Source organism: Chiloscyllium punctatum, chromosome 15 (genome assembly GCF_047496795.1).
Source record: "Chiloscyllium punctatum isolate Juve2018m chromosome 15, sChiPun1.3, whole genome shotgun sequence".
Taxonomy (NCBI): Eukaryota; Metazoa; Chordata; class Chondrichthyes; order Orectolobiformes; family Hemiscylliidae; genus Chiloscyllium; species Chiloscyllium punctatum.
In genome coordinates, this window is record NC_092753.1 from 16,377,374 (window position 1) to 16,449,462 (window position 72,089).

The 72,089-nt window shown below is 45.7% G+C and overlaps 2 protein-coding genes across 2 annotated transcripts in view; both read left to right on the top strand.

The window, feature by feature from the left end:
• The first annotated feature begins 21,201 nt into the window (after window positions 1-21,201).
• Window positions 21,202-58,170, top strand: cltrn (collectrin, amino acid transport regulator). Its single transcript, XM_072584344.1, has 6 exons — window positions 21,202-21,615; window positions 21,968-22,026; window positions 30,661-30,743; window positions 45,207-45,317; window positions 45,408-45,602; window positions 57,547-58,170. The coding sequence occupies exons 1-6, from the start codon at window positions 21,528-21,530 to the stop codon at window positions 57,698-57,700; spliced, it is 690 nt and encodes a 229-aa protein (XP_072440445.1). The 5' UTR covers window positions 21,202-21,527; the 3' UTR covers window positions 57,701-58,170.
• Window positions 58,171-65,178: 7,008 nt separating this feature from the next.
• ace2 (angiotensin I converting enzyme 2) overlaps window positions 65,179-72,089 on the top strand; it is a 92,415-nt gene continuing 85,504 nt past the window's right edge. Inside the window, exon 1 of the mRNA XM_072584723.1 lies at window positions 65,179-65,196. Within this exon, the coding sequence (XP_072440824.1) occupies window positions 65,194-65,196 (3 nt within the window). The 5' untranslated portion in view covers window positions 65,179-65,193. The remainder of the gene's footprint in view (window positions 65,197-72,089) is intronic.

Genomic DNA, 72,089 nt, shown 5'->3' on the forward strand with positions numbered 1-72,089 from the left:
AACACCAGAGTTTTGTACAACTGCAACATGACCTCATGGTTCCAAAGCTCAATCCCTCTACCAATAAAAATTAACCCATCGTATGCCTTCTTAACAATGCTATCAACCTGGGTGGCAACTTTCAGGAATCAATGTACATGGACACCGAGATCTGCACCAAGAGCTTCAATCTGCAATTTGAGAGGGAGAGGGTACAGTCGGAAGTGACAATATTTCTGTTGAATAAAGGGATCTATGGAGCTATGAGGGAGGAGCTGGCCAATGTTCAATGGTGCAATACCTTTCAGGGATGACAGTGGAGGAACAATGGCGGATATTTCTGAGTATAATGCAGAAGGTGCAGGATCAGTTCATTCCTAAAAGGAAGAAAGATCCCAGGAGGAGGCATGGGTGGCCGTGGCTGACGAGGGAAGTTAAGAAACATATAAGGTTAAAAGAGAAAAAGTATAACATAGCAAAGATAAGTGGGAAAACTGAGGACTGGGAAGCTTTTAAAGAACAACAGAGGATTACTAAGAAGGAAATACGCAGAGGAAAAATGAGGTACGAAGATAAACTGGCCAATAATATAAAGGAGGTTAGTAAAAGCTTTTTTAGGTATGTGCAAGGCAAAAAAATGGTTAGGACTAAAATTGGGCCCTTGAAGACAGAAACAGGGGAATATATTACGGGGAACAAAGAAATGGCAGAAGAATTAAATGGGTACTTCAGATCTGTGTTCACTGGGGAAGACACAAGCAATCTCCCTGAGGTAACAATGGCTAAAGGACCTAAACTTATGGGAATTTATATTTGCCAGGAATTGGTGTTGGAGAGACTGTTAGGTCTGAAGGTTGATAAATCCCCGGGGCCTGATGGTCTACATCCCAGGATAGTGAAGGAGGTGGCTCGAGAAATCGTGGATGCGTTGGTGATTATTTTCCAGAGTTCGATAGATTCGGGGTCAGTTCCTGAGGATTGGAGGGTGGCTAATATTATACCACTTTTCAAGAAAGGTGGGAGAGAGAAAGCAGGAAATTATAGACCAGTTAGTCTGACCTCAGTAGTGGGAAAGATGCTGGAGTCTATTATAAAGGATGAAATTATGACACATCTGGATAGTAGTAACAGGATAGATCAGAGTCAGCATGGATTTATGAAGGGGAAATCATGCTTGACTAATCTTGAATTTTTTGAGGATGTAACTCTGAAGATAGACGAGGGAGATCCAGTAGATGTAGTGTACCTGGACTTTCAGAAAGCTTTTGATAAAGTCCTACACAGGAGGTTAGTGAGTAAAATTAGGGTGCATGGTATTGGGGGCAAAGTATTAGATTGGATTGAAAATTGGTTGGCTGATAGGAAACAAAGAGTAGTGATAAACGACTCCATTTCGGAATGGCAGGCAGTGACCAGTGGGGTACCGCAGGGATCAGTACTGGGACCACAGCTTTTTACAATATATATTAATGATATAGAAGATGGTATCAGCAATAACATTAGCAAATTTGCTGATGATATAAAGCTGGGTGGCAGGGTGAAATGTGATGAGGATGTTAGGAGTTTACAGGGTGACCTGGACAAGTTAGGTGAGTGGGCAGATGCATGGCAGATGCAGTTTAATGTGGATAAATGTATGGTTATCCACTTTGGTGGCAAGAACAGGAAGGCAGATTACTACCTCAATGGAATCAATTTAGGTAAAGGGGCAGTACAGAGAGATCTGGGTGTTCTTGTACACCAGTCAATGAAGGTAAGCATGCAGACAGCAGGTAGTGAAGAAGGCTAATAGCGTGCTGGCCTTCATAACAAGAGGAATTGAGTATAGAAACAAAGAGGTGCTTCTGCAGCTGTACAGGGCCCTGGTGAGACTACACCTGGAGTACTGTGTGCAGTTCTGGTCTCCAAATTTGAGGAAAGACATTCTGGCTATTGAGGGAGTGCAGCGTAGGTTCACGAGGTCAATTCCTGGAATGGCGGGATTACCTTACACCGAAAGCCTGGAGCGACTGGGCTTGTATACCCTTGAGAGGGGATCTGATTGAGACATATAAGGTTATGAAAGGATTGGACACTCTGGAGGCAGGAAACATGTTTCCGCTGATGGGTGAGTGCCGAACCAGAGGACACAGCTTAAAAATACGGGGTAGACCATTTAGGACAGAGATTAGGAGAAACTTCTTCACCCAGAGAGTGGTGGCTGTGTGGAATGCTCTGCCCCAGAGGGCAGTGGAGGCCCAGTCTCTGGATTCATTTAAGAAAGAGTTGGATAGAGCTCTCAAGGCGAGTGGAATCAAGGGTTATGGAGATAAAGCAGGAAGAGGATACTGATTAGGAATGATCAGCCATGATCATATTGAATGGCGGTGCAGGCTCGAAGGGCTGAATGGCCTACTCCTGCACCTATTGTCTATTGTCTATTATCTCTCTGCTCATCTGCACTACCAAGAACCTTACTATTAGGCCAGTACTCATAATTCCTGTTGCTCCTCCCAAAGGGAATCACCACACACTTTTCAGCATTAAACTCCTTTATCCACCTCTCAGCCGAGCTCTGCAGCTTATCCATGTCCCTCTGTAACCTGCAACATCCTTAAGCACTATCTCCAACTCTACCGACCTTAGTATCATCTGCAAATTTACTAACCCATCCTTCTATCCCCTCATCCAGGTTGTTTATAAAAATGACAAACAGCAGTAGCCCCAAAACAGATCCTTGCGGGACACCACTAGTAGCTGAACTCCAGGAAGTACAAAGTTAAAAATCACACAACACCAGGTTATAGTTCAACAGGTTTAATTGGAAGCACACTAGCTCTCGGAGTGCTGCTCCCTCATCTGAAGGAGCGTCACTCCGAAAGCTAGTGTGCTTCCAATTAAACCTGTTGGACTATAACCTGGTGTTGTGTGATTTTTAACTTTGCACAGCTCAGTCCAACACCGGCACCTCCAAATCAGAACACCAAGATGAACATTTCCCATCATCCAGCACTCTCTGTCTTCTTTCAGCTAGCCAATTTCTGATCCAAATCACGAAACACCCTCAATCCCATGCCTCTGTATTTTGTGCAGTAGGCTACCATGGGGAACCTGATCAAACACCTTTATCCTGGAGCAGCCTGGGCTGTGTGCTGGGTGCACCCACACCAACCTTCCACAGGAGGGCACCATTCTCATTCCAATGACACCCAATACCAGCCTTTCTCTGAGGTAGATATCAGATTAGATTTAGATTTAGATTACATTACAGTGTGGAAACAGGCCCTTCGGCCCAACATGTCCACACCGACCCGCTGAAGCGCAACCCACCCAGACCCCTACATTTACCCCTTACCCAACACTACAGGCAATTTAGCATGGCCAATTCACCTGACCTGCACATCTTTGGACTGTGGGAGGAAACCGGAGCACCCGGAGGAAACCCACGCAGACACGGGGAGAATGTGCAAACTCCACACAGTCGGTTGCCTGAGGAGGGAATTGAACCCGGGTCTCTGGTGCTGTGAGGCAGTAGTGCTAACCACTGTGCCCATATGCTGCCATATCCTGGTGGGAATTTCCAGGAAAATGCAACCTGGCTGGAAGATGGAATAGATGTCATTTAGAGCAGGACAATCTATAGGTGGTGCAAGGTTGGGTGGTGACTCAGTGGTTAGCACTGCTGCCTCACAGCGTCAGGGATCTAAGTTCAATTCCACCCTCAGGCGACTGTCTGTGTGTGGAGTTTGCATATTCTCCCCGTGTCTGCGCATATTTCCTCCCAGTACTCCAGTTTCCTCCCACAATCCAAAGATGCGCAGGTGAAGTGATTTGGCCATGGGAAATGTAGGGTTACAGGGACAGGCCTGGGAGAGATACTGTTTGGAGGTTCGGTGTGGACTCGATGGGCAGAATGGCCTGCTTCCGTACTATAGGGATTCTGTGATTCGGTGAATCTGCTGGAAGAAGGAGGAGAGGGGCAGGGGATACTATTCAGTGTTCAACAAAGTCTGAGCAGGGGAGGGAACAGCATTGCTAATAAATGGGAAGATGAGTTTCTGAGCTGAACTGCAAACATCATTTAATTCCTTGCGTCTGGAGACCAGGGTACAGAGTGAACGTGTGGCACCATGGGGGTGAGATGCCCTGCCTGTGGGGCATCAACTGCATCTATATCCAAAACAGAACTAAAAAGATGCTGTGGAGATGCTGGAGATGGACAAAGTCAAGAATCAAATGGCACCAGGTTCTAGTCCAACAGGCACCTGAGGAAGGAGCTGAGCTTTTGAAAGCTGCAATTTCAAATCAGCCCGTTGGACTTTAACCTGGGTGACATTTAATTTGGAACTGAAAGAGACTCCACTCCCTCGCATTTGTGTGACATCAATCAGTGAAGGTTTTAGGTCAATGTACTGTATCCTGCCTTCAGTTTGCTGTGGAACCACCAAGGCAAATCCACTGAGTGACTGGCTCTGCAACTGAATTTCCCATTGACATCCAGCTCCTCACACCCAGCCTGCCCTTTACCAGTGCCCATGGCAGAGCCACCTTTCTCACATTGCAAAAAAAATCCAAGAGTAACTATGTATGGATTCCATCATTCCAGAATGCACACAAATGTGAACTCATCGCGGCTGTTCCATCCCATAGTACCTGGTGTGTGTGTGTGTGTGTGTGTGTGTGTGTGTGTGTGTGTGTCTGTATGTTTCTCTGTGTGTATGTGGGTATATGTGTCTATTTGTGTGCGTGTGTTGCGTGTGTATGCATGTTGTATGCGTGTTGTGTGTGTGCTGTGTGGGCTGAATGTGTATTTGTGTGTTGTATGTATTGTGTGTTTGTGTGTTGTATGTATGTCTGTGTGTGCATGTTGTATGCATGTTGTGTGTTGTGTGTGCTGCATGTGTATGTGTGTGTTGTGTGTATGTACGTTGTATGTATGTCTGTGTGTGCATATTGTGTGTTGTGTGTGTTGCATGTGTACGTGTGTGTTGTGTGTATGTGTGTTGTATCTATGTCTGTGTTTGTGCATGTGTGTGTGTGTATGTGTGTGTGTGTGTGCTTTTCCCTGTCCTCATGCTCCTGCACAGTGTTGCTGACTTACACTGGAGGTTAAGCAGCTCAGGGAGGGACTCAGCACCTCGTACTGCCGACCTGAAAGCAGCAGCATGGGCCTGAGGAGAGCAATGACTGGGACCACCCTGACCAAGGACAGTGAGCTCACATTCCACGTGAGCATTGCCACTCCCTGAGATCCTGAGGAGTGTTGCTGAATAAAGAGACTCTGGAGTGCAGGATCATATGGGTGGCATGGTGGCTCAGTGGTCAGCACTGCTGCCTCACAGTACCAGAGACCTGGGTTCAATTCCCATCTTGGGAGTCTGTCTGTGTGGAGTCTGCATGTTCACCCTGTGGCTGTGCGGGTTTCCTCCGGGTGCTCCAGTTTCCTTCCACAGTCCAAAAATGTGCAGGTCAGGTGAATTGGCCATGCTAAATTGCCCATAGTATTAGGTGCATTAGTCAGGGTTAGGGTAGGGGAATGGGTCTGGGTGGGTTACTCTTTGGAGGGTCAGTGTGGACTTGTTGGGCCAAAGAGCCTGTTTCCATACTGTAGTGAATCTAATCTAATATAATCCCTTAAAAGTAGGGTTGCAGGTAGATAGGAGAGTGAAGAAGGCATTTGGTATGCTTTCCTTTATTGGTCAGTGTATTGAGTACAGGAGTTGGGAGGTCATGTTGCGGCTGTACAGGACATTGATTAGGCCACTGTTGGAATATTGTGCAGTTCTGATCTCCCTCCTTTCGGAAGGATATTGCGAAACTTGAAAGGGTACAGAAAACATTTGCAAGAATGTTGCCAGGATTGGACAATTTGAGCTATAGAGCAAGGCTGAACGGCTGTTTTCCCTGGAGCGTCGGAGGCTGAGGGGTGACCTTATAGAGGTTTATAAAATCATGAGGGGCATGATAGGGTAAAGAGACAAAGTCTTTTCCCTGGGGTGGGGGAGTCCAGAACTAGAGGGCATAGGTTTAGGGTGAGAGGGGAAAGATATAAAAGGGACCTAAGGGGTAACCTTTTCATGCAGAGGGTGGTATGTGTATGGAATGAGCTGTCAGATGAAGTGGAGGAGGCTGGTACAATTGCAACATTTAAAAGGCATCTGGATGGGTATATGAATAGGAAGAGTTTGGAGGGGTATGGGCCAGGTGCTGATAAATGGGACTAGATTAATTTAGGATATCTGGTTGGCATGAATGTGTTGACCGAAGGGTCTGTTTCAGTGTTGTACACCTCTATGACTCTATGACACCACAGCATCCTGGGAAATACAGTTGGACCAATAACACTGGAATAACCCAGCCTTGATGGCCTTCCATCAGAGGATTGTTGGACGCTGTGTGGACTTGACCACAGCACTTGGCTAATTGTGGCTCACGCCATGTTGGAACTTACAATGTCAGTCAGTTGACTGTGCCCCAACTCTGAGCTCGGGGACTTGCCTGTATTGGAAATCTACAACGTCAAGCATGACGCAAATCCCAGCGTCACGTTCTCCTGGACTCCCAACACGACACGCTGGCCTTCTGTCACACTTCCCAGTGCATCAGTGTTGGTCGGGAGATGGCACCATTGAAGGGCTGATCTGAAGTAGAAGGCATGTGTGACAGTCAGTGCCCACTTGGTGCCCCACCCTGGCTACATCCCACTAGTATCCAGTCTCATTCCATGTGCCAATTCCGCAGAGGCATTGCTTACTGTTCCAGCAACGAGATGGCGATGTGTGTTGGGATAAAACAGTGACACAATCGCAGAATGGTAATGGGGCAGAAGGAGCCCTTGTTGTCTGGCCCGGCCCTCTGAAAATTATGTCCGTCTCCTACCTCTCTCCCCATAACTCTGCACCTTGTTTTAATTTGAATGATCATCTCAAACCCTCATAAATGTCTCAATTGGCCTCAGCAAACCCATGCAAGTGTCTGAGAAGACAGGGGGTGATATTCTGCACAAGACAAGACAAGTAGGTACCTAGATTGTCAGTGTATTATATATAAAATTAGTTTTGAAGAAGTGCACTGGAGATAGATCTCAGTCCCTCACAGGTGAAGAGAAATCTTCCTGACAGGCCACAAGTCACCCAAAGAGAGATCCAAATAGCGCATAAAATGGAACCCAACCAGGTTGCGCTGTGAACCATTTCCTGGATGGGTCCTCGTGGTGTGAATCTGTGAGTGTGGGATTAAGGGACGGTGTTGTGCCTACATTAACATCATCGACAGTACCCAGTCAGGGGACAGCTCACGGGCTTCGGTGAAGAGCACGTCAGTGAGGGGAGGGATGGGGCAGGGAGAGGAGGGACAACTAAGAGGGTCAGACTTACAGCACCCATGACTTATAAATCAGAAAAGGTTGTGTGACAGGGGGGATGAGATGTGAGAAGGAGAATCAGTTCAACATCTTCCAACTGTTTCAGAACAGCCTCAAGCAATGGCTGCTCCAACCTCAACCTAACCCACCTCCGCCACAGGGTGTGAAGACATTTACACAGTGCCTGTCATCAAATCATAGAATCCCTAAAGTGCGAAAGAGGCCATTTGGCCCATCAGGGTGGGAGAGTCCAAAACTAGCGGGCCTAGGTTTAAGGTGAGAGGGGGAAAATTTAAAAGGGACCTAAGGGGCAACGTTTTCAAGCAGAGGATGGTGCTTTTATGGATGGAGCTGCCAGAGGAAGTGGTGTAGGCTGGTACAATTACAGCATTTAAAAGGCATCTGGATGGGTATACGAATAGGCAGGGTTTAGAGGGAGGTGGGCCAAGTGCTGGCAAATGGGACTGGATTCATTGAGGATATCTGGTTGGCATGGACAAGTTGGACTAAAGATTCTGTTTCCACTCTATTATTCTGAGTCTACACTGACACTCTGAAGAGCATCCCACCCTTTCAATGTAACCCTACATTTCCCATGCTAATTCACCGAGTCTGCACGTCCCTGGACACAATGGGCAATTTAACATGGTTGTTCCACCTAACCTGTACATCTATGTCCCCTCCATTAAAAGCCTGTCCCTCTGGCTGTGAGCCGCCTTGTCCTGTGAGTGTGTCTCTGTGAGAGTGTGGTAACTTACCGGAGTGATTTGGCTGTCATATGCAGTGTGTGCCCGCTGTGAAGTGAACATGTGAAACTTGCAGCAATGCTCAGGGCGAGAGGTGAAGGTGAAGCTCAAAATGTTAGCTATTGATCCTGATTGGTTGTGGGATAGCCAGGAATGGGCGTGTGGCGAATTGAGCAAAGGTATCAGTCGAGTGCCATTGTTGGTGTGATGTGCCATTTCAAGATGTATTCACTGACCTTGATCAGTCAAGTGAGGTCATCGAACAGTTGTCGGTCATTGTTGGCACAACACCCTCAGGTTATTTTGTATTTACTTACGGGATGAGGGCATCACTGGCCAAGCCAGCATTTATTGCCCATTGCTAATTGCCCAGAGGGCAGTTAAGAGTCAACCCCATTGCTGTGGGTCTGGAGTCACATGTAGGCCAGACCAGATAAGGATGGCAGATTTCTTCCCTAAAGGGCATGAGTGATCCAGATGGGTTTTTCCAACAATTGATAATGGATTCATAGTCATCATTAGATTCTTACTTCCAGATACTACTGAGCTCAAACTACACCATGGGCAGTGGTGGAATTTGAACCTGGGTCCCCAGAACATTACCTGGATTAACAGTCTAGCGATAATACCACTGAGCCGTTGCCTCCCCATTTTTGACACGAGACCTTGACTGTCAATGTAATCTGAGCTGAAAATGTGTTGCTGGAAAAGCACAGCAGGTCAGGCAGCATCCAAGGAGCAGGAGAATCGACGTTTTGGGCATCAGCCCTTCTTCAGGAATGAGGAAAGTGTGTCCAGCAGGCTAAGATAAAAGGTAGGGAGGAGGGACTTGGGGGAGGGGCGTTGGGAATGCCTGTCAATGTAATCTGTTCTCATTTGCGTCTGGAGGGCGAGTCGCTACTCCTGGCCCACATGCTTCTGCTTTTGCACGCCAGGTTCAGTATGGAAACGTTTTGGAGCCCATTCTTTCCCGCGTTGTTCAGTTCTTCATCGACTCCTGAACCCCTTCCGACCAAAATGCACTCTCCTTTCAGGAAATACTCGATATTAAGGAAGTACAATATTGGGCCCCCATTTGGACCTCTGAACATGTCATTCAAATGGCCATAAGGTCGGAAAGGGGATCCGTCTGCATCTGGGCCAAGCATCAAGCATTATGATGCTTAGAGCGAGTTTTTGGGATCTATCCAATTTAATTCTCACTGTCTCAGGCTACACAGAAGAAGGCCATTTACTTGAACATGTCATCCCAAATAATCTCACTCTTCTATTTTTTTTCTAGCAGTCATCTCAGCATTTCCTTTTCTATATTTATCCCAGTACTGTATGATTGAAATTATTTTCTCTGTCCTTTCACTCAGTGCTGTAGACATTCCCCAGAGCTAATAGAAGGGACAAACACAGGAAATGCTGGAGAAACTCTACTGGTGGCACCGTGGCTCAGTGGTGAGCACTGCTGCCTCACAGCGGCAAGGAACCTGGTTCGATTCCATCCTCAGGCTGTGTGGAGTTTGCACATTCGCCTTGTGTCTATGCTGGTTTCCTCTGGGTGCTCTGGTTTATTCCCACAGTCACAAAGATGTGCAGGTGAGGTGGATAGGCCATGCTTTATAGGCCATGGTGTGCAGGGCAGGTGGATTAGCTAAGGGAAATGCAGAGTTCTAGGGATAGGATTGAGGGGTTGAGTCTGGGTGGGATGCTTTTCAGTGAGTCGGTGTAGATGCAATGGGCTGAATGGTCTGTTTCCACACTGCAGGGATCCTATGATAACTCAGCAGGTCTGGCAGCATCGGGGAAGAGAGAAAGCAGATTTAAGGTTTCGAGTCCAGTAACCCTCCGGCAAACCTGTCTCTCACTCCCCCCTCTCTCTCAGGGAGATATCTGTACACTGACTGGTGTCTCTAAGTCCCCCCCTCACTCTCAGGGAGATATCTCTACACTGACTGGTGTCTCTCAGTTCCCCCCCTCTCTCTCAGGGAGATATCTGTACACTGACTGGTGTCTCTCAGTCCCCCCCCCCTCTCTCTCAGGGAGATATCTGTACACTGACTGGTGTCTCTAAGTCCCCCCCTCACTCTCAGGGAGATATCTCTACACTGACTGGTGTCTCTCAGTTCCCCCCCTCTCTCTCAGGGAGATATCTGTACACTGACTGGTGTCTCTCAGTCCCCCCCCCCTCTCTCTCAGGGAGATATCTGTACACTGACTGGTGTCTCTCAGTCCCCCCCCCCTCTCTCTCAGGGAGATATCTGTACACTGACTGGTGTCTCTCAGTCCCCCCCTCACTCTCAGGGAGATATCTCTACACTGACTGGTGTCTCTCAGTCCCCCTCTCTCTCTCAGGGAGATATCTGTACACTGACTGGTGTCTCTCAGTCCCCTCACACTCTCTCAGGGAGATATCTGTACACTGACTGGTGTCTCTCAGTCCCCCCTCTCTCTCTCAGCGAGATATCTGTACACTGACTGGTGTCTCTCAGTCCCCTGTGTTTCCTGCGTGGGGTCACCGTTTTTACGCTGAGTCGCTTCATTGTGAGTTTGTAGTGTGTTTGAGTGCGGATGGTCATATGTGACCGAGGCTCTGTTCCTCAGAGTCAAAGAGAGAGAGAGAGAGAGAGTGTGTGTGTGTGTGTATTCTCTGTATCCTTGCACATGCCTTGGGATGCTGCTGGTCCTAATATCAATACTGATTCCATGAAGCGAGTGGACAAACTGTTGGAAGTGGAGAGGTGCTGAACTTAAATTCACATGTGAAAGTCACTGTGACAGAAGTTTTCCATCATGGTAAACTCTCCTCTTGTTTTCTTGGCAAATTTAAAAACCTGCAGCACTCTTTATTGTCCCTATTACTGCCGTAGTTATTTGTTAACTCCAGTCAATTTATTTAGGGCTGCAACTTTTACTGACTGTTACTGTTTGTTAATCAGTTGCTCGTTGCGGTAATAACAACATTTTCTACATTTTAATAGGTGAGGGTGGAAAGTGGGTCAATTCAAGATCCAGCTTACTTATTAACAGCACTGTTTTCTGAAAAAGAAGTATCAAGTCTAGTGCTGAGCAAAAATGGATCGAGCAGTCTTTGGTCTGGATTGAAAAGTCTCAGCCCCACTGCCTGGGCCTAGAAGCTATGCTCAGCCTGTGTGCCACTGCGCCTAGCAACAGCTCTCAGTCTGAGTCAACCTCAGAGCTCCAGGAAGGAGAAAGAACATAAGAACCAGGATCAGGAGGCCTCCCCTCGAGCCTGCTCCACTGGTCAATAAGATCAAGAGTGGGAAATCAGACAAAATGGATGGGCAGTAACTGTGGCTGGTCATGTGGTAAAGTCATCTGCCTTGGAACTAAGCAAGGTAGACAAGAGTATTTTCAAAATGGTGCAAACCAAGTGGAGGAACAAAATTACCAAAAGTTAATTGAATGGAGGTGTTTAAGATGACTAAAAGATTTGTTGGGGTCCATACATCAAAACTGAATTGAATTAGCTTTATTGTCATATGCCTTAGAGTCCCGACAGTGTGGAAACAGGCCCTTCGGCCCAACAGTCTACACCAACCCTTCGAAGAGTTAACCTATCCAGACTCATTCCTCTACATTTATCCCTGACTAGTGCACCCAACAGACACATCCCTGAATACTGTGGGCAATTTAGCATGGCCAATTCACCTGACCTGCACATCTCTGGATTGTGGGAGGAAACCGGAGCACTCCCACGCAGACACGGGGAGAACGAACAAACTCCACACAGACAGTCACCTGAGGCTGGAGTTGAATCCGGGCCCCTGGCACTGTGAGGCAGCAGTGCTAACCACTGAGCCACCGTGCCACCCCAAAGAAAGCTTACCTGAGGGCAGTCGGTTCTGTTACAGTGCACGTTTTTTGAGTGCGAATTGGCTTCAATGCGATTGAAGAATTTAGGCTGTTGATTACAGAATGCAGACTTTCCTCACTGTATTGGCTATAATGTGATTCTGGCCCCATTTGTTTAGATGGCATGGCTATTGCGCGATTTTCTTATAACATGAGGTCGCACACGAACAGAACCCTTGCAATATATCAGAACCAACTGGACAGTGAAACATTTTTCTGGTGGAGCAGTCCAGAATAAAGGGTCATAATCTTAAAATGAGACAGGGATGGAGTGCTGTCATGAAGCACTTCATCACAGAGAGGATTATGGAAACCAGAAACTCTCTCCTCCAACAACATACTCTGCAATGAATCCAAAAACTGAGGCCAATAGGTTTTATGTTGAGTCAAGGTTATTAAGGGTTTTAGAACAAAGCTGGGTAAATTGAATTTGACTTTCGGTCAGTCATAATCTAATCAAATGGAGTTAACCAGCCTTCACTATGTTCAAATAAACCTGTGTCTCTATCTTCCTCTGCACTGATATTTTCTGTCGCTATTTTCCTAAACTCTTAAGTTCCGATGTTGTAGAGTTTCTATCTTCTCATGTGGCCCACTTACGTTTCTTTCTCCTTGACATTACAGCAAGTTGGTAGAGTACTCAGCTGCGATTGGAGGCTCCCATTTAATGCACAATGGGGAATCATGTAAGCTGTCACCATCCAAATTAAAAGGAGCTGAAACAGATCACGATATCAGATCGAATTTAAATCTCAGGAGGTATCTTTCCATCTCTTTTAGGTACTGGCTCATGGGTATTCATCAGACCTGAATCCCTAATCTAGCAAAAACGTTGTGACATTGTCTCAGATTGGGACCCTTGCCTGTTGATAGTTCCAAGTTTGCTTATTGTGTGAGATATTTGATTGAACTCCACACATTTCGTTCTCTAAATGGTTGTGAAATGTCATTGTTTGCACAAGAGGAGACATCGGTATAAAGTGAGATAAACGCTACTGCTGCTTTAACTGAGTTTGTACAAACTTTAATGTGTGCTTCCAGCTGGGAAAGGTTAGAATGCAGGTTGTGCAGCACAGAGCAATCAATCTGATTAAACTTTAGTTGGCTATTTCTCCAACTCACTTATGCGAAATGTTATTGTAAGGAGCATGTTAAATAAGTGGGTTAAAGAAGGAGCATTAACACACTTGCAGTCATTGCCACATTAATTGCCTTATCAAGAATTCTGCTGACGTCGCTCAAATAGACCCCAATCCTTTACAGGTCTCTTCCAGGTTTGGATGAAGTAGAGTCGAGTGTGTGGTGCTGGAAAGGCATAGCAGGTCAGGCAACATCCGAGGAGCATTCCAGCACCACACTCTTGACTCTGATCTCCAGCATTTCCAGTCCCCACTTTCCCCTTGTATTAGGTGGATGCTTGTACTTTGCATAAATGACGTGTTTGCATTGTGATCATCATCCTCTGTTGCTAAAGGTATAAAACAGTATTACCCTGGAAGCTTACACCATCAAGTGATGCCTTTTGCCCTTTGTACTTTGCAGTTATTGCCACCACCCTGTTCTTTGCTCTTAGTCAACAATTTTTCTTTTTATTTCCAAGTCGATTATTCAATTCCCCTTTGAAAAGTTACGACTGAGTTAGGATCCTCCAGCCTTTCAAGCAGTCCATTCTGTTTCACAGTCACAATCCCTTCGTTGCAAATTGTCTTAAACCTGAGTACTCTGATAATTGATCCAATAGAACCCGTTTTCTCTTCATCAAATCCATCTTAGGTTTTGAGCAACTCTGTTCAACCACTCCAAACTCAACCATCTCAGTTTCTCATTCAACCCTTCTAAGAATCTCATAACTGTCCTCCACATGCTCCCTCTCGCAATGCAGTGGCCATCACCAGACACAATAACTCAGGTGAGGCCCAGCTAATTACTGATCAAAGTTGAGCACAACTTCCTTGCCTGTACACTCAATGTCTCTTTTATAATGCCAAGGAGCATGTACATTTTTCAGTGTCCTGTTGACTTGAACTTCCAATTTCACCTTATGTGTCTCAGGAGTCACTGTTTCTGCACACCCTTTCAAGTTTGATTCTAGGATAGACCGTACAGAGCAAGGACTGGCCCTTTGGCCCATGATATTGTGCCGAACATGACCCTAAATTAAACTAATCCCTTCCAGCTGCCCTTAGTGCATAACCCTCCATTCCTTGAGCTCATGAGCTCATCTAAATGCCCCGTAAGTGCCCCTATCGTATCTGCCTCCACCACTTCCCTTGGTAGTGCATTCCCAACATCTACCATTCTCTGTATAAATGACCTGCCCTTTACATCTCCCTTGAACGTTTCCCCCTCTCACCTTAAATTGCCTGCCATCCAGTATTAGACATTTCAAATCTTGGAAAAAGATTCTGACCGTCAACCTGATAGAAAATAGGTGTGGGAGGAGGCCAATCAGCCCTTCGAGCCTGCACCCCCTTTCAATATGATTACAGCTGATCAGGCAATCTCAGTGTCTCCATTGCCGCTTTCTCTCTGCACCCCTCCATCCCTTTTGCCGCACGGGCCAAACCCAGCTCCCTCTTGAGCATATCTAACAAAGTGGCCCCAGTGACTTCCTATGGGAGGGAATTCTACACGTTCACTAATCTCTGAGTGAACAAATTCATCCTCATCTCAGTCCTGAATGGTTCACCCCTCATCCTCATAGTTTGGTAGACTTCTATCAAGTCTCCCTCAGATTCCACCGCTCCAGAGAAAGAACCCAAGTATTTCTAGCCTTTCTTTACAACTCATACCCTTTCATCCAGCTGACATCCTGGTAAAACTCTTCTGCACCCACTCCAAAGCATCCACATACTTACTATAATGTGGGGATCAAAATTGAGCGCAATGCTCTATAAGTGTAGACTAACCAAAGTCTTATAAAGTTGTAACATGACTCTTGTCCTCAGTTCCCCAACAAATAAAGGCAAGCATGTCATATGCTTCCTTTACCACCTTTAATATTTGTATGGCCACTTTAGGAGATTTCTTGACTTGAACCCCAAGCTCCCTCTGGACACCAATGCTGTTCAGAATCTTGCCATTAACATTTGATCTCCCAAAGTGTAGCATCACACACTTACCCAGAATAAACTCCCATCTGCCATTCCCCTGTCCATATCTGCAAATGACCTACCGGTCATTCTACTATAACGTGTGTTTCGTCAATGTGAATTTGCTGTAACACCAAATTAGAGACACTGTATATAAAGCATGAACTTTGAAAGCGTGTATTGGTTATAATGCGATTCTGGCCCCATTAGTTTGAATGGTGCTGCTATTATGCAATTTTCCTATGACACGGGGTTGCACGAGAATGAAACTGGCAAATGGGACTGGATTCATTGAGGATATCTGGTTGGCAGAGGTCCCAGTACCGATTCCAGCGGAACACCACTAGTCATGAACGTCCAGCCTGAAAAATACTCTTCCACCATCACCCTGTGTCTCCTATGGGCAAGCCAATTCTGAATCCACGTGGCTAAGTCGCCATGGATCTCCTGCACCTTAATGTTCTAGATAAGCCGACCATGAGGGACTTTGTCAAAAGCCTTAGTAAAATCCATGTGGACAATATCCATTGCTCTACCCCCATTGGCCACCTTGAAAGCTTCAATCAAGTTAGTAAGACATGACCTGCACAAGGCCATTCTGATTATCCCTAATTAGGCCATGCTTTTTCAAATGTGTGTAAATCCTATCCCTGAGAATTCTCTCCAACAACATCCCAACCACCCATGCGAGACTGACCGTTATGTAGTTTCCTAGATTATTCCTATTTCCCTTCTTAGCTAGTTCTCTGGGACCTCTCTAGATCCCCTGTCACATTTCCCTCAAAAATGCATCATATCACGTTTCTCTGCATCAAATTGCATCTTCCTCAAATCTGTACATTACATTCCCATCTTATCATATTATAACATCATTATTACCTTCTCTCAAAGTCTCTTCAAGGTGTACAGCAGGCCCTTCGGCCCAACTTGTCCATGCTGCCCAGTTTTCACAATTAAATGAGTCCCATTTACCTGCATGTGTTTTATAACCTTCCATACCTAGCCCATCTGTCTGAATGTTTCTTAAATGATTGAATTGTACTCGCTTCCATCACTACCTCGAACAGCTCGTTCTGGACACTCACCAACTTCTGTGTGAATAAACTGCCGCTCTAGAATCTTTTGGATATCTCCCTCCTCACCTTAAACCTATACCCTCTGGTTTTCGACTCCCTTACCAAGGGGAAAAACTTGTGGCTATCTCCGTTATCTATTTCTCTCATGATTTCATAGACCTCTGTCTTCAGTCTTCAAGGTTCGAGGGTGAAAAGTTCCAGCCTATCCAACCTTTCCTAATAACTTAAACCTTACAATCCATGTAGCATCCTAGTAAATCCTTTCTGCACTCTTTCTAGTTTCATAACATCCTCTTACCATCCCCTTCATCACTTACCACATTTCTAGTTTTGTGCTAGTTGCAAACTTCTGATTGATGTCTTGTAGGCACAAGTTCAGGCTATTCATATATGTATGTAAGGGATGACATTATTTTATTTTGGTCTACTGACTAAAACTGGGCAAACAGAAGCTGCCTGGTGAAAGGAGGGAAAGTACGAGGAGTTGTTTGCACCTCTGTGAAAAATAAGTGGAGGTCATTGGTGCACATAAAAGTTTGGGCTGAAGTGTATAGGGCCGTGAGCCACATGGGCTGTGACAAGGTTCGGGGCAGAGTGTTTTACAATGGCGTGCCAAGGCTTATCCCAAAGTCAGGAGTAAACTTGCTGCATCTTTTATGGATCTGCAGTGAGGAGAGTTTCTCGCTGGGCAGCAGCGTGTTATTAACCGGGATTGTTCAATGCCTTACGAATGGCCTAAATGAGCCCGTTACTATTCAACTTTCTCCCTTACCAAAATGGACTGAACAAGTCAAGTGTTGGGAAATCACAGCTTGGAAGGCTGAGCGGGTACCTGGTGACTGGGCTGTTTCTCGCGGCCATTTTCTTGGCATCTTAGAACGCGCCCACTCAGCGTCCAGCGACATGTTCACAGCACTCCCTCCCTGTCTCTATCAATGGCACACCATGATGCCAATGTAACAGGTACAGCTCATGCCAGCTGCCACGGTAGCAAATGCATTTGACATGTTCATTCAACCAAGAGAATACATCGGAGAGTGGGCAAGGGCCTCATCCTCAGCTAGGGATGGAATCAGACAAGGGGTTGGGGGGGGGGGGGGGGGGGGGGGGGGGTTGGTGTTGGGCGTGCTAGAGGCAGACTCTGCAGTTAAGGAACAGCTTTGGGAAATACAGTGTGAACTCTCACGAGACCCCAGTGCAAAGCCTTCCAAAAACTCACCCATCTTGCACTGAGGCAAAGAAGGCAGAGTTCAGCCCAATGCCACTTTTTGGGGACATTGAGTCCAGACAGAGAGGCACCATCCATTTGGGGGGTGGGTTTAGGGGAGCTCAGCAAAGCAACAAGCCTCCGATCAGTCAGGTCAGAGGTTCCCACTGTCTCAGTGAGGGGAGTGAAGAAGCTGAGGTTGAGCTACCTCAGTCTTCTGTCACTACCCTTCCTCTGTAAAGTTGCTACCACTAATTGTCTGTCAAACCGAGCAGAAAAAATTATTTCCAAAACTCAAGGGAACAAGAAAGAGCCTGGGTCTAACAAAGCAAGCAGTGAGCAGTAGACTGATCATTGCTGTGCATGTAACATAGAGTCATAGAGATGTACAGCACAGAAACAGACCCTTCAGTCCAACTCGTCCATGCTGACCAGATACCCAAACTGATCCATTCCCATTTTTCAGCACCTGGCCCATTTCCCTCCAAACCCTTCCTATTCATATACCCATCCAGATGTCTTTTAAATGTTGCAATTGTACCAGTCTCCACCACTTCCTCTGACAAGCTCATTCCATACCCGTACCACTCTCTGTGTGAAAAAGTTGCCATTTAGCCCCCTTTTATATCTTTCCACTCTCACCCTAAACCTAGGCCCTCTAGTTCTGCACTCCCCCACCCCAGGGAAAAGACTTTGTCTATTTATCCTATCCAGACTCCTCATGATTTTATAAACCTCTATAGGGTCACCCCTCAGCCTCTGACGCTCCAGGGAAAACAGCCCCAGCCTGTTGAGCCTCTTTCTATAGCTCAAATCCTCCAACCCTGGCAACATCCTTGTAAATCTTTTTGAATCCTTTCAAGTTTCACAACATCCTTCCGATAGAAAGGAGACCAGAATTGCACGCAATATTCCAAATGTGGCTTAACAAATGTCCTGTAAAGCCACAACATGACCTCCAACTCCTGTACTCAATACTCTGACCAATAAAGGAAAGCATACCAAACGCCTTCTTCACTATCCTATCTACCTTGTGACTCCACTTTCAAGGAGCTATGAATCTGCACTCCAAGGTCTCTTTGTTCATCAACACTCCCTAGGACCTTACCATTAAGTGTATAAGTCCTGCGAAGATTTGCTTTCCCAAAATGCAGCACCTCACATTTATCTAAATTAAACTCCATCTGCCACTTCTCAGCCCATTGGCCCATCTGATCAAGATCCCATTATAATCTGAGGTAATCTTTGCTGTCCACTACACCTCCAATTTTGGTGTCATCTGCAAACTTACTAACTATACCTCTTATTTTCACATCCAAATCATGTGTATGAATGACGAAAAGTAGAGGGCCCAGCACCGATCCTTGTGGCACTCCACTGGTCACAGGCCTCCAGTCTGAAAAACAACCCTCCACCACCACCCTCTGTCTTCTACCTTTGAGCCAGTTCTATATCCAAATGGCTGTATTCAAGGCAGCATCGGAGAATGGAAGATGGTGGTACCAAATGTATGATTTAGACTGGTGGTACAGATCCATCTTCGAGTCATAGTCATAGAGTCATAGAGACGTACAGCACAGAAACAGACCCTTCGGTCCAACTCATCCATGCCGACCAGATATCCCAAACCAATCTAGTCCCACCTGCCAGCGCCCCGGCCCATATCCCTCCAAACCCTTCCTATTCATATACCCATCCAGATGCCTTTTTAAATGGTACAATTGTACTAGCCTCCATCACTTCCTCTGGCAGCTTATTCCTTACATGCACCACCCTCTGCATGAAACAGTTGCCCCTTAGGTCTCTTTTATATCTTTCCCCTCTCACCCTAAACCTATACCCTCTAGTTCTGGACTCCCCCATCCAGGGAAGAGATTTTGTCTATTTGCCCTATCCATGCCCCTCATAATTTTATAAACCTCTATATGGTCATCCCCTCAGCCTCCAACACTCCAGGGAAAACAGGCCCAGCCTATTCAACCTTTCCCTATACCTCAATCTTCCTGTATAATTTTCCCTAAATGCATAATACTTGTGTTGTTTTCATGATAACTGTGTATGTATGCGTTTGTCTGTGTGTCTGTGTGTATATGCATCTGTGAGTGCGTGTAGATGTGTGTGTGTGTCTGGGTCTGTCAGTGTGTGTCTAGCTGTTTGTGTGTCTGTCTGTCTGACTGTATGTATTTGTGTCTATCTGTCTGTGTGTGTGAGTGTGTTTTGAGACAGGTTTAAAATTTGTTACAATTTCAATCACATAATTGGAAAATCCCATTCTTTTATTGTTCTTGTTAAAATTAAGAGTGTCACAATAAATAGAGTTTTCTAAAATTGTTATTGAACAAATTCAGACTTGGGGTTTTCCCAAATTGGGATTTTCTGCAGTTTCATGAAATCTTAGTGTTTATATCGAACCTGGGTAATAGTGGTTCTTGATTTCCACTCATCCCAGTGAGTAATAACATATCAAACAGCAGTGTGCGAACACTAACTCCGTGCCACATACTGCATTACAGTGTCTGTAAAAATTTTCAAATCTGTTCTTCCCGTAGAGTTCAAGTCGATATTGTGACATTTACCAACTGCATTTTGGAAGCTCATATAAAAGACAAACTTACCATATATCCAGACTACATTCCCAAGTGCACACGTGTACACAACCACGCGCTCTTCAGAGAAATGGTGAATTTAAACTGAGGGTAACCAAGTCTCAGGTTAGAGGCGAGGTTGCAAACGTGGGACTTTCATGGTAACCCCTCACCTCTCCCACCAATAACGCAAAGCTCAGGGGTCAGTGCTGGGTCCATTTTTGTTTGTCATTTATATTAATGATTCAAATGAGAATTATGGCTAGTAAATTTGTGGATGACACTAAAATTGGTGGCATAGTGGATAGGAAAAAGATTATTTAAGATTACAAAGATGTAATCAATGTGCAGAGGAAGGGCAGGTGGAATTTAATTTGGATAAGGGCAAGGTATTGCATTAACCAGGGCAGGACACTTACAATGAAAGGTAGGGCTCTGGGCAGCGTTGTAGAACAGACAGACCTCGGGGTTGAGGTACATAATTCCTTGAAATTTGTATCACAAGACGACAAGGTGGTTAAGAAAGTGCCTGGCATGCCTTGTCTTCATTGCTCAGAGTAGAAGAGTTGGGAAATCATGTTGAGGTGTACAGGACATTGACGAGGCCTCTTCTGGAGGACTGTGTCCTGTTCTGCTCGCCGTATTGTAGAAAGGATTTCATTAAGCTGGAGAAGGTTCAGAAAGGACTTCCCAGAATCTCGCTGGAAACGGAGGGTTTGAGACACAAGGACGAGGCTGGATGGGCTGGGACTATTTGCCACTGGCACGTAGGAGGTTGGAGGGTGACCTTATCGAGGTTTATAAAATCATGAGAGGCATAGATAAGGTGTACGGCTGGTGTCTTTTCCCTGGTGTGGGGGATTTCAGGACAAGGGGGCATAGTTTTAAGGTGGGAGGAAAAAGACGTGAGGGAGACCTTCAGAGGTGAGGTTGCAAAGTTAGTGAATGGAATGAATTTCCAGAGGAAGTGGTGGATGCGCAGGTACAGTTACAATGAAAGACATTTGGATAATTACATGAATAGGAAAGGTTTGGAGGGTTATGGGCTCAATTCCGGCAGGTGGGACTAGTTCAGTTGGGGATTGTGTTGGCATGGACTGGTTGGACCAAAAGGTCTGTATGACTCTATGAATCACCATGGAAACCTGGGCTGCAGTTTTTTTTTAAAGACCAAATCCTTGCTCAACTCAATGCTAGAGTTCCTATTTCTTCTGCTAGGTAGAAATCCTGAGTGCAACTCACTTTCAAAATCACTGCCATTGAGGGCTGCACTCACAAAGCTGTTAAATATATTTAATTCCTGCTGTTGGCTGATGCTGAGCAGATAAATGTAAGGTTAACAACCCGCAGTCTCAATTGCAATCACTTCTCTGTCGCGTTTCTATTGAGTTTGCTTGTTGAGATTTCTCTTCCCACCTCATATCACTGACAATGAAAGAGGTAGTGTGGTAATGAAAGGTCTGTAAAAATCGGCAAGATTGTTTACCAGAGGACCATCCTCGTTTAATAATTAAACCTTTTACAGACCTGTATACATGCTTTTCCACCCATTCCTGCTGCTGATTTGTACCTGACGGAGAATATAAGAGCCCCTTCTGTGTGGATCATCCTTTGCAGCGTCTTTCCAATAGTAAGGATGTGGATTGGGATTTTACTCCTTGTTTTCAATTTCTTCCCATCTCAAGGGTCTGATGCCATGGCAGGGGATCAGCTTTGCACCAAAGGTACGTTACCTTCTCTGAAGCTTTCCTTTTGTGCATTTTGTACATTAAATTTCTGATGATATCGCAGTTAGGATGCATTGAGGAAATTGATCATTTCTGATTTTTGTCACCCAATTAATTTCACATTTTTTAACATAATAACATTGCTGATTATGAACTGACACCAGATCAGATCAAAAACCATTTCTGAAATTACCCTAAAATTCACTAAATGATGCACGCTTTAGTTGTTTGAATAACTTCTCGCCCTCAATCTTCAGCGCATCTCACAGTGTTGTTAACCCTTTATCCAAAGAGACACTTGTGCCTTGCTTCAAGAGTTTGATGTTGTTTTTGGTCACATTAATTACAGAATCTCCTGATGCTCATAAAGTGCGAATCAGCCTGAATGCAGCCCTTGGAAACGAGGCAGTAAGTTCACCATAATTGCTGTTTAAGACGATTAAAGGCTCTTAATCGGATAAACCATTTCCGCTCTCGGTGGCATTGAGAACAAGGGGGCATAACCTTATAATTAGCCGTTAACCCTCACTGAGGCAGCATCCTGGGAAATCAAGCCTTTCTGTTCCTTGAGTCAGGACAAGAGTTAAAAGAATTTAAAAGGCGTGCTAGAATTCTCTCAATTTACCTGATTGATCAGGTTTCCATATCAAACAGGAATGGATCTTTATTACATAGACTTATACTGTACTGTGGCTCAGTGGTTAGCACTGCTCCCTCACAGCGTAAGGGACTTGGATTGGATTCCAGCCTCAGTTGACTATATGTGGAGTTTGTATATTCTCCCCGTGTCTGTGTGGGTTTCCTCCGGGTGCTCCGGTTTCCTCCCACAATCCAAAGATGAGCAAGTTGGGTGCATTGGCCATGCTAAATTACCCATAGCGTGCAGGTTAGGTGGATTAGCCATGAGAACTGCAGGATAGGATGGCTGGGATGCACGTCAAAACCTGGTGAGGGCTGAATGGCCTGCTTCCACACTGCAGGAATTCGACACAGATAAACATTGATGAACTGTCAACAAGTAATTCTATTGGGTAAAGTTCTTACCCCTTTATAAACTCTCCCTCGACACACAGACGGGCATAGACAGGAGGGAAAAGAAGGGTTTTCTGGGCCAAATTATCTCCTCCTACATTTTGGGTCCCTATAGCATGACAATGATGGAAAATTATTCAAAGGTCCTTGTTCACAGAGTTGTTGTGGCAGTCTTGTTTACCTTATCAGATGTGCAACAAAAGCATAAAATCAAAAAGGTATAGTCTTTAGGCAGTTTAAGATTGGCATCAAGGGCCACTTAAGTGCTGTGGAGGTGTGGAACCCTCTCCTTGCATAATAACAAACTGTTGAATTGATTGGAAACATCAAGGCTGAGGTTGATAGACTCCTCTTGTCTAAGGATTATAGCATTATTCATCATTCATACCCTCACTCCCATCAGCTGGCTTACAATTCCCTCTCAACAGGTTTCCATCATTGTCGTGTTAGAGAGACACAGAACGAAGAAGGAGACATTTTGGACCATCATCCATGTGCTAAGACTTTGATGAGCAGTAGCCCCGCCTAACATTTATTTCCTGATCCTCACGTACTTTTCCAACACCCTCTTTAGAATTAAACAGAGAATCTTCCTCATCTCTATTCAACGTGCTTTTCCAATGACTTTAAACCTCAAGTTATTGACTCGTTCTTTCCCACTTCTGACCCCCAACAAAACGCCACCTTGCTTTGGAAACCATTGTAGATCGCATCCTAAACTTCACTGTTTGAAGGAGAACCGTCTGAAATGTTCTGATTTCTCTTCAAACAGTAGCTTTGTTCAGTGGGAATGAAGAAATGTATTCATGGCATATAACTGTTTCGGTATTCCCGGTTTAAGAACCTGATTCAACAATCATTGGTGTTTTTTTGGATCTTGTTATTGATTTCCTTGCTACTGATTCCCAAATGATGCATGTGGTTGTGAGATAAGTAGGCAGCAACATGGGTTTACGCAATAAAAATTGAATCATGTATAATAGAGTCGCAACTGAAGAAGGGACAAATTAGCTGGCATTCCTGGTCTTAGATACCATTGGGAAATACCTGTAAATGGCACTTAGATCTTGGTAAACTCAAGTGGTATTCAGTAGCTTCATGGTACATGAGCCTGAATTTTTGCAATGAAGGAGAGTGTCTCTTGCTTGGTTAAAATGATGTCTGAGGTTTGATTGAGGTTCCTCCAACCTCCCATCATCAACTCTGAACATATTTAAAGTGCAGCTCCCTCCAAACTGATCCAATTTTTGCAGATGAGAAATCCAATATGAAACTTCTGTGGTTCCACCATTTTCAGGAGAACGCTTGAGTTCTTTGGGGAGGTAGGTCACACTTTTTGAGAGGTTAACTCTTTTGGGAGTGGTAAGGTGCCCTGTGGAAGAGGTCAGATACACTTGGCGATCGTTAAGAATAGACATGAGGGTATGTGAAATGTGGACAAACTCGCTGGAGCTGCCAACGGAACTGTCAAACTAAAATGGCACCCAAATCTCCTGACCTTTAAGTTTTTCAGGAAAAAGACTGTCTGTAAATAAAAGTCAGGATAGTGTTTATGAGGGCTGTGGGGGGGATGGGTGGCATATATTGGCATCAGTGGGGCAAGGAGAGAGAGTTTGGGAGTGGGGTGAGGGGTTAGGATGGAAGCAAAGTCCTTTTTTGTTTTATTTTTCCTTTAACATTTACAACAAAAACCTCGGACCACAAAGACAGATGTCTGAAACATGTTGCCTCTCTGCTCCAGCTGCAATTGTTCCCCCAACTTCACTTCCCACTTTCACAAATAAAGAGCAATAATCCTGCAAAGCTGAGCCATTGGAGTCAGATCTCCAAACCATTCAGATGATGGCTTACTTCAATGGACCCCTATAATGTGACATGCAGCTCATGGGAAGAACCTGGGATATATCAGATTAGATTCCCTACAGTGTGGAAACAGGCCCTTCGGCCCAACCAGTCCACGCCGACCCCCTGGAGAGTAACCCACTCAGACCCATTTCCCTCTAACTAATACACCTAACACTATCGGCAATTTAGCATTGGCCAATTCACCTGGCCTGCACACCTTTGGACTGTGGGAGGAAACCCACGCAGACACGGGGAGAATGTGCAAACTCCACACAAACATTCACCCAAGACTGGAATCGAACCTGGGGTCCCTAGCGTTGTGAGGCCACATGCCACCCCAATGGCTATGGGATGGCTATGACTGGGACACTTCAGATCAGAGTCCAGGGGTCTACACCACAGCAAACAGGTCCTCACAACATGTAAGAAATATTCAGATGGACACCTTCAAAAGCATTGTGTTTTGCTAAGCTGGATTAATAAGGGGATCCTCACCCAATTTTAATGCAGTCATGATCTTGAAGCTGTTTTAAGAACAGTTGTACAGGTGGGACCTTGGGGAACACCCAAGTGTCAAGTCAATTGCTATCCGAGCACATGGCTGTGGTCAGGGAATTAAATGCTACTCCATGCACCTGTTAGTACCAAGAAATGTAGTAACTTTCTCCCCTGTCCTTAGCATCCAGTGTTACCTGAACCTTTCTCCTGAGCTGGTCCCCCTGGGTCTGAGCTGATGATCACACAGGGCGTATCCAGTTTGTGGGGGATGTGACAGTGACAGACATGGGCCAGTTGGCTACTTTATGATGCAGACTGGCACCATAAGTGTGGGTTCAATTCCTGCACCAGACTGAGCTGATAGTGAAGGTTCTGTCTTCTCAGCCTCACCCCTCACTTGAGGGATGGTAACTCTCCAATCCCAGTCATCTCTTTCTCATGAGAGAACAGCCCTGTGGTCCTCTGGGATTGTGTTGACTTTATCCTTTACTCTAATACTGTGGGGGGGATGAGTAAGTCCAACCCAATACAGCTATCTGAAGTGATGCAAGAACAACGTGAAGATTTGTAGCCTCCAGGTGATACGTTCTGTTTCACCCATTTATTATAATGAATGCAATGCAGTGAAAGATTATGTCCCAATGTTAACCATCAAAGTATGTACCAAACAAGACATGCTCCAGATCAATTACAACACTCTACAAATGCAAGTCAATTCCTTTCAGTCGGTGCCCTCAATCTTACAGGGGTTCTGCTCAATAGAAATAGTTTCTCTCAATTTATTCAATCAAAAACTCCACGTTATTTTGAACAGCTTTCTTAGATTAGATCCCCTACAGTATGCGAACAGGCCCTTCGGCCCAACAAGTCCAAAACCGACCCTCCGAAGAGTAAGCCAACCAGACACATTCCCCCATATTTACCCCTGACTAATGCGCTGATCACTGTGGGCATGGCCAATTCACCTGACCTGCACATCTTTAGATTGTGAGAGGAAACCCACACAGACACAGGGAGAATGTGCAAACTCAACACAGACACTCACCCGAGACAGGAATCGTACCTGGGACCCTAGCACTGTGAGGCAGCAGTGCTAACCACTGAGCCACCATGTCGTCCAATTCTATGCTCCAAGGAAAATTATGCAAATTTCTCCAAACCCTCCTTGTATCTATCATCCCAAATCAATAAAGCCACCCCAGTAAAACTCTATTGTATTCTCTCCAAGACATGGAGTGAAGTCACCTTCCTGAAGGTGATGCTCAGAATTGTACACAAAGCTCGAAATGAGGTCTAACCCATTGTCAGTGAAAATTAAGAAAAAGTAGACTTGCTGAGTATTGACCCTATATTGTTTTAACAGCGGTAGATGAGGGTTAAGTATTAGGCATACAAAGAAAGATTAAAGTCAATCAAAATAAAGAACTTAAGAAATAATTTAATATAATTTCAACTGGATGACGGCATTTCCAATAGCATTCAAGGAACTTGACACCATCCAGGACAAAGCAGCCCACCTGATTAGCACCACTTCCACAAACGTTCGCCCCCCTCCCCCACCCCCCCCTCCCACCCCCCCCCCCCGCCTTCACCATGACACTCAGTAACTGCAGTGTGTACTATCTACAAGATGCATTACAGTAATTCACCAACGATCCTTCCAAACCAATGACCACTTCCATCTATAATGACAAGGGCTGCAAATATATGGGAACACCACAGCTGCAAACTCCCCTCCAAGCCACGCACCATCCTGACTTGGAAACCCGTTGCCGTTCCTTCGCTGTCACTGGGTCAGAATCCTGGAATTCTTTCCCTAAGGGCATTGTGGGTCAACCCACAGCACAGGGACTGCAGCGGTTCAAGAAGACAGCTCACCCCCCCCCCCCCCCATCTTCTCAAGGGGCAACAAAGGAGCATCAATGAATGCTGGTCTCACCAACAACACTCAGGAGGGTCTGGGGAGAATTGACTGGGAGAGGAGCCGAGCAGGAAAGGCAATGGCAGGAGTTTCTGGGAGTAATTCAGGAGACACAGCAGAGATTCATCCCAAGGGGAAAAAACCATGGTACAGTGAGGATGAGGCAACCATGGCTGACTAGGGAAGTCAGGGATAGAATAAAAACAAAAGAGAAATTATATAATATGGTGAAGGGCAGTGGGAAACCAGAGGATTGAGAAGCTTACAAAGACCAACAGAGGGCAACAAATGAAGAAATAAGGAGGGAGAAGATTAAATATGAGGTTAAGCTAGTCAGTAATATAAAAGACGACATTAAGAATTTATTTAGATATATGAAGGACAAAAGAGAGGCAAAAATGGACACTGGGCTGCTGGAAAATTCTGCTGGAGAGATAGTAGTAGGGAACAAGGAAATGGCTGAGGGACTTTGTATCAGTCTGCACAGTGGAAGATATGAGTAATATCCCAAAAAGTCAAGAGGGGGCAGAGCTGAGTATGGTGGCCATCACCAAGGAGAAGGTGCTTGAAAAGCTGATTGGCCTGAAGGTGGATAAATCACTTGGACTAGATGGATTACACCCCAGTGTTCTAAGGGAGATAGCTGAAGAGACAGTGGAGGCATTAGTGGATGATCTTTCAGCAATCATTAGAATCAGGGAGGGTCCCAGTGGACTGAAAACCACTAACCACTTCAGTTTAAAAAGGGAATAAGACAAAAGATGGAAAATGACAGACCAATTAGCCTAACCTCAAACATAGGTAAGGTCCTTGAATCCATTGTGAAGGATGAGAGTTCTGAATACTTGTAAGTGTATGGTAAAATAGGGCAAAGTCAACATGGTGTCATTAAGGGGAGGTCAAACCTGCTCAAATTCTTTGAGGAGGTAACAAGCAGGTTAGACCAAGGAGAGACAATGGATATTATGTATGTGGACTTCAAGAAGGCCTTTGACAAGGTGCTGCAAAGGAGGCTACTGAGTAAGGTAAGGGCCCATGGTGTTGGAGGCAAGGTGTTAGCATAGATAGAAGCCTGGCTGTCTGGCAGGGAGCAGAGAGTGGGGATGAAAGGGCCCTTCTCAGGATGGCAGCCGGTGACAACTGGTATTCTGCAAGGCTCAGTGTTGTGTCCACAACTTTTCACTTGATACATTAACGATCTAAGTGAAGGAATCGAGGGTATTCTGGCGAGGTTTGTAGATGATACAGAGATAAGTAGAGTGACAGGTAGCATTGAGGAGACAGGGAGGTTGCAGAAGGATTTGGAGAGGGTAGGGGGATGGGCAAAGAAGTGACAGATGGAGTGGAATGTGGGAAAGTGTGAGGTCATGCACTTTGGTCGGAAGAAGAGAGGCTATTCTTCAAAATGGGCAGACTGTTCAGAAGTCTGAAGGGCAATGTGACTTAGGAGTTCTCGTACAGGATTCTCTCAAGGTAAACTTGCAGGTTGAGCCAGTAGTTAGGAAGGCAAATGCAATAATAGCATTTATTTTGAGAAGACTTGAATGTAAAAGCAGGGGTTTACTTCTGAGGCTCTGGTCAGACAATATTCAGAGTACTGGGTGCAGTTTTGGGCCCCATATCTCAGGAAGGATGAGATTACTTACTTTCAGCGTGGAAACAGGCCCTTCAGCCCACACCGACCCGCCGAAGCGTAACCCACCCAGACCCATTCCCCTACACCTAACACTACGGGCAACTTAGCGTGGCCAATTCACCTAACCTGCACATTTTTGGACAGTGGTGGGAAACCGGAGCAAACCCACGCAGACACGGGGAGAATGTACAAACTCCACACAGTCAGTCGCCTGAGGCGGGAATTGAACCCGGGTCTCTGGCGCTGTGAGGCAGCAGTGCTAACCGCTGTGCCACTGTACCGCCCATACTGACCCTGGAGTGTGTTCAGAGGAGGTTTACAAGATTGGTCCCAAGAATTAAAAGTTTAACATATGAGGAATATTTGAAGACTTTGGGTCTATACTTGATAGAGTTTCGAAGGATGCGAGGGGATCGAATTGAAACTTAGAGAATACTGAATGGCCTGGATAGACTGGATCTTGGGAAGATGTTTCCATTGTTAAGAGAGACTAGGGCCTGAGGGCACATCCTTAGAGTAAAGGGAAGACCTTTTAGAATGGAGATAAGGAGGAACCTCTTTAAACAGAGAGTGGTAAATCTATGGAATTCACTGCCACAGAAGGCAATGGAGGCCAGGTCATTGAGTCTATTTAATACTGAGATAGATAGGTTCTTGGTTGTCATGAGATCAAGGGTAACAAGGAGAAAGTGGGAGAATGGGGTTGAGAAACGTATCAGCCATGATTGAACGGTCTAGCAGACCCAACGGGATGAATGGCCCAATTTCTGCTCCTACGTCTTGTGGTCGTTGAGCTCTGATGAAGAGTCATTTGGACTTGAAATGTTATCTTGCCTTTTGTTTATGGATGAAGGTGACTCGCTGTGATCTCCAGACTTTGATGATATTTGGAGGAGCCCCCTTTTCCATAAAGAGCAGGTAGAGATCTGAAGTTTTCCTTCAAGCAGACGTTGAGGCTGGAAGTTCAGTGAGAAAATTTCAAAAAAGCAACTGATAGTTTTTCTGTTAGGTAAAGTATTAAGATTAACGGAGCCAAAGTCAGTCAATAGATACTAGAGCAGCCAACACTCTAAATGAAAAGCAGTACAGTCTCAAGGGGAATGAGTAGTCTCCTCTTGTTTCTAAGATGTATAAACATTTGGATTAATTTCTTTACTTGTGTTCAATGCTTCTGTTTACAAAGCCAAGGGTGTGTCAACGAACATAGAGTGTGGGAGCAGGCCATTCAGCCCATTGAGTCCACACCAACCTTCTGAAAAGCATCTCACGCAGACCCACCCTATCCCTGTAACCCTGAATTTCCCATGACTAACCCACCCAGCCTGGCCTGTATATCCCTGGACGCTCCAGGATAATTTAGCATGGCCAATCCACATAACCTGCGCATCTTTGGACTGTGGGAGGAAACCGGAGCACCCGGGGAAAACCCACACAGACACGAGGAGAATATGCCAACTCCACACAGACAGTCGCCCGAGGTTGGAATCGAACTTGGGTCACTGGTGACATGAGGGTGAACCACTGAGTCACTGTGCCACCAAAGTTGCGAACCCGATTATATGATTTGATTATATGTCCAGCCACATTTGTTTTTTTTGGAACTGAAGGTGAGTACATTTGTCACCTCTGCAAACTGAGAACATTAACAGTATATTTAAAATTGTAGAGATAGCTACACTATTCAAAACCGTTCTCACTGATCCCCAGGAACTGCACAAATGGGGATATGCTCCATCACTGTGTACCAGTGCGTTTCTTGAAAATATTCACGGTAAGCTGTATGCCACTGGTTGCAGAGCTCCTAACACAGCCAGCAATACTGACCAAGCTGTCTGTTAACCTCAAGCTATGGCTGAGCCAGTGTTGACCAGGAAGAGGTTCCTAGACGGAAGTGGGTACTGCAGATGCTGGAGATTAGAGTCAAGATTAGAGTGGTGCTGGAAAAGCGCAGCAGGTCAGGCTGCATCCGAGGAGCAGGGAAAATCGATGGTTCGGGCAGGAGCCCTTCATCAGGAAGAGGTTCCTGCTGAGCCCAGATCTAACATTTCAGTGAGACGTGAAGCAAGAGGTTTGAGTGCGAGACTGATGTTTAAATCTTGTTCACTGACAGTATGAATGGGATGAGAGTGAGCAATTCTACTTTCAAGCAACCATGGCCTATGGCATGAGAAAGTCAACAAACAAAACGTTCAAGTAAGTGCTTCATAAAATGAATCATGCTGGATGGGGGGGGGGGGTTCTGGGTGGGGTTTTTTTTGCTTCAGGTGAGACCGAAAAATGTTTGGGGCAATTTCTGATTTCAGCCAAACTCCCTCCCCTACACACACCACCCTCTCCCATCTCCCCCCCACCTCCCCCCTCCAAACCTCGCCACCCCACCCCCACCAACAGCCCCCCACGGCACCTTTCCCCTGAAAGCACAGAAGGTGTAACACCGACCTCTTCACTTCCTCCCTCCTCACCAGCCAAGGCCCCAGTCACACCGTCCAGGTCAATCAGCAATTTGCCTGCACTTCACTCAATCAAGTCGACTGTATTTGCTGTTCACAGTGTGGTCTCCTCGACATTAGAGAGATGAAACACAGATGGGCGACCCCTTCACAGAACACCTACATCCTGCCCGTGAAAATGACCCTGAGCTTCCAGTTGCCTGCCACCTCAACACCCCACCCTGTTCCCTGGCCAACATCTTTGTCTCGCGTTTGCTGCAGTGCTCCGGTGAAGCTCAGCGTAAGCTGGAAGAACAACATCTCTTTTCCCACTTGGGGAACCCTCCAGCCTTCTGGACTCACTATCGTGTTCAACAAACAGAGGGATCTTGGTGTTCAAGTACATAGATCCCTCAAAGTTGCCACCCAAGTTGTTAAGAAGGCTAATGGTGCTTTGGCTTTCATTAAGAGGGGGATCGAGTTTAAGAGCCACGAGGTTTTGCTATAGCTCTACAAGGCCTTGGTGAGACCACACTTGGAATATTGTGTCCAGTTCTGGTCGCTGTGTTATAGGAAAGATGCGGAGGCTTTGGAGAGGGTGCAAAGAAGCTTTACCAGGATGCTGCCTGGACTGGAGGGCTTGCCTTATGAAGAAAGATTGACTCAGCTCAGACTTTTGTCTCTGGAGAGAAGGAGGAAGAGAGCTGACCTGATCGAGGTATACAAGGTAATGAGAGGCATGGATAGAGTCAATAGCCAGAGACTTTTCCCCAGGGCAGGATTTACTGGCATGAGGGGTCATAGTTTTAAGATGTTGGGAGGAAGGAATAGAGGAGATGTCAGAGGTAGGTTCTTTATGCAGAGTTGTGAATGCATGGAATGTGTTGCCAGCGGTGGTGGTGGAAGTAAAGTCATTGGGGACATTTAAGTGACTGCTGGACATGCACATGGATAGCAGTGAGTTGAGGGGTGCAGAAGTAAGTTATTTTATTTTACATTAGAATTAATCCTCAGCACAACATCGTGGGCCAAAGGGCCTGTTCTGTGCTGTACGTTTCTGTGTTCTATGTTCTAATTTTATGGCTTGCGGCACCTTCTCTCATGTCCTTACACCAACCCCCACAGCCCAGACCTTGCACCACACATGGTCTACTGTTGCACACAACCCATTGTTAGTCACTAATAGTCCCCATTAATAATTATCCACTGATCGTTACCCACTCTTTTGCCAGTCCATCTGTTCTTCTCTCCCCTTGGGCTTTACACCCACCTCCCCTCCCCCACCTCATCTTCTCTGTAAAAAACAAACTTTTCCTAGCCACCATCAGTTCTGAGGAAGGGTCAATAGACCCAAAACGTTAACTCAGACTTCTTTCCACAGATGCTGCCAGACCTGCTGAGCTTTTTCAGCAATTTCTGTTTTTGTCCCTCTCCCTGCCTACCCTACTTCCAATTTCAACAGTTGCCAGGCAGTATTGTTGAAGGGAGAAACCGATTGGCTCTCAAGAGTCAGGTTAATTGTTTAAATATTTTAATGAGGACGAATGCTCCAGATTTTTATCTCTTATGCCCTTAACAGTGGCTGACTGGGTTCCCTGGAGTTTGGGAGGCCCAGTAGTTGAAAGGAGGTGGGACCTGCTAGTCTGTTTGGAGGTAAGGTGCTTCTCTACCACTGCTTGTGGGCCAAGAGAAACACAAGCGTTCCCCTACCCCAGCCCTCCGCAAGTTAACATCTTCATATTGGAGCTGGAAAAGCGCAGCAAGTCAGGCAACATCCAAGGAACAGGAGAATCGACGTTTCGGGCATAAGCCCTTCTTCAGGAATGCCCGAAACGTCGATTCTCCTGCTCCTTGGATGCTGCCTGACCTGCTGCGCTTTTCCAGCAACACATTTTCAGCTCTGATCTCCAGCACCTGCAGTCCTCACTTTCTCCTCGAAGATCTTCATATTGGACCCAACCACTCAAGGTTCAATTAGCCTCTTCTCCATGATTCAATACCCTTCTTGGACATCTCCACCTCATAATGTCAATTTGACATGCCCCTTAACCCCTAAAACCTCTTGTCATCCATTGACAGCTTTCCTAATCCATGATGCCTCTTCGCCCCTTGCCCAGTGCTCTACCACTCAATCTGGCTGGCTGAGGCTAGGAAATAGATTTCAAAACAGTAATCAGGTCTGCCCACTTGACAGGGGAAAGCTTTACCTTACTAGCAGTTACCTGACAGCTCTGTTAAGTATCTAGGCCAGAGGCTTGATGGTCATGGGGGCCCTTTTTGAATTATCTTTTTGGTCTCTCCCCGACCCAACAAGGGAGAAAAGGGTAATTATTATGTTGGAGGAATCAAGTGACAACTGAGAAACTGTTAGTCAACAATTGGAAGCTAACCAACCCATGATTTATTGAGTCATTTCCGTTGCGTCAAGGTAAATAACAACACTTTTGCACTATCTGGGAACTGCAGCTTTGTTGGATATCAATGGTATCCCTCCTTATTCATTCCCCAGTTTAAAGTTGATGCCTCTTTTCAGAGTGAAAATTAGTTATGTTTTCACTATTTTCCATGTGGAGGTGGAAGAAATGTAGATTTCAACCGACTCTTTGATGTCTGTTCATTCACCTCCAAGATGGTTGAGAACTCAGTTCAATCTCACAATACGATCAAAACTAATAGAGAATCACAGAGAAGATATTTAGACAGCAGTGAAAATAAACCTTCGCAATGACACAGTATATTAGCGACATACAGTATGGATTTTGGGAGCATTAGACAAAGGTACAATAAACAGAAGCACAAAGGTTAGGGTGGTACAGTGGCTCAGTGGTTAGCACTGCTGCCTCACAGCGCCAGGGGCCCAGGTTTGATTCCAGCCTCAGGTGACACATTCTCCTCGTGTCTGTGTGAGTTTCCTCCCAGAATCCAAAAATGTGCAGATTAGGTGGATAGACCAGGCTAAATTGCCCACAGTGTTCAGGAATATATAGGTTAGGTGCATTAGTCAGGGGAAACATAGAGTAAGAGGGTAGGGGAATGGGTCTGGGTAAATTACTCTTCAGAGGCCAGTGTGGCCTTGTTGCACCAAATGGTCTGTTTCCACACTTTAGGGATTCCATGATAATCCAGGATAAGTAATGTAAGGGTTAGCAGAAGATTTGCGAGAAACATATGGATCTGTTGCTCTGAATGGCTTGTTTTGGCTGTAACTCTATGAAGTTTGCTACGTTGCATCATGGATGAGAACAAAATCCGACATTAGCATGTGCCTCTGGTGTAAAGCTCTTTATTCCAATCCATGTGAACCTGCTAGTTCCCTAAATATTTGGTTGAAATGGATTGAATCTGTATCAGAGCTGGAGTGAGGCCTGTTTATGGGATTGCCCATTAAGCCTGAATGAGCCCAAAATATATCGAGCATAAAAATCCGTCAAGGTGAGATATTTTACGAAACAAACAGAAAGGAAAGATGTTTCCAGACGATATTGGAAAGGTTAGATCTATCCAAAGATGTGAGGTCAGGTGAATTGGCCATTCTAAATTGCCCACAGTGTTAGGTGCATTAGTCAGAGGGAAATGGGTCTGGGTGGGTTACTCTTCGGAGGGTCAGTGTGGACTGGTTGGGCTGAAGGGCCTGTTTCCACACGGTAGGGAATCGAAGCTATCCCTCCTTGAGTCTTGAATAGACTTTGTTTCTAACCCATTTAAGAATTTGCTTTTTATTTTTTATCAAGCCTATTCACTTCACCTGGTTTGTCTCTCATAAACGGTTGGAACAGAGCTGACAGTGTCAGAGATGCAGTGAACCGAAGAGTTTGCACGGCAATTGCCAAGCCTTTTTCTATAGTTGGGGAATAAAGCCATTTGTTTTATGAGACCATTTTTCCAATTGCATCTCGAATGTTAACTGCAAATCAATCATAGTTGTCCAAAGTTCTTGGATAATAAAATTTAAAAGGCACATTTTGTTTTCACACCCTACTTTGAGGTCAGCCCAATACATTTCATGTATCCCTGGATCTGGTAATCTGACGCTTGCAACTTGCGCACTCAGCAAAATCTTCATTTCATTCCCAGTTTGGCTCATTACTCAACAGAGTATTGTCATGGTTTGTTTCTGTAATGAATCGTCTTCTCTACAGTTCATAGAATCCTTGCATAGCAGAAGCAGGCCATTTGGCCCATCAACTCCATACCGACCCTCTGAAGAGCATCCCACCCAGCCCCGGACCCTGCCCGCTATCCTATCTCCATTCCCTGTGACTAATCCACCTGGCCTGCACATTCTTGGACTGGGGAAGGAAACCCACGCAGACACAGGGAGAATGTGCAAACTCCACACAGACAGTTACTGAGGGTGGAATCGAATCCAGGTCCCTGGCGCTACAAGGCAGCAGTGCTACCCAACACATCAATATTCTAGAGACAAAACTGATCATTAAAGTTACAATTTCATCTCTCTCCATCTTGTTAGAATGAGCCCCTGCAGATACACTATTCTTCACCGTTTAAGTTGATGATGAACAGTACTGATTCAACTTAACAGGGATGGCAACAATTTGATTTGGAGTGACAGGAGAAGAGGACATTATAATGGGTGTTAATGACCCCCCCTGAGAGGTTAAAGAGGAATGGGTGATTGGCTGAGGGGTGGTTGCTGAGAATGGCAAGATGCAGAATGACCTTTGAGGAAGGGTATTGATGCCAGTCTTGAATGATGGCAAGGCAGGGTGTGAAGTAAAAGCCTGGTCCCAGCACACATCTGCCGAAGAATCCATGGGTTACATTGTCAGTGGATTTGAGAATCGATGTTGTGAAATGATGGGAATTCAAAGGAAAAGTTTTAAGAGGATTTAATCATGAAGTTAAGCATAAAATGGCACCATAACATGAGACATGTCATTTTATTGGTACCCAGCTCTTCTTCAGTGGCACTCACTGCATGTAGTCAGTCAACATAGAACTCAAACGATGTGTAAGTCTGAGATTTTATCACAGTTGGTGTTGTAAATGAACATTAAGGCATCTATCTCCCCAAGGACCCATGGAATATATGTAGGGTGGCAGAGGGGCTCAGTGCTGCCTCAAAGCGCCAGGGTTCGATCTCAGCCTCGGGCAACTTTCTATGTGGAGTTTGCACATTCTCCCTTAATGTTGGCAGGGAGGGTTGCCCACACAAATCTTTGTATGGGCAACCCTCCCTGCCAACATTAAGTGTATTTCTCCAGTTGAGGATTGGCTTGACTATATCTGGGCTGGATTTGCTTGATTTTTTTCACTGCAGCCTGAGCCTTTCAATTTGACTGGGGGATGACGTACGGTGTTGAATTTCACCATTGTTTATGAAGTGGCTCAATTCTTTGCTTGTGAGCTAAGAGCCATTGTCACTCATCGTAAGGTAGGAATATGCATTTGAAAATCTTAGCAGTAATCACTGAAACCAGCTGGTCGACCTACCAATATTCAGAATAATAGTCTGCAGCAACCAACCAGTCAGTTCCTGTGAAAGTGAAGTGGTGTATTCTCAGCTTCATCCAAAGTCTACCTGGAATGTCATGAGTTATCAGCAGCTCTTTCACTTGCTTAGCTTGGTTCTTATTACAAGCATTGCACTGGCTGAGGTGGTCCTTGCTTTTGTTGCTCATCTTTGGTCAGTAAAACACATCTCTTGCCTTTTTCAGACTTGACTCAACTCTCAGTGGCTTTTTTGGATGCACTTTTGCATCTCACCTCTCAACTACTTTGCAATAATGACTCTATTTCTTTTGTACAATTTGCCATCTTGGTTGTAAATCACCTCTGTACGTCTAATACACTCTGATAGCAATGGGTATGTCCTTGATGCTTTCTGGTCATCCTTTCATCACTTCTTGCACTGCCGCAAGAGTTGCAATGTTTTGGGCTGCCTGTTTGATTTGAGCAAGGTACTTGTCTGTTAGATTCAATGTCTTTGCTGGGCTGACATGCTGATTTTCTAACAACCCCACATTTTCACACTGAATTTAGAGGTGTCACACACGGTTGCAACGTTGTTGATTTTCTTGATTTGCAAACATGCTGTCAAGAGCAGCACTCCCAATGTAGATCTGCTTCCCTTTGTGTCTGCCTAGCATCTAATAGGATTTCTCTGGCATTTGAGTGACACTCTTTGCCCGCTGTTTGGAGCGGGCAGCACCAATAGGCGGAAACTGCTTTGAAGTGGCTCATTATTTTGTCTGCTGGAAGTAGGTATTGATGAAAATGTTGCATTACAAAGCGAAAAACAATGGCCAAGCACACTTTGTTATTTCAAACGTAATGTGTTCCCTTTGAGTTAATGTTCTGCAACCAGTTGTCCTTACTGCATTAGAGTTGCTCCAAGCCCTGTCTCACTGGTATCACAGTAGATTTTGAAAAAATCTCTTCTTCACAGTCATAAAATGTAGCAGCTTATAGCTGCCCTGGTCTGCTCAATAAATCCATTGTCATGTCATCATTCTGCCATTGTGCGTGGAAGAAATTCTAGTTTAGCTTCCTAAAGCCTGATATTTGAGCTGGAATGATAACTGAAAAGCTTCAGCCATTTTCTGTATTTTAAGAATGGGTTGCTTCATTGTTCTCTATTTTTAATTTTTGCTTCCTAATGGAGTTCTGCGTGTGCCTATGTCAATCGCTTGCTTTCTTAAACCTCTACATTAGTCTGCTTCTTGTGTCAGATTTCAAATGTCCAACTCAGCAGAGAGTTTAATGCAAGGGGCTGAATTTTACAAGGAATCAGTGAGCTGTGAATTGCCTTGCATTTCTTGGAGGGGTTTCCCCCCCCCCACTGAGCCTGAGCAAGATCTCTCCTTATGCTCTTTGCAGCTCACCTCAGGAACATACCTCTCTGCACTCCACTTGTATGAAATCCCAGTCAGCGATAGCAGGCATACTCACCAGTGCCAGGGTCCCTGATGCTACAGCCAGCGTTCAGTCCCAAACATGCACCAGACCCAGCACTGCCAAGTAGGAGTCCTATAGTGCAGGTAACCAGAGGGCAATGAAAGACAAATCGTCAACCAATCGGTGGCCCAGTAGTTAGCACTGCTGCCTCTCTGTCACCATGGACCTGGGTTCGCTTCCACCCATGGGTGACTGCCCAGTGTGGAGTTTGCCCATTCTGCCAGTGTCTTGGTGGGTTTCTCCCACGTGCTTCAGCTTTCTCCCACAGTTAAAGCTGTGCAGCTTTTGTGGATGGGCCGTGCAAAATTGCCTGTACTGTTCGAGTGGATTGGCCATGGGAAATGCAGAGTTATAAGGTGAGTCTGGGTGGGATGGTCTTCAGAGGGTCAGTGTGGGCTCGATGGGCTGAATGGCCTGCTTCCACACTGTACAGATTCTGTGAAATGCTTCTGAGGGTACAGAGGCTGGCGCTTCATTGTAGATTTGCAGGGAGCATTCATAAATGTATTGCCATGCAATGGTTACCCATCCTTAGCCTCATCCTAAGGGATGTGCCATTCTAAGGGAATACGACTCTCTCCCTAATACTGAACATCTTCTCGTTGTTCAATGTGGAAGCATCAGAGACAGCAAAACCTTCAAATGGTTGGCAATCACCACTTTTATTCTGTAACAGCAAAAAAATGTAGGAAATCCTAAACAAAGAGAAGGCTGTGCTAGCTTCCTTTTTTAATTCATTCATGATATGAGGGTGACTCCAGCACTTATTGCCCAGGGGGCAATTGAGGATAAACCACATTGCCATGGGTCTGGAGTCACATGTAGGCCAGATCAGGTCAAGATAGCAGTTTCCTTCCCTAAAGGACATTCATGAACCAGATCGGTTTTTCTAACGATGGTTTCACACTCATCAATAAACTACTAACTCCAGATTTATCTTATGGAATTCAAAGGCAGGATGCCATGGCAGGATTTGAACGCAGGTCCCCAGAACATTACATGGATCTCTGGATTAACAGTCTGGTGATAATACCCCCCAGGCTATCATCTTTTTTCTGTGGACAGGCAGAGACTGCTTGTCTTTCAAGAAGCATCACGTTTGCAGTTAATGAGTGACCAGAATATCCTGTTCACGTTCATTGGAGCCCCAGTGTCAATTAAGTCCCATCGTGTTCCTGCATTGGTCTAACATGCAGGTAGTGATGTTTTTCTGAATCAGTCTTCCTCCTTGGAAGACTACTCATGTTTTTTCTCTCTCTCTCTCTCTCTCTCTCTCAACTCTTCAGAACCTTTCACATCCCCTCTTTGCCTGTCCCTGCTGTCCGGAGCACTGCATGCTGGGATTGTGTGTAGCATTCTCCATCTGAGTTGCACCACGCAGCACCCCCGCAGCCCACTCCAGGCATCAGAACCTCATTGTTCTGGAGGTCCATCATCCCATTTCGTGATGCCCCACCAAAGAATGGTCTGCGTTGTGTCTGTGCTCGCCTTAGTCGGGGATTTCGGAATGGAGTCGTCGGCCCGTGGACGCAGAGAGTAAACCTTCACGCTCAAGAGTGCTGAGGGGTGTAGACCTCATGGACAGAGTGCTTGCCACATCAGCCGCTGGCTCATTGATGTGGCACGTTGCCACACAATAACATGCCCGCCTCCATTGACTGATCGTTGTGGAAACTGAAGGCAATGAGCTTTGAGGCTATGGCTGAGGGGACAGGGCACAAAAAGACAAGGCAGACATGCAGTCAGCTCACAATGTGGTTGAGTGCTAGGACAATGGGTGAGGAACCTTAAGTTTCAGCCAGGGTGTCTGGTAGCAGTATTAGAATGAAAGAAACACAGGCACTCGATAGTGCGGCATCGAAGGACAGAATTCTATTGGCAGTGGTTCGGGGCTGTGCCATGATGACGCTGAAAGGTAGGTATGCATCAGAGCCAACATTCATGGATATGGCTCTCTCAGGTGGTTGGCACCCCAAGTTAATGGGGACTGTTGACCAAGATGGAGGAACAAGCAGCTGGATTCCCGTCCCGGTTGGGAACTGTCACCATCTTGTTTCTCTCTCCAGCAGGGTGGAGAATGGGAAATTGCATCGAAATGAGGCAGTATTAGACATTATTGAGAGGTCCCCAGGTGCAATCAGGCCTGTCAGTGAGCTCCTGGCCTTGGCGCGCAGATCCTGGTTTTTTGCGGAATTGAACTTGGTTTCTCCTCAGAGTCAAGAATCTTAATTTTCACAAATGACCCGATCATCATGCAGGGGCTGCTGGGAAGCCTTCACCCAAACGTACCTCTCCAGCCGCATGGTGGTGGGGAGAGGGAGGGGGGTCACATGACTATGGCAGACAAGGAGGGCCATTTGTATGTGACTGCCTTTCAATCCAAACGAACTTGGTCTGTTTCTTCACAAAACGTGGACACAAAGAAGAAGGTTGCACGTTTGGCTGTGGCTGCATTTCTAGATGCTTACCCAACTCTTAATCTTTGGCCTTGTTTTACAAAGCTTCCTTTATAGTCCAGGAAAGATCAAGGCTGTTCTCTTATAATTTTAAGAGCTGTGTTGTTTTCAGAGCTGACTATGGTAATGAGCTAACGAGTAAGATTTAACTGGATGGCTAATTACCGTGTGCAGTGCAGCAGAAGTACGCACAAAGCAGGAAGCATTCATAGTTACTGCAAGTTGCAGTCAGAGCTGTGAGATAAACCTCTGTGAGACTCTCACATACACAGAGCCTCTTTTTCTACATTTGCACACGACAGAATTTGGGATGTTTCCAATCTGTATTCGCTCAACCTCAAACAATGCTGGCAAGAGAAAAGGAGCACAGTGTTAACTTAAACTGTTGTCAACCTTCAAACATTCGCCCCATTCCCAAAGTGAAAACAAAAATCCCTTGGATGCTCCTCCTGCTCAATGTAAGAAAATGCAACTGCAGAGTGTGGTGCATTACGCCGTTGTGTTTCACCAGTGTGCATCATGGAATGTCATTTGCAAGAGGTGAAATAGCATGGAAGTTGAAATAACTGCAGAGGGCCAGTATTCTGTCACTGAGTCACCCTTTATCGACATGTGCACTGTATGTGGGCTCTGACCAGCCAGCTCAGAGCCAGTCCCTAGTATGAGGAGACTCTCTGAATCCCCTGTCTATATCTGTCAGCCAGGGCTCCCTGATTGGCCCAGGTTTACAATCCCAATCAAGGATCTCATGGTCAATGAGATCCACCTCACCATTATTCCAATCACTGCATGCCTTCCCCTCCCCTAGGTTCGGCGATGTGGTCCTGTTCTTTCTCTTGTAGCTTCTCTTGGGACATTTTCACCCCAGGTCTGGATCCTCCGACTCTGACTCGGACATGGGCGACGTGTACCAGACTGTAGCCCGGCTCTTGCACCCAGAGCATCTTGGGAGAGTTTCCTCCTCTTCTTCTGGCAATAACAGCATCGATGCTGTATCCATCTTGGACTCTGAGGTTTACTCGATGGAGAGGGAGAACCCTCCGTTTCTGACAGGCCGTTCTGGCTATTCTGAGGGGATGGGTGCGTTTTGCTTCTGCCCCGTTTGTGAGGTAACAGCTTTCATGTGTTTGTTCAGGACCGCCTCACCTGTCCCAACTTTGTAAGTCACGGGACCTGACGCCATGTCGAACTCGCCTCGGAACCATACAGGGCCATTTCCACGGCTCCGAAACCAAATGTTGTCCTCTGAAGTAAAGCGTCTGTCTCGCTTCGAGGAAGCTTGTGTCTAGCACTGACATTCCTGCTGCCGTTTCAGAGATCTTTACAGGGAGGCTGGGTAAACGCACAAGGGAGAGGGGAACAGAGACTGGTGAGGTGAGTGAGGTCGGCAGGGAGGAAGCTCGAGTGGAACATATACACCACCATAGCCTATTTCAGTGCTGCCATTTTTAGCAGCTTTATCATCAGGTTCCTCAGGAGAGTTGTACGCCATTTTACTTAACATTTGTGCATTCATTCCTCTTTTCTCATTGAGTGGGGAGATTCGGTCTCATGCCTCACCAGTTGGCCACATGTGTGCGTTGTAAATCAGTTTAACAAGTGTTAATGACTGTGGTTTCTGGCCAGACTTTGCCCGACTAAGTGACAAGAGGTTAAGTGGGGGATGAGCTGAATATGCCTGATTCCTGCTAACAACAAGTGACCCCATGGCAGAAAGTGTTCCTGAAGCAGTTTCTATCAGGGCCAGTTAAGCTTAGAATCAGAGGAGCCAATAGAGAGGCCGTTCAGGTCTTTATATTTGTGTCAACTCTCCGAAAGAGCTCTCTGATCAATCCAGTCCCCTTAAAACAAGCTCCTCTCAAATTCCACTCCCCAGTGCAACACTATAGTTATAGTGAAGGTGGTTATAGCTTCTATTTCTCTGATGCTTTTGCTAAATGTTTGTTTTAAACACCGTGTGAACTGCGTAATAAGTAGAAGGGACCAGTTGAGTTCAAGGAAGTGGGCAAGTAGGATGATCCCAGTTGATCCCTTGAATCTGTTTTACCGTTGAAGTCACGGCTGATCTTTATTTTAACCTCACTTTGATTCAGTGCCCCTCAATACCCCTGCCTATTCACCTCTAAGGTAATGGTTTTGATTGAACTCCCAGCCCCTAACAGATTTTGGAATGAAAACAATTTGAAGGCGTGTTTTTTGACATCAAATTGAATCTCAAATGTTTAGGTTATTCCCTCCCCCACCACCTCTTCCTGTCTTCCCTCACCTTGTTCTGGACTACAATGGGAAATATTTCCTCTTTATCTACTCCAAAAACAAATCATCAGCCTAATCACCTCAATTAAATCACCCTTCAGCCTGCCATAAGCTGCCACACTCTCAGATTCAATGCATTTTTTTTCTCATGGCCTAACTCTTGCGGCTTCAGTATCACTCTGCTAAATCTCTGCTCCATTCTCTTCAATCAAATATATCTCTCCAGGGGTGCTGTACCTCAACTGAATGGTGTATTTTGTCTAATGAGAAATTTAGACAAAGGTAACATAATTTTCTCTCCTTTCGTATCCCTCTGTGTTTGACATAGAGTCATAGAGATGTACAGCATGGAAGCAGACCCTTCGGTCCAACCCGTCCACACCGACCAGATATCCCAACCCAATCTAGTCCCACCCGCCAGCACCCGGCCCATATCCCTCCAAACCCTCCCTATTCATATACCCATCCAAATGCCTCTTAAATGTTGCAATTGTACCAGCCTCCACCACATCCTCTGGCAGCTCATTCCATGCACACACCACCCTCTGTGTGAAAAAGTTGCCCCGTAGGCCCCTTTTATATCTTTCTCCTCTCACCCTAAACCTATGCCCTCTAGTTTTGGACTCCCCCACCCCAGGGAAAAGACTTTATCTATTTACCCTATCCCTCATGTCCCTCATGATTTTATAAACCTCTATAAGGTCACCTCTCACCCTCCGACACTCCAGGGAAAACAGCCCCAGCCTTTTCAGCCTCTCCCTGTAGCTTAGATCCTCCAACCCTGGCAACATCCTTGTAAATCTTTTCTGAACCCTTTCAAGTCTCACAACATCTTTCCGATAGGAAGGAGACTAGGATTGCATGCAACATTCCAAAAGTGGTTTGAATTGGTTTTTGCTGCTGAACTAACATTGATAATTATGTATCGGTACGTACTTTAGCAATGCTGCTAATTTAAATGTGTCTTCCTTGTCGGCAGGTATTTAGATGTGCACTTGTGATGCCAAGGCAGACAAGGTTATGGGCTGAGTGCTGGGAAATGGATGAGAATAGTTTGAAGGTTGGCTTTGACTCGTGTAGACCAAAGGCCTTTGTCTGTGTTGTGCAGCTCAATGATTCTAAGGCCTTGCCCCTTCCTAACCACATGCAACCCTGGGTTTAAGCAGTGCTGTCAAATGTAGGGCAGGCTGGCCCCTAAACTCTGGAATTCCCTCCCTAAATGGTAGTGAATGGGAAATTGTTGCTTCCCGCCAGATCTAAATGTGTTCCTTCAGCACCTATTTAGGATTAATTACCATCCTAAGACATCACCCCAACCCGAACACCACTCCCATCTCCTTATCTTGCAGATTGCTCCCTCTTGCCATCTTTTTCTAACCCTTTCATTCTGTTTTTCTGCTTGCGGACCTAAGAGAAATTTCTAATTTATCTGATTTCTTTTCCTTCAAGATGGCAGGCCCATTGGCTCCAAGCCTCCCGCATTCTTTATTTTGTTTTCTCTTCTCCTTGTCTTTATTTTCACTTACCTTCTGGTGTTCTGGAGAGAGAGAGAGAGAGGGAGAGAACAGCAACAGCAGTGGCATCATGGGGGGGCAGCCCTGCCTCCTGAATGATGTTCACTGGAGTTCCGGTGCAGGGTAGCAACTGTCGACCCAGTGCAGTGAGGCCTGGAGGTCCAGTATGTGGATCAACTGTAGGGCTGGTGCGGAGTCAGCTGGATGTCTGGTGTGTGGCTTGCCTGTAGGCCCGGTGCAGTGTCGGCTGGTGGTCTGGTGTGTGGATTGCCTGTAGGCCCAGTGCAGTGTCGGCTGGTGGTCTGGTGTGTGGATTGCCTGTAGGCCCAGTGCAGTGTCAGCTGGAGGTCCGTTGTGTGGATTATCTGTAGGCCTGGTGCAGGATCGGCTGGTGGTCTGGTGTGTGGATTATCTGTAGGCCCGATGCAAGATCAGCTGGAGGTCTGCTATGTGGATTGCCTGTAGGCCCGGTGCAGTGTCGACTGGAGGTCCGTTGTGCAGAGAAACGGCTGTGGGCCTGAGACCAACGTGGTCAGGGAGAACGTGAAGTGTCGGATCCTGGTATCTCTGGTGTCGAGAGCAGGAAGCCCGAGATTTCCCAGAGAGAGGGGCCAAAGCGGAGGAGATCGAGCCCTTGCACATAAGAAAGGCTATTGAACCTTTATTCCTTTATTAATCCACATACTAGGAAGTTAACTAACGGTAACTTTTAATTTTATTTCTTTATTTTTCTATTTGTACTAAGAAAAATGGCAAAGCTTTGTTTTTATCATTGTTTCTCGACGTTGCCACTTTTACCTACGTTTTGTACCAAGATACCTTCATACCTGAGATGGCACCTTGTTGGGTGATATTGTGCACTTGTCACTGCCCATCTGTACTTGAGTACATGTGACAATAAAGCTTAAAGCAAATTGAGTCCAATCAAATTAATGCGTGAATTGTACCTCTGGACTTCTCTCCTTCCAGCCGCTCTTATCCACCTCACAGCGTAAACAGGAGTTCATCATATTGTGGCTGAACTTGGAAGGGTAATGACTTGACAGAGTAATAAAGCTGTTGACTTGTTTATCACCTTGACAGCGTCTCCAATGTGCTCATATGTGTAGTAACAAAGAGGGTCTCGTTTTACTTTGTGGTGACAAATGAAACCTCAGGAGTCGTACGCAAGGATGAAGTGGAAAAGGCGATCAGGTATGGCTTCACATTGCAAAGTCAGAATCGACGGGGCGAAATCTCCTTCCAGTAATGACTGCAGCTGATGTTGTGCTTTCAACATTTCAGAATGGTCAGACCGCGGTTCAATGACGCCTTTTCCCTGGATGACAAGACGCTGGAATTTGTAGGGATTGAACCCACCTTCGTCCCACCCACTGAGCCAGCGGTGACAGTCTGGCTGATTGTATTTGGTGTCGTCATGGGCTTGATTGTGATCGGTTTGATTGTGAATATCATCACTGGTTACAAAGAGAAAAAGAAGTAAGTATTTCAATGAATCCTTTCTTTTGCTTTCTCTTTCCAGGGTTAAATTAGTGAGTTGAAAGAATGGACTGATTCTGCATCACGGTGGGACTTGAGTCCAATTCATAACAGCTCACTAAAATGGGCAAATGGCCTCCATTGACACTGTGTATTCTGTGAATCTGCAAATGCTATCTGACACCGGATGGCCTTGTCCCTGAGGGCACTTAAACCTTCTGCATCATACCACCATTGGGCAGCTAGACAAATGGGCTATTTCGGGGTGGCATGGTGGCTTAGTGGCTAGCACTGCTGTCTCACAGTGTCAGGGACCAGGGTTCAAACCCAACCTTGAGCGACTGTGTGAGGTTTGCATACCCTCCCCATCTTTACATGGGTTCCCTTCGGGTGCTGTGGTTTCCTCCCACAGTCCAACAATGTGCGGTTTAGGTGGATTGGCCACGCTGTAGGGTCCAGGCTAAATGGAGTGGTCATAGGAAATGCAGGGATCAGGCGGGGGGAGTGAGTCTGGGTGGGATGCTCTTCGGTGGATCAGATGGGCCGAATGGCCTGCTTCCACTCTGTTGGGATGCTATGACCTCTTGAAAAACATTTGACATGTCCTGGACATTTCAAAGTAACTGGTTCAAATTCACAGGACGCACTTCCATGGACAGGGGCCCCCAGTTGGAGGTTGCATGTAGAAAGAACTTACCGCGATGTTCAGGCATGTATTTCACCTTCAGCACAGAATTGCACTGGAGTGTCTCCAGCCTGGTAGAAAACTTAGCTCCCAGTTCTACAGAGCATGTGTTGTTTGAGGGGCTTGGAGGAATCTGTGAAGTCTGGACAATGCTGGTTTGAGTTGTTTTGATTCATTCACGGGATGAGGGCATCGCTGGCCAGGCAAGAGTTGCCCAGAGGGTAGTTAAGAGCCAACCGCATTGCTGTGGGTCTGGAGTCACATGTAGGCCAGAACGGGGAAGGATGGCAGTTCCCTTCCTTCAAGGGCATCAGTGAGTCAGCTGGGTTTTTCCTGACAATTGACAAAAGGGTCACGGTGATCATTCGACTCCGAATTGCAGATTTCCATCTCGTGCTTGAATTCAAATTCAGCCATCTGCCACTTCGGTCGATTGTTCTCTCATGTTCCCTTAGCCTTGACAGGAAAGTCAACAATACCCATTTTTTTAAAATCTAGAAATGAAATGGAACATGTTGAGTAGTTGGGTGGTGGAGAACTGGGGAAACCTTGTTCCGAAATCGTGGCCAGAATCAAGTGGGACTACAGCCTGGGTATTATCGAAAGACCGGAAGTACAGCGTGGGAAAGTGTGAGGCCGTGCACTTTGGTGGTTAGAAGAGAGGCATGAACGATTTTTTCAACGGGGACAAAAGCCTGAACTGCAAAGAGACTTGGGAGTTCTAGTCCAGGATTCTCTCAAGGTAAACTTGTAGGTTGAGCCGGTAGTGAGGAAGACAAATGCAATGATGGCGTTTATTTTGAGAGGGTTTGAATATAAAAGCAGGGATGTACTTCTGAGGTGCTATGAGGCTCTGGTCAGACCACATTCAGAGTACTGTGTCTTATAGTCTTACATGTGTGGTCCAGTGTTATCACCTGCAAATGAATAGGGTTGGAACAACCAAGAAGGCAGGATGGAATGAGCAGATATGTTGGTCGAGTTAGATTACTCAGTCCTGGTGAGGACAGAAAGCTGCCTTCCTTCTTTTCAACACCCTGTTGATCAATTGTAACAATGATTTCTATTTTTTTTAGCCCAGAGTTAAGTCAAAGTCAATTTTAAAATGTTGTTGAACTGGATCAACATGAAGGAGACAATTATAAAAGTTTCTTGAGTAAGAGGAATTATATTACCTACTAACCCTGAGAAAAGGAATAAAAACAAGGCATTAAACACACACACACCCACACACAGCCCCACACACACACCCACACACACACCCCACACACCCCCCCACACACCCCCTCACACACTCACACACACACCCACACACACCCCACACACACCCCCACACACACACCCCACACACAACCCCACACACCCCCTCACACACTCACACACACACCCACACACACACACCCTCACACACTCACACACACACACACCCCACACCCCCCCCCACACACACACACACATACACACACACACACCCCACACACACACACCCCACACACCCCCTCACACACTCACACACACACCCACACACACACACCCTCACACACTCACACACACACCCCACACACACACACCCCACACACACCCCACACACCCCCACACCCCCCCGACACACACACACACCCACACACACACCCCACACACTCCCCACACACACCCCACACACACAAACCCCACACACACCCCACACACCCCCACACCCCCCCGACACACACACACACCCACACACACACCCCACACACACACACCCCACACACTCCCCACACACACCCCCACACACACACCCCACACACACCCCACACACACACAACACACACAACCCCACACACATACCCCCCACACACACACCCAGACACACACCCAGACACACACCCCACACACACCACACACACCGCACACACACCCACACACACACCACACACACCCCTCCACACACACACCCACACACACACCCCCACACACACCCCCCCCACACACACACCCACACACAAACCCCACACACACCACACACAACCCCCCCACACACACACCCACACACACACCCACACACACACTCTACACACACCACACACACACCCCACACACACACCCCCACGCACACACACACCCACACACCCAACCCCACAAACACACACACACAACCCCACAAACATACACACACACACCCACAAACACCCCCCCACAAACACACCCCACACGCACCCCACACAAACACCCCACACACACACCCCACACACACCCCACACACACAACACACACACACCCACACACACCCCCCCACACACCACACACATCCCCCCCACACACACACACCCACACACACACCCAGACACACACCCCACACACACCACACACACCGCACACACACCCACTCACACACCACACACACCCCTCCACACACACACACCCCCACACACACACCCCCCACACACACACACCCACACACAAACCCCACACACACCACACACAACCCCCCCACACACACACCCACACACACACCCACACACACACTCTACACACACCACACACACCCCACACACACACCCCCACACACACCACACACACACCCACACACCCCCACACACAACCCCACAAACATACACACACACACCCACAAACACCCCCCACACACACACCCCACACGCACCCCACACACACCCCCACACACACACCCCACAGACACAGCCCACACACACACCACACACACACACCCCCACACACAACCCCACAAACATACACACACACCCCCACACACATACACCCCACGCACACCCCCACACAAACACCCACACACACACACACCCCCACATACACCCACCCCCACAAACACCACCCTCCACACACACCCCCGCACACACTCCCACACACACCCACGCGCACACACACAAACACACCCCCACACACACACTCCACACACACACCCCACACTCAACCCAAACACACACCACACACACCCCACACACACCCCCACACACACCCCACACACACACCCCACACACAACCCCCACACACACACCCACCCCACACACACACCCCACGCACACCCCACACACACCCCCCACACACACACCCACACACACACCCCCATAGACACACAAACCCACACACACACCCACACACACAACACACACATGACTCACACACCACACACACCTCCACACACAACCCCACATACACACCCCACACACACCACACACACCACAGACATCCCCACACACACCACACACACACACCCCCACACACACCCCACACACACACCACACACATCCCACCACACACACACACACACCCACACACACCCCCCACACACCCACACACACACCACACAACCCCCCCCACACACACACCCACACACACACCACACACACCCCCACACACACCCCCCCTACACACATAAACACACCACACACATGACTCACACACCACACCCTCCCCAAACACACACCCACACACCCCCCCACACACAACCCCACACACACACCCCATGCACACACACCCACACACACACCACACACACACACCCCACACACACCACACACACCCGACACACACTCACACACACCCCCACACACACACCCACACACACACCCACACACACCACACACACACCCCACACACCCCCATACACACCACACACCCCCCCACACACCCATGCACACACACCCCACACACATGCACACACACACCCCCCACACACACCCATGCACACACACCCCACACATACCCCCCACACACACACCCCACACACATACATACGCACACCCCCACACACACATGCACACACACATACACATACACTCTCACACACACACAGATACACACACACCTCACACACACACCCCACACACTCAGACATACACACACATGTACCTACAAACACATGCACCCACACACACCTCCCACACACACACAGACACACACACATGCACGCACACACACACACCCCACACACTCAGACACGCACACACGTACCTACAAACACATGCACCCACACACACCTCACACACACCACACACACACAGACACACACACATGCACGCACACACACACACCCCACACACTCCCCACACAAACACCCCACACACACACACACACACACACACACACTAGTAATAAGTGCTTTGGGGAGGGTCAAGAGGATGAATGCTATACAGTTTAAACATCCTTAGATTTTGGGATGTATCAGGTTTTTAACCTGGGACCATGGTGGTCTGATTGTTGTGTGGTATCCTCAGCAGTGGCAAAGCTTCTTGGGAATTGGTTATTTCCCCAATTCACCAGGTTCTGTTTAAACTGAGAAACATAGAAAAGTCAGTGCAGGCGTAGGCCGTTCAGCCCTTCGAGCTTGCATCACCATTCAATATGATCATGGCTGATAGTTTCGAAGAGAGATTAGCAGAGGAACGAGACAATCTTCCAGTTCTTGCTTACAAATACATTCTCTTTCTCTCTGCTCTGCTTTTCAAAGGCAACTGTTGAAATAGAAACTGGTGTGTATTCCTGAGTCTGGTTCCATTGTCTTTTCAAGCTGCCAGTGTGCTTCTTCTCTGGAGTGAGCCTGCAGAATGAAAGAGAGAGAGAGATAGAGTTCTTAGTTATTGAAGCTTGAGATATGATTATCTACACAGCCCATGTCAAAATATCAGGGAGAATGTCAATATTTAGCGACAAATCCAGGAACTCGGCTACCTGCCCCATGCTGGATGGCTGATAATAGTCCATTTTGAGCAATTAGAAATTGGCAATACATTGCTGGCCCAGATACCAAGTCAACATCATGTGAACAAATAAAACAAGGGAGTGCTGGGGGTGGCAATTTGGCCAATATCCCTTCTGCCCTATACATTGTGCATGATGCTTTATACCAAGAGTGGATCTTTATCCTTCTATCACTGAACTATCGCTGGAACAAATCATTTGAAATTGAACCCAATAGCCGTTAAATGCTTTTCTATGTGGGAAATAATGAGAATTGCAAGTGTTAGTTCAGAAACCTCGGCCTTCATAGCAAAAAAGGAAGGTCCTTACACCTGAGTGTACACTCTTTGACTGTGCTGTTATAATATGCTGACTCTCCGACTCGTGCTATAATGTTATTTGTCAATGAATTAATCCCAGCAACCATAAACTTTGCCTGCTGTTGCAAATGACATTATTCACTTATCTATTTTTAAACTTTGGAGTGTGTTGCGAACCTTGTTACCATGACAATACTGATCCTATACAGAATGTTCGAGCTCAGACTGATAGGATAGAGAACGTCTTTCCTGGTATTAAGGTTTCCGAGCTTTGCTGACCTTTGACCTTGTGGTCCGAGTTGCTCCAAATGTAGCACCAATTAAAGGTGGCAGATCCTTGCTTTGTACTACACTGTAAAAGTGACAAATGCTTGCATTTATACGGTGCATTACTTGTAATAAAAATGTTACAGGGCATTTTCTGGGATGTTATGGAGCGAAATTAGGCATCAAGCCAGTCAAGGAGGTATTTAGGCAAATGGCCAAATCTTTGTCAAAGGGGGAGTCTTTAAGGAGTGTTCTACATGCTGGGAGATCGAGAGGCTGAGAGGTTCCAGGATTTGGGGCCTAGCCAACTTGAAGGCATTGCTCGATTAAAACTGGGCTACTCCAGATTAGAGGGACAGAACTACAGCCGAAAGGTGTTACAGGAGACCGCAAAGAAGAAGAGGTTTATAAACAAGGATGAGATTTTTAAAATCAAAGTGGCATCTGGCTGAGTGCCAGCGTAGGTCGGTGAGAGAAGAGATGGTCGATAAGTGGGATTTTAGCATCACTAAGGATAGGGGCTTCAAGTTTTCGATATTCTCAAGTTTACAGAAAGAAGGAAATGGGACAGAAGTGTCAAGCAACGAAGCACAGGGCGTGGTAAACAAAGCATGGGGAAGGAGCTCATTAACAGATTGGCCAAAGCATGGAGCAAACAGGGAGCAGGGGTTTGTGTAGGTTTTACCAAAGAGTGAATTGGCAGACTTGGTGATGGCACGGTTATGTGCTGGAGGCCAAGCTAACTTTTAATCTCTCCCAATTGTGCTCAATTAAAGAGAAATGCGAACACGGTGATTTTCACAAAGACCCGAGTCAAGGCTGCTCTCAAAGAACCCCCTCATGACTGGTGTGAGAGATGGCAACAAAGTGAGTTTTGGAACACAGTACCTTTACTCTGGTCAGACCGCGCTCACTTTTAACACAGAGGGGCAAAGATGGAAAATGTGACTTTCCCATAACTTCAGGAGAAAGCTGACATGATAATCGCACAGCATGGCAGACCTACACGAACTGGATGTTGGGAATTGTGTAAAACAAAGGAGTGCAGAAAGGTCATCCACTTTTTGTCAGAATTTACAAATTCTCTACATCTGCAAACTGACATGAATCATAGAATCCTGACAGTTGCAGAAGCAGGACATTTCGCCCATCGAGTCCACACCAACCCTCTGAAGACCAGCCCTCCCACGTTCATCCCCTTACCATATCCCTGTCATCCTGCATTTCTCATAGCTAATGCACTTAGCCTGCATGTCCTTGGATACTATGGGGCAACTTAGCGTGGCCAATTCACCTAACCTGCACACTTTTGGACTGTGGGAGGAAACCCATTCAGACACAGGGAGAATGTGCAAACTCCACACAGACAGTCACCCAAGGCTGGGATCGAACTCAGGGCCCTGGTGCTGTGAGGCAGCAGTGCTAACCACTGTGCCGACGTGAAATCAACATAAACCCTTTCAAAGAGAAAAAAAGGTCCTTGCTCCTTAACAGTGATCAGATAAAACCCCAACTGCGTAATTCAACCCAGTCGTGTCACAGGTGATGCTTTCATGTCTTGAGCTCAGCAATGTAGGGACTCTGATAATCTCTCCAGTGTTTGTGATGAATTGGTGCCAATGCTGAGCCCTTGATTTGTTTTTATTGTGGTTCAACGTGTAGGTTTATCGGTTGTTAAAAAGCTGAACGATGATAACACGTGAATACCAGATTTTATAGGATGTTCAGGCACTGGGTCGAGAGTCCAAAAGCAAACGTACAGTTTTAAATCGACTGTGCAGTTCTGGGTTAGCAAAACCATGGGGACAATGCCGAGTCATCGTGACAAAGGACAAACCTCTTTGTGAAACGGCAGTGGCACCTTCTGATCAATAACTCAGTAAGTGTTCTGCTAGTCCTTGAAACTCCAGTTCATGCAATTATAGAAAAGAAGGCCATTCGGCCCCTTGGGCTTATGGGAGGAACAGTGATGTAGAAGAATGTCTTCCCCCTCCCCTTCTGCAGTTAGGAAGGTTGGATGCAAATCGGATGATAAAGTGAGGCCTGCAGATGCTGGATCAGAGTTGAGAGTGTGGTGCTGGAAAAGCACAACTGGTCAGGCAGCATCCGAGGAGCTGGAGAATCGATGTTTCGGGCAGAACCCCTCAAAACTCTGTCTGCAAATCACCCAGCTTTAAAAAGGTCGCTCAGCATTGATATCACAGTGTGGGCCAGCTTAACACAGAGGTTGAAAGGATCAAACAAAGTAACTTTGATAGGTAGAGATAAGAGCATCACAAAGGTGGCACAGTGGCTCAGTGGTTAGCACTGCTGCCTCACAGTGCCAGGGCCCTGGGTTCAAATCCAGTTTCAGACAACCGTCTGTGTGGAGTTTGTACATTCCCCCCGTGTCTGCGTGGGTTTCCTCCGGGAGCTCTGGTTTCCTCCCACAGTCCAGAGATGTGCAGGTCAGGTGAATTGGCCATGCTAAGTTGCTCATAGTGTCCAGGGATGTGTAGGTTTGGTGGATTGGCCGTAGGAAGTGTAGGGTTACAGAGATAAGAGAAGGGTGGGGGGGAGGTTGATCTGGGTGTGATGCTGTTTGGAGGATCAGTGTTGACTGAATTACCTGCACGGATTCTATATGATGCTCTTAGAGAGACCATCCTTTTGGATGAGTTCAACAATTCACTTCCTGCAGGAGTGAGAACTCGTGGCTGAGCAGAGAGTTAAGACTGCAGGATTAGAATCATTAAATCCCTCCAGCATGGAAACAGGCCCTTCGGCCCAACAAGTCAACACCACCCCTTCAAAGAGTAACCCACCTAGACCCATTCCCCTACCATATTACTTCACATTTCCCCTGACTAATGGACCTAACCTACTCACCCCTGGACACTATGATGCAATTTAGCGTGACCAACTCGCCTAACCTACACATCTTTGGATTGTGAGAGGAAGCCGGAGCAAACCCATGCAGACACAGAGAGAATGTACAAGCAGAGAGTCACCCAAGGCTAGGATCGAACTCGGGTCCCTGGCATTGGGAAGCAGCAGTGCTAACCACTGAGCCATGGAAACAGACCCTTCAGCTCAATACATCATGTCAACCAGGTTTCCCAAACTAACGTAGACCCTTTTGCCTGCATTTGGCACATATCCCCATCCATGTCCTCCACTCACCATCCCAGTGTTTTTCTTAAACCACCAACAGAGTGACTTCAAGTGTTCTACTTTATAACAGTGAAAACACCTGAATTCTTCTACTGCACTTCCCCCTCGTACCCAGGAGGGGGAAATGGTTGATGATTATGAGTTGGTTTGTAAATCGAAGTTCGGTTCTGACGTCAGTTTCAATCTGTGAGGTATAGAAATCGGGGTGAAGAGAAATCATCAGGTGGTAAGGGAAAGTTTACCACAGGATGAAAAGGAAACCCATGAGGGGGAAGGAGCAGGAACAGAATTCAGGTGTTTTCACTGTAATGAAGTGGGACATGTGAAGTCACTGTGTTGGTGGTTTAAGAAAAACACTGGGAAGATGAGTGGAGGGAATGGATGAGGATACGGGCCAAATGCAGGCAAAAGGGTCTACGTTAGTTTGGGAGCCCTGGTTGGCATGGACGAGTTGTGCCAAAGGGTCTGTTTCCATGCTGCATGACTCAGTGCTAGGCCCTGCTGGGACCCGCAGTCATCTCACGAAGCACGGATTCCAGAGGGAGGGTGACTCCGGGAGCTTCAGCTGGGAAAGGGTCTTATGGAATGTCAGGAAGTTTGGTGAGCGGTGGGGGAGGGGAATAGGTGCAGTGTGTCAGGTTCTGGAGAGCAGAGAGGAGGCACAATGGGTCAGGTTGCCAACTTGGGTAGGTGCACACCACGCACCACCAAGTAACACCAGCCCCTTACCACTTTCACTCAGCAGCGCTGGGGAGGAAAAGGACTTTCGGTACTCTAAGGTGAGGACCACCAGCTGCCCACAAAGCTGCAGTTCCTTATTATTTGTGTCATTCAGCGAATCACTTCTGTAAACTGTTCAAGGACCCAGTGCCCAGCTTTGCTCACTGTTGTGCAGCTAAGGCTTGTTCACAGTGCTTTGTGAAGGTTTAATATCATCTTGTTGACTTTACCCCATGCTTCTGTTAACAAAGCCTAGCTTTTTATAATAGTCCTTTCGATTGAAGACAACTGCAGCATGTCTTTTTGCTCCAGTACCCCCATTTAAAGTACTTTCCACTGTGTAAAGTATTTTTAAATGATGCTCTATATCCTTGAGTATGGTAAGCCGATTATATGACACTTAGTAAAATGACTTGTGAATATCCACCTGTAAAGCATCAGCTGAATGAATCTCTCTAGCGTCAAATAATGTTGATCTTGTGAATGTTGTTCTAGCTTTGTGCCCCTCTTGTACAGCCACAGCCTTGTATGCCTCACTCTGTCTGAGCACCCTATGCTCTGCCTGTCCTTGTTTGTTATGCTCTGCCTGTCCAAAGCTTTTCACCGTACCTAGGTACACGTGACTACAATAAATCAAATCAAATCAAATCAATCTCATCACGTCCAATAAGCCTGTTTGTTCCTTCATGAAAATCTTATTCAAGTTCAAAGTCTATACTGACTCATTTTTATGAGTTTCTCCAAGGCAGACTGGTCTGTAGTTGTTGGGTTTTTCTCTCCACCTCAGAGAGAGCAGTACAATTTACTCGTCCCCTAACGCTACTCCCATTTCTAAAGAGGATAGGAATATTGTGGACGGAGCCACTGCAATTTTTATCCTTACTTTCCCAGTAGTCAGGGATACCTCCCATTCAGCTTGGATGATGTCACCATCGTCAACGCTGCCAATCTTTGGAAGCATCTCTCTTTGTCTTTTGGTATCTTATCTAACACTATGACAACCTTTCATGAAGAGAGATGGTGAGTGTTAATTTGCCAAAGCCTCAGCCATATCATCTGCCACCACCAGAAATGCCGATTTTCTTGGTCCCTGTAGGATTTGACATTTTCTTCAATTACTCGCTCCCTAAGGTCATCACTCCCATAATAATCAAATCAATGCACTGTCGGCATGGGGGAAACCAGAACCCTGCAAGTCTTTCCCAACCTCAGGTTGTGATTAAATTCCACTGTATCAATTAAATCGTAAGAGGAATGACTGTAGTGACTGGAATGAGGTCGGCAAGGTGGATATCATAGAATACAAGTTCCCTAATTGGGGCTGTTCACCTGGTCCAATCAGGGAGCCCTGGCTGACAGATAGAAACAAGACTGTTCCCCAGGACCTCCACCACTGCTGCTGTTGGCTGAGGCCCACCTCCACTACTGCTGCCTGGGACTTGCCTTGGGGCCCCTCCCCAGGACCTCCACCACTGCTGCTGCTGTTGCTTGAGGCCCACCTCCACTGCTGCTAAAAAAGAAGAAAAAAAAAGAAACAAGAGTGTTCACTGGCCACTCAAGTGTCTCCATTCTTCCTGGTGCTGAAGCTGAATAAAGGTTCATGCACCTTGTGTTTTTCACTGTGTCTCACACCTGCACACACACACACATCATGGGTGCTGGGGGAAAAATAAACACTAAAAAAAAGGAGTGTCAGAGATGCTATTCACTCTGAGAGCTGGCTCTGAGGGAGCTGGATCAGTGTCAACTCCTATGCACAAGAAAAAAGTGAAAAAGAAAAAGAGAAAAAAAGAAAAAAATAATAAACAGGAGGATTAGGGGTTTTGTTCACTCTGAGAGCCAGCTCTGAGCTTGCTGGGTCGGCATCACATACAATGCATGTGTAAATAAAAGATGACTTGGTGACAGAATTCTGGCCTCGATTTCAAAGAAAACTTGCAAATATTGTATTGCAAGCTTGGTGGGCCCTCAAGACTGGTGTTAAAGAGGCTTGAAATAAGGTTTGACAGCAACAATTGACAGATTTGAACCCAGACTTCAGACATGCCCAAACCGGTTATCACACTGTGTCATATCTCACTGTGATGTGTCTCATCTCTTGCAGGAGAGCACGAGACTCTGAAGGGGGAGGGGAAGAAAATGAAGACAAAACCCTCAAAGGCATCGAGAATGGGATTTACTGTAATTCACTGGCTGGGGACAAAGGCCAGAAAAATGAAGCTTTCTGTCAGGATGATGACAAATTAACACAGCTATGAGAGACAACTCTTATTACAGTCAGTTTAAAATATCTGCACAGGCTGTGGCTGCCATACTCATCATCACCGAAATGAGTCTTCTTTGTAAGAGTTCTGAGTAGTAAATTTAAATCAGCTCTGTTGTAATTTTTTTTTCCCTTTCCTGATAGTTTATGCTAGTTTGTTTGTGCTAAACGGATTGCGGAGTGATGAAAATATCAAAGGGGCTCCATCACAGCAACTTTGGAGTCATCAGATTGGGTGTGATAATATGATCCCTTCTTCACTAATGGTTGTTGCATTGGGGACACGCTGCTGTAGTGAGTGAGTACCTCTTTAATGAACACTGTAACATCATAAGGATGACTGAATGAAAAAATGCCATTCAAATGAGGAAACACCTTCCACCTCTGTAAGGCTGCTCTTATCTAATTAATATATTATGTATCAAAACATGGTTTCACTATGGGACCAAATAAATCACAAGTTTACAAAAACTCGTTGCAGTAGTCATTATTAGTAAGTCATGCATTAAGATTTACCTTCCCTAACGAATACACTACAATTTTATTCTTTTGTCAGTGGTCATAGAATCACTCCAGTATGGAAACAGGCCCCTTGGCCCAACAAGTCCACACCGACCTTCTGACGAGTATCCCACCCAGACCTATTCCACTGCCCTATTACTCTACATTTCCCATGACTAATGCACCTAACCTACGCAGCTCTGAGCACTGGAGAACTTAGCATGGCCAATTCACTGAACCTGCACATCTTTACACTGTGGAAACCCCAGAGCACCTGGAGGAAAACCCACGCAAACACGGGGAGAATGTGCAAACTCCACACAGACAGTCACCTGAGGCTGCGATCGAGCCCAGGTCCCTGGCGCTGGGAGGCAGCAGTGACTGGGATCTCTTAGTAACAGGAGATTGGATGGGGAGGAATTTGTTATGTGTGTCCAACGGGGGAAGGGGGAATATTCAGGAATGAGCCCAGCCAGATCATTGAAGTTTGAGTAGGGGCACATTTCGGGAAAAGTGACCATAATTCTGGATGTCCTTAATTACGTATAGATGAAGATAAGTGCAGCACTTGGGTGAAATTTGTAAACGGGGTGAAGGTTAGCAACCACAATATTAGGCCAGAACTGAGGGATGTAGAATAGCAGACAGTTGGTTGAAGGTAAATCCACAACTGGCATGTGGGAATCCTTTCAAGGCAAGTTGAATAGAGTTCGGGACCAGCATAGTCCTGTGGGAATGTAGGATAAGGATGGCAAGATTCGGGAACCTTGGATAACAAGAGAAATTGTGAGCATAGTCCAAAAGAAAAAGGAGGCATATGTAAGGCTAGGGAAGCTGAGGACAAACAGAACCCTCAAAGAGTGAAAGGAAAGCAGGGGAAACAATCTTTGATGAGGAGTTAGGAGGGCTAGCAGCGCATATGAAAAGCCCTTGGCAAACAGGATTAAGGAAAATCCCAAGGAATCTTGTCTGCAAAGAGCAGTAGGGTAACCAGCGAAAGAAGAGGTCCACTCAAGGACAAAGTAAGGAACTTATCCATGGAGTTAGAGGAAGAGGGGGAGGTCCTTAATGGTGAGGTCCATCAGTATCCACAAAGGAAAAGGATATGATGGATGATAACTCTCGAAAAGGGCATGTTGATAGTCTAGGGCATGCCAATATAAAAAAGGAGGAGGTGTTGGAAAGCATGAAGGTAGACACAACCCCAGGACCTGATGGGATCTATCCCCAGAACGCTGAAGAGGCAAAGGAGGAAATTATTGGGGCTTTGCATGAAATCTTTCTATCTTCTTTCATGACAGGAGGGGTCCCAGGAGATTGGAGAATAGCCAAAGTTGTTCCTTTGTTTAAAAAGGGCAGCAGGGATAATCCAGGAAATTACAGGCCGGTGAGTTTTACATTAGCAAAAGGGAAATTATTGGAGGAGATTCTTAGGAACAGGATGTACTCACAGTTGGTAAATATAGAATCATCAACGCTGTGCAGTATGGCTACGCGCAGGAGAGGTCTCGTCTCACAAACCTGATTGAGTTTTTTGAGAAAGTGATAAAGATAATTGATGAGGGCAGTGTAGTGGAATTTGTCTACATGGACTTTAGTAAGGCCTTTGATGGCAGACTGATACAAAAGGTGAAGTCACATTGGATTCACAATGGTAAGGTGGATAGAGAACTGGCTTGGTCATAAAAGAGGGAAAGTAGGGTGTTTTTCTGACTGGAGATCTCTGGCTGGTGGTGTTCCACAGGGATCAGTGCTGGGACTCCTGTTTGTGGTATATATAAATATAAATGATTTGGAGGAGAATATTGGGGGCTTGATTAGTAACTTTATGGACAACAGAAAGATTGGGGGAGCTGTGGATAGTGAGGAGGATTCCCTGAGTTTATAACAGGATGTAGATAGGCTAGAGACTTGGATGAAGAAATGACAGATGGAATTTAATCTGGACAAATGCGAGGTGATGCATCTTGGAAGGTCTAATGCAGGAGGCAAATATACAGTAAATGGCAGAATCCTCAACTTAATCAACATACAGAGGGATCTAACGGTTCCCTGACAGTTCCCACACAAGTGGATAAGGTAGTCGTGAAGGGATATGGCATGCTTGCCTTCATTATTCGGGACATAGAGTGTCAAAATTGACTAGTCATGTTGCAGCTGTATAGACCTTCAGTTAGGCCATATTTGGAATATTGTGTACAGTTCCAGTTGCCACACTACCAGAAGGATGTGGAGGCTTTGGACAGGGTACAGTAATGGTTCGCCAGGATGTTGCTTGGTTTGGAAGGCATGAACTATGAGGAGAGATTGGACAAAGTTGATTTGTTTTCACTTGAATGTCAGAGTCTGAGGGGTGACCTGGAAGAAGATAACTTTGACTGTGAGGACTAAAATGTTCAGTCCTTTCCACCATTACCCATCAGGTATGCCCCCCCCCCCAATTGTTGTTCGCCCACACCAATTAATCATCCCGTCACCTGGAACCTTCTTCGTTTTCCACAGATTTCTTGCATATCTTTTTTGACTTTCTTACCTTGCCTCCTGAATCCCTAGCTACTGAATTCCCAATGCCCCTCCTGAACTCTCAGCCTACCAGCTCCGTTCCATCATCCTCAATGGACCACATCCATGTAACCGCTATAACATCACATTCAACTCCTCTCTACCCACCTCTCTGAACTGAGTACACATTCTCCTAGGCAACACCAACAGACAGATCCCCAGGCATAAACAAACCATAGAAATAGCCTTACTCCAGACACCCTGCTTTTGGTAACAGCCCCTTCCCAAATATATTGAAACATGCTTCAATGTCCATGTATCCCCCCTTTCCCTGGCAGTGCCCCATCCTGCCATAGACAATACCCCACTCTTGCCCAGCCATTGCTCCCCTCTGCCACTTTTGCTCCAGTTACTGAGGAGGTTGGTATTCTGAGGGTCACAAACTCAATATACAGGCTGTACTCCAGTATGAGAAAGTGAGGACTGCAGATGCTGGAGGTAAGTGTCGAAGTGTGGCACTGGAAAAGAACAGTTGGTCAGGCAGCATCCGAGGAGCAGGACAGTTAACGTTTCGGACTATAAACCCTTCATCAGCAATTGGAGGTGACCAGGGGGGAAACGAGATGAGAGATAAATGGGAAGAGGGGGATGAGACTGTAGGGAAGGTGGTTTGGAAGGCGATAAGTAGTTGCAGGTGGGGGGGGGGGGGGGGGGGGGGGGGTGAGCGGATAGGTGGGAAGGAAAATGGACAAGTGGGATAGTTCAAGAGAGTGGTGCCGAGTTGGACAGTGGGATCTAGGATAAGGTGGGGGGAGTTGCGGAGGGAATGGTCTCTGCAGAATGCTATTAGGGGTGAGGAGGGGAATATATCTCTGGTGGTGGGATCTATTTGTAGGTGGCGGGAATGGTGACGAATGATGCATTGTATTGGAGATTCGTGGGGTGGAAGGTGAGGATACCGATATCCTCATACAGGGTCATTCACTAGTACAGTGGCGTAGACATTCAGACTAGAGCAACTGTGGTCAGGAGACTGAGTCGTGAGAGGAGCAAGGATGTGAATGAACGATAGAACAGTAAAATAAAGCAAACGTTGAATACAGAGAAAACAAGGACTAGCAGCGTACAGGGCTGGAGTACAAAAATAGATGGGTACACATTGTCAAAAAAGACAGGTGGACGAACACTACATCTGAATGCACAGAGCGTTTACAATGAGGTGGGTGAATTAACAGCACAAATAGCTGTAATTGGGCACAATATGATTGCGATGAGGGGACATGGCTGCAGAATGATCAAGGTTGGAAACTGAACATCTAGGAATATTCAATCTTCCAGAAGGCCAGGTAACATGAGAAAGGAGGTACAATGGCACTGAAGGATGGAATCGTGAGAAGGGAAATCGGCACAGAAAAACTAAACATGGAATCAGTCTGAGAGGAGCTACGATCAACAAAAAGGTGGAAAACATCAGTAGAAATTATCTATAAGCCTCCAAACAGACATAGTGAGTTTTAGGTAGCATTAAACAGGAAATTAGAAATACACTTGACAGTGCTACAGTAATCTGTCAGTCGCATGTAAGCTGAGCAAACCACATCATCAATAAAACTGTACCAGATAAATATCTGGAGGATATACAAGGTCGATTTTTAATCCAGTACCCAGACAGACTGTCCTAGATTTGGTCTCATGCAGCGGGAGAGGATGAGTTAATCTCCCTGTGAGACTTTCTTTAGGAAAGGTGTGGTGGCAATATGGCAGAATTCTTAATGGGATGAAAATGAATTAGTCCAATGCAAAACTAGCGTCTTAGTCCTGAGCAAAGGAAATTACGACAGCATCTGGGGTGAGTTGGCTGCAATAGATTGGGTAACTTTACTAAAAGACACGGACATGGAAAAGCATTGATTAATAGTTAAGGAACTAATGGATACATTGCAGCAGTTAAATATTCCTTTTGGGTGAAAGAACACAGCAGGAAAATTGCCCCAATCAAGAATAACATAACAAATTAAGGATAGTATTAGATCCAAAGAAGCATATATATTGACAGTCTATGACCTTGATGTATTATCGCTGGACTGTTAATCCTGAGACCCAGGTTCGAATTCCCCTCCACCATCCATACCCCCATCTCCTGCCCCAGGGCAGATGGAAGAATTTCAATTCAATAAAAATCTGGAATTCAGAGTCTAATGATGACCATGAATCTATTGTCAGGAAAACCCACCAGGTTCACTAATGGAAACTGCCATCCTTACCTGGTCTGGCCTACATGTGATTCCAGACCCACAGCAATAAAGTTGACTCTTAACTGCCCTCTGGGCAATTATAGGTGGACAATAAATGCTTCCCACATCCCACAAGTGAATTAATAAAAAATAAAGTTTCTCAAAAGATTTGGAAGCCTAAGACTCAGGAGCTGTCTAGAATTCAACAAAGGAGGACCAGCAAGATCATCAGTTTGGGAAATGTGGAGTATGAGAGTAAGGAACACTAAAGTGGACTGTAAGAGCTTCTACAGATATGTAAAAAGGAAAGAGAAAGTATACTTACCAAAGACAAGTGTAGGCCCTTGCAGTTCTAAAGTAATGGCATTAATAATGGGGAACAAGAGTTGGCAGCGCTTTGTTATTCTGTCTTTACAGAATAAGACATAAACACTTCCCAGAAATGAAAGGGATGCAAAGATCTTTTGGGAAGGAGGAATTGAAGGAAATTCGTATTAATATTAAAAATGCTGGAGAGATTAATGGGGCTGAGAGTTAAGAAGTCCCCAGGACTTTGTAATAAACATCCCAGGGACTAAAGTGGGGAGAAGGGAAGGCATGGAAAATCTGTTGGAAACTATCATAAAGGACGTGATAATAAGAAAATGAGAAAATATTAGCAGGATCAAGACAACGATAACATGGATTAATGAAAGGGAACTCATGGCTGGCAAACCTTCTTGAGACTTTGGGAGATATAACTAACAGGGGGCAAACCTGTGGATCGTGGTGTATTTGATTTCCACAAAGCTTTTGATGAAATTTGACATGGGAGGTTCACACTCCAAGCTCATGGCATTAGTGGTAATGTACTGACATGAATTGAAAATTGGTTAGCAGTCAGGAGACAGAGAGTAGGAATAACAGGGTTGTTCTCAGCGTGGAATGGGGGGGCAAGTGAAGTAGCAGACAGGTCAGTATTTGGGTCTTAAAAAGTCACAATTATATCAACAACTTGGATAAGGGAATCGAAAGTAAGATTTCCAAGTTTGCTGGTGACACAAGACCCAGCGTGATTGTAAGTGCTGAGGAAGATGTGAGGAGACTTCAGGCTGATTAGGTAACTTGAGTGAGTGGGGCAAACACATGACAGGTACTGTATAAAGAGGAGAAGTATGACATTGTCCACTCCAGTGGAATAACATAATCGGGAATGTTTCTCCTGCTGATGAGAATCTGAAGTTTGGGTTATGATGGGATTAATTTCCTCCTGGATGCTCTGGGATGGGAAGAGCATGCCGATGGTAATCCTCTCACAAGTCCTGTACATGTTAATTCCAAGCTCTGGAAGTGCTACATTATTAAAATTAGGACAGATTGTTCCCTCCATTTGTCTTTGAAAAAAAAAACAGACTTATCTAAAATTAACAACCATTAGATTTACAAAGTGCTTTCCAGCCAATGAAGTCTTATTGAGGTACTGTCATTGCTGGGAAGTAGGAAATGTAGCCATGCACAGCAAGCTCTCACAAGCAGCAATGTGATAACAATGAGATTATCTTTGTTTATGTTGATTGAGAAATAGACATTAGCCACAACACTGAGCTACAACTGCTTTACTCTTTTAAAAAAAAAGCACCATAAGTCCTATTGCGACCATGAGAGGCGGCAGATGGGAGGTCAATTTAACGTCCCATCTGAAAGATGGCACCTCCTATGAAGTAGCACTCTATCAGTACTGCATTGGGATGCCTGCCTGGGTTTCAGAGCTGATGTACTCAAGTGAGATGTGAACCTGGGAGAGGAGAGTGCCCCAATTAAGGGCGTGACTGATATATGACTAACCTAGGCAGAAACTCAGATAACACAGGATATCTCTGTGCCCTCTTTAATGAGATAGAGCCGTGGCTTGTTTTATAACCTTGATAAGGGCTGATTTGTTTGGATAAAGAATCATCTCATCAGCATTAGCCCTCTCTTTTCCCAGTATTCGGTCTATGCATGGACAAATTCCATTTTGAGGATACATTTGGGCCCCCCTCCTAATGGTCTTTCCTTGTGCTCCCATTCCTCCATGTGGTATAATCCACCCACAGGGAGCTTAGCTGTGGATTTTCCCAGTGTGAAATATCACCAACAGGCCAGCCATCTCCACAGTGTGGTAACATGTCTGTTCAACTGTGGATGGGGATACTGGCATTGGAGGGAACTGAAGATAAACCTGTGAAGTAGTGTCAAGGGAGAAAGCAAGAGGGAGAGAGGCAATCTCAAAATGGTGAGTGAGAACAATGCGGGTAGGGCATGGTCTGTTTAGCTGTTTTCTGACAGAAGTATTGTAAGCAATGAAGTTATAAAGTTTATTTTTACAAAAGGGAAGTGAACACGGTTAAACACAACATCCAAATTAAAACGAAAACTGAAAATTAGTGTGCAAAATTAAATGGTGGAACGCCACTCAAAGAGACAGCCAATCTTGGCTATCAATAAGACTTATGGGTGATTATCTCAACCAATGAAAACAAAGTCAGAAAGAAGTCAGGTTGAAATTGGCTGTGAGTAAACCAGATTTGGAGTTTAATGTATAATGGAAATGTTAACTATCTGAATAAATAATTCACAACATGCTTAACTAATTAGATTAGCAAAAAAAGATCATAGGAATTCATTGCAGGCAGGAGAAGGGAAAAGGCTCGCAGTAAGTATGTTGGATCTTTGATGATAAAATTGTTTTCTTCTTTCTGTCTGCGTGCATGCCATGCCCCACCCCCAGCCCCCACCTTACTAATTATCACTGGGTCCTCTGTGAAGGGGTCTTTAGTTGTTTTTCCTGAACTATTACGGCTGCTTTGACCATGGTTTCCTCCTAAAGGTGTTAAACCAGCGACCTCAGCAGCCAACTGCAGACACAATGAAAGAAGGTAACGTATGTTCAGGATGCATTGGCCATAGAGTCGAACATGAAATACAGCACAGAGAGAAGGTATTTAGCCCAGCTCTCAACCCACCTTCTCTTGAATCAATCCAGTCAGCTCTTTTCAAATGCGTAATAAACACAAAAAGAGAAACAGTTAAGGTTTTGAGTCCATTTCGATTGTTTTTCTCTCTCCTGCTGAGTTTGTCTAGCATTCTTTTTGCTAGAAATGTCTCTTCTATCCCTGCTTACTTCCCTGAAAGTCTCCACTCAATTTCCTTTTGACAACTCTGGCTGGCTCTACGTCCAAGTCCATCAAAGCCAGTGTGTTCCAGGACATTGCAACAATCTGTTATTTCCTCATCTCTTCTCCAAACCTCTAGTTCCTCTCTCTGTCACATGTCCTCCCAGTTTCCTTTCCTTCAAGGATGGTAGCCTTAGTTACCTTGTCACTAAAATCCCTCACCCTTGGAACACATTTTGTTGAATCTCCCTTGCAGCTCTCAAGGGCCCTCAAAGGGTCAGAACTGGATGCAATAATCTCATCATGGCCTAACCAGAGATTTATACAAGTTCAGCACCACTTTCCCTGCTTTTTGTAGCCAACACCACTTTCTTGATGAAGACCCAGATTTAATTTACTCTCTGAATATGTCCTGTCACCTTCAAGCATTTATGTGCATGAACACCCAGGTCCTCTGCCCCTGTGCACCCTATAGAGCTATCCCATTAAGTCTATACTTCCTGTCCCCATCCCTTCAGTTAAAATGCAACACCTCACACTTCCAATTGCCACTTGTCTGCCCCTTCTCCTTGCCTCTCTATGTCCAAGCACAGTTAAATAGCATCATTCTGGTGTCGATTAGGACAGGAGGCTGTCTCTGTCATCTTACTGGTCATGATCTGTTTGATTGTAGTGGACGGGGCCTGAGGAAGATTTATCAGAGTATTCTCATCAATTTGACTGTGCAGGGAGTATTGAGTACAGACTTGGGAATAACAACTGCATCAGATGGACGATAGCGGAGTTGTGACTAGATGTTGTCAAGATTACTTATTGATTTAATAATATATTTGTCATATTATTTTTTCCAGTTGGCATATGCTTTAATAGCAAGGCAGTTTGCCTTTTAACACAGCAGTGTAATATAATGTGTTCGATTGCCATTCTTCTGTCATCATTTTGATGGAAACCCTTGAGAACAGATGACAGTCGCTAGTTGTCCCAAGCTGATGAGGGAGAACCCACACAGAACATTTGCCGCTCTGTCTTGGATAAAGTGGCCAAATGTTAGCAAGTAGCTATAGACTGAGAGGTAGTAGAGGAAGAGAAGATGTTTCTTCATGTGGGTCAATCTAGGACAAAAGGTCATAGCTTTAGGATATGGGGTGGCAGATTTTTAAAACAGAAAGAAGAGGAGAAATTCTTTCTCTCAAAGGATTGTGAATCTGTGGAATTCACCACCCGGAGAGGGGTGGATACCGGGACATTGAGTAAACTTAAGGAGGAGGTAGACAGATTTCTAAGTCGGAATGAATTGAAGGGTTTAATGAGAGTGGGCAGGACAGTGGAGCCAGGCCAAGATGAGGTCAGCCATGATCATATTAAATAGTGGAGTTGTCTCGAGGAACTGAATTATCTTCTCCCACGGTTAGTTCTTCTGTTCTTATATTCTTCACGTTTGTTAGCACTGGGGATTGGCAGAAAACATGTCCCCACCGCTGTTTCAAATTCGGTGACATTTTGTGATATATTGTCTCAAATGCCAAAACCAAAGGTGAAAGATATTCAACTGCATCCTCCTTACCTTTTCTGCCAATTTTTAATTCCAATCCCCCGTGACTTCATCTGCTTTCACTTCCATGACACTGGTCCTTCTCCAAGACTCATATACCCAACACCTATGGCTGCCCTTGTAGCTAATCCCTACTCTTGGCCACATTTGCCGCTTTGTCTTCATGACACGGTTTGATTGACAGCGTTGTCAAGGTGAAGTTAGAACAACTTCGGGGGGGGGGGGGTGGGTGAGTTATTCTTATTAAAGCTAGCTTCATCAATGAGGGGGGAAAACAGTGAACTGATTGTGATAATATGGATTCTCAAGAAGTTGGACCCAGAACAATTGAATCAGAGAGCTGTATGGAACAGAAGCAGAATACTTAGACCTTTGAGTCTATACTTCCTGTTCCTATCCTGGCCCATTGTTCACACAGCAACCCTCCAGCTCTTGGTTCAAGTCCCTGCATGTTACAATTACATTTTAATGTGGTGCCTGTTTCTGACTCTCTCACTCTTTCAGGTGGAATTCTAGATCTTCACCACACTCTGCGTGGAAGATAAACTCCTCAGGCACCCTTCAATCCTTCCACTAATTATATTAAATCCATGCCCCCTACATATTGACCTGCCTATGAAGTGACACAGGTCATTCTTATCCCTCTACCCTGACCCCTCATAATTTTTGTACATGTCAATTAAGTCTGCCCTCAATCTCCTCTCCTCCAAAGAAAGGAAGCTTATCCCATCTTTCCATCTTACTGAAGTTGTCCAAAGCAGCCCACATCCTCATAAATCTGCTGTGCACTCCCTCTAATGCAATTGCATTCTCCCTGTAATGAGTAATTGTATCTAGCTATGGATTAACTAGCTTATATATAGATTCTGTTCTCACATTGTCTGGCTCAGCTAATATAGAATGGATGCTACATGCCTTGCTAATCATATTCTCTACCTGTCTGCCTACCTTTGGGGACATGTGGACATGTACAGTCCTAAGGACATTCTGTTCCTCTACCTAAACAATATCCAACCACCTATTGTATGAGGGAGCAAGTGGTATAGTGGTGATATTACTGAGCAAGTAATGCAAAGGTCCAGCAAATGTTCTGGCTTCAAATCCTATCGCAGCAGTGGTAATGATTAATTCAATTATTAAAACTTGGAATTGAATCCCTGCTGTTGGCGTCACAGTGCTCTGTAAAACCAACAATCCAGCCAACTGAGCTAAACCAATTCCCCGTATGATTCTATGACGAGTCTGTCATGTCCTAATCAACAACTTTGTTAAAATCCACATAGATTACATCAAAGTTGCAGTCTCAGTAATGTTGACCATGGCAACATTTGTGGCAAAAACACCATCCAATTCCCATTCCAGGAAAGAGATTGGTTCTCCTTACCTGGTCTCGGTGCTTGACCCTACTACTTGCCAGCAGTAATGGTCTATCAGTTGGAAGGGAATTAATGATGAACAATAGAGACCTTGACAGTGATGTTCACTTCCCATTTCAAACTGAAGGACGATTCATTGAGTATCGAACACATTATCCCACTCTTCTGTAGATTGAATTCCATTTGACAACCTCCCAACAGATCTATCTCTCAACTTTAACCCTTTCCTTCCAGTTTTCCACTTCCCCTTCACTGCCATCAGCCATCAATGTACTGACCAAAGGAGTATAGGAGTCCAGATGTTATGTTGAGGTTGTACAGGACGATGCTGAGGCCTCTTCTGGAGCACTGTGTCCAGTTCTGGTCGCCCAGTTATAAGAAGGACATGATTAAGCTCGAAAGGACTTGGAAAATATTTAGAAGGATGTTGTTGAGATTAGAGGGTTTGACTTATAAGGAGAGGCTGGATAGACTGGGACTTTTCTCACTGGAGCGTAGGAGTATGAGAGGTGACCTTATAGAGGTTTATAAAATCATGTGGGGTTTAGTTAAGGCATATGGCAAGTGTCTTTTCTCTTGAGTGGGGGATTTCATGACGAGAGGGCACCTTTATAAGATGAGAGGAGAAAGATTGAAAAAAGAGATGAGGGGCAAGTTTTTCACACAGAATCTGGTTTGTGCGTGGAATGAACCTCCAGAGGAAGTGGTCGATGAGGGTACAGTTGTAATGTTTAAAAGACACTTAAATAAGTACATGAATAGGAAAGGTTTGGATGGATCTGGGCCAAACACAGGCAGAGGGGGGACTAGTTTAGGTCGGTCCGAAGGGTCTGTTTCCATGCTATACGATTCTGTTGTCACCATAGTCTTACCAGACCATAGGGGCTGCTCTGTCATTGGAGAGAAGTAACTGGGGGTGATTTAACCTGAGGGCCACCAGACCTCAGGCAAGGGAAGAGGTTTAGAAGGAGAGCACTTCATCAAACCTCAAACTGGTGATGGGAATTGAACCCATACTACTCTATATACCAACAATCCAGCCAACTGAGCTAAACCAATTCCCTGTATGATCCTATGACGAGTGTGCCATGTCCTAATCAACAACTTTGTTAAAATCCACATAGATTACAGCAAAGTTGCAATCCCATCAACCATCCTCATTATCATCTCAAACATGTCAACAGGTTAGTCTGATATGACCTTCCTTTTGCAGTTTGCTTCATCTGTCCTTTAAATCACAGTCTCCTGGAATTATTTCCAATAATTTCCTCGTTCTATCAAGGTTAAACTCAACTACCAGTCTTTCTCCTTTTTATAATAACGCTAGCATGTTAGCAGTTCTAACCCCATGCTTGTAGAGTGGCAATACAACAGAAGGGAGGGTATCTCAGTGGTTGATATACATTTATTAGGCATTCACATCTCAAGCTGAGCAATTACACCATTCAAGTGAAATTGTGAGGTGTTGTTGTGAGTGTTTTTGAAATTATAGTCAATAACAGTTATCACATTCTGCTTAATGTTCCACCAGCATCCTGGAATTCTCCTGTTATTTTGAGAAGTAATTTATAAACTGAAGAGTAAGAAGACCCAACTGTGAAATGTCTGAGTGAATACGCCCTTTCTGAAATTGTCTTCTTCCTTGAATTAGAGACACGAACAAACCAAAATACAAGGGCTGGGGAAACCCAGCAGGTCTAACAAGTTAGGTCTAGGAGAATGAGGGGTGATATTGTTGAAATATGCAAGACTCTGAGGGGCAGATATTGAAATGAAGATTCCACTAGTCGGGGAATCTTGGACGGAAGCATATAGTTATTGAATAATCATTTAATACTGAGATGTGAATGAATTTCATCTCCTGGAGAAGAGTGTGACAATGCTACTCTCTTAAGAAGGTTATTTTGCCCTTGGTGTTTTTTTTTGAGAGGTGTTGTAAAGGCAGAATCTCTGACATGTCTGGAAATATCTGCTTGAGAAGGCTTTTATGTTTGTTTTTAAGAACACGTACAATGAAAGGTGAGTGGTCAGTTCTCTCGATTTAGCGTTTTTTTCTGGTTTGGTTTGGTTTTATCAAGCAGCCTGTTTGAAGCTGGTGGTCAAGTTTTAGCTGGGGACCCAAAGAAACAGATCAATGCTGATGGCAGCCCCCCCCCCCCACCACCACCCCCCCCCCCCCCTCTCTCTCTCTCTGATATCTCTCCTGTAAGAACCTGTGTTTAACTTTACCTTTTTTTGACAAGGAGGTGTTTATGGGGATGTTGCAAGTATTTGGAACAGCATTATTAAGTTGCGATAGAGTCGATAAAGTTTTCAGATAGGCTAAGTTATTCTAATTTCTGTTCCCTGTTGTTTGTGATTCATTCAGTAGTCTGGAAATCAATTCTGCTTTGTTTAAAACTGAGTGGCTGGGCCAGCTGCATCCCTCCTGGAATATCCGCTCTACACCTGCTTAAAACAACCAGCAAAGTTAGGGTCTGGGCTAACTTCTTGAAATGTTTGGAGGGGGTCTGGTCTGGTCCATAGCAGTAGTGAATGCCTCGAGCTGTGGAGGCTGGATTAGTGAAAAGATTTAACAAGGAGGTAGATGGATCTTGAAATATCATAGAGTGGAAGACAATGAGGATCTAGCACAAGAGGGCGGTTATGTTATGGGGCAGGTCAGTCACAATTTTATAGAAGATAGACCTGAGGGGCTGAATGGCCTAAAGGTGCTGTTATTTCTCGTGCGTGGCAGCATCTGTGGAGAGAGAAAGAGTGAATGTGTTGAGTCCATGAGGATGCTGCTTCTGAATCGAACAAAATGCTACTGGCAGTGCAGAGGCAGCATGTTGTGAATACTTGATCACGGCACTGGATCTGTGTGTATTACAAACAACAAGGGTGTACTTGGGCAGACCAGGTTCACGGAGACATCATAGGAACCCGTTCGGGAAGAGCACTCAGATAGGGAGATCCTTGGAACACCACACTGTAGAAGTGAGGACCAAGCTAACATCTGGACACAATTGTTTGTCGTGTGACAGTTGACTGGTGGAACCCGATCGTGGATACATTCATACTGTTTACCCTCTGAGCATTTGCA

Excerpts from the sequence above, each read along its gene's own strand:
- cltrn (XM_072584344.1), top strand. The coding sequence starts at position 21,528 with ATGTGGATTGGGATTTTACTCCTTGTTTTCAATTTCTTCCCATCTCAA. Across the intron at positions 45,318-45,407 it reads GAAGTGGAAAAGGCGATCAG|AATGGTCAGACCGCGGTTCA; the intron begins GTATGGCTTCAC and ends TCAACATTTCAG. Across the intron at positions 45,603-57,546 it reads GGTTACAAAGAGAAAAAGAA|GAGAGCACGAGACTCTGAAG; the intron begins GTAAGTATTTCA and ends CATCTCTTGCAG.